General features: G+C 43.1%; 3 protein-coding genes across 6 annotated transcripts; all 3 read right to left on the bottom strand.

Annotated features, from left to right (window-relative positions):
* Positions 1 to 5,329: 5,329 nt before the first annotated feature.
* On the bottom strand, positions 5,330 to 8,925 carry LOC110534336 (early growth response protein 4). Its single transcript, XM_021619127.2, has 2 exons — positions 8,533 to 8,925; positions 5,330 to 8,277 (listed from the first exon to the last, which is right to left on the bottom strand). The coding sequence occupies exons 1-2, from the start codon at positions 8,687 to 8,689 to the stop codon at positions 6,965 to 6,967; spliced, it is 1,470 nt and encodes a 489-aa protein (XP_021474802.1). The 5' UTR covers positions 8,690 to 8,925; the 3' UTR covers positions 5,330 to 6,964.
* Positions 8,926 to 19,517: 10,592 nt separating this feature from the next.
* Positions 19,518 to 27,591, bottom strand: LOC110534337 (mannosyl-oligosaccharide glucosidase). Of its 4 annotated transcripts, XM_021619129.2 has the most exons (5): positions 27,216 to 27,591; positions 25,364 to 25,723; positions 23,418 to 23,641; positions 22,998 to 23,191; positions 19,518 to 22,092 (listed from the first exon to the last, which is right to left on the bottom strand). In XM_021619129.2, exons 2-5 carry the CDS (start codon positions 25,713 to 25,715, stop codon positions 20,331 to 20,333), a joined length of 2,532 nt encoding a protein of 843 aa, XP_021474804.1. In that variant the 5' UTR covers positions 25,716 to 25,723; positions 27,216 to 27,591; the 3' UTR covers positions 19,518 to 20,330. The 4 variants fall into 4 exon arrangements, with proteins under 4 accessions (XP_021474804.1, XP_021474805.1, XP_036789314.1 ...); XM_021619130.2 differs by lacking the exons at positions 25,364 to 25,723; positions 27,216 to 27,591 and adding an exon at positions 24,770 to 25,332; XM_036933419.1 differs by lacking the exons at positions 25,364 to 25,723; positions 27,216 to 27,591 and adding an exon at positions 24,744 to 25,332.
* Positions 27,592 to 27,772: 181 nt separating this feature from the next.
* On the bottom strand, positions 27,773 to 60,455 carry LOC110534338 (programmed cell death protein 4). Its single transcript, XM_036933420.1, has 12 exons — positions 60,213 to 60,455; positions 59,992 to 60,091; positions 42,465 to 42,755; positions 42,082 to 42,179; positions 40,282 to 40,395; positions 39,862 to 40,083; positions 39,486 to 39,583; positions 37,858 to 37,972; positions 31,793 to 31,900; positions 30,419 to 30,526; positions 29,988 to 30,127; positions 27,773 to 29,660 (listed from the first exon to the last, which is right to left on the bottom strand). Exons 2-12 carry the CDS (start codon positions 60,035 to 60,037, stop codon positions 29,609 to 29,611), a joined length of 1,392 nt encoding a protein of 463 aa, XP_036789315.1. The 5' UTR covers positions 60,038 to 60,091; positions 60,213 to 60,455; the 3' UTR covers positions 27,773 to 29,608.
* Between the last annotated feature and the right edge of the window lie 493 nt (positions 60,456 to 60,948).

Raw genomic sequence — 60,948 nt, forward strand, 5'->3', positions numbered from 1 at the left:
GACAACAATCAGTCGTATATTGCACAAATCTGGCCTTTATGGAAGAGTGGCAAGAAGAAAGCTATTTCTTAAAGATATCCATAAAAAGTGTTGTTTAAAGTTTGCCACAAGTCACCTGGGAGACACACCAAACATGTGGAAGAAGGTGCTCTGGTCAGATGAAACCAAAATTGAACTTTTTGGCAACAATGCAAAATGTTATGTTTGGCGTAAAAGCAACACAGCTCATCACCCTGAACACACCATGCCCACTGTCAAACATGGTGGTGGCAGCATCATGGTTTGGGCCTGCTTTTCTTCAGCAGGGACAGGGAAGATGGTTAAAATTGATGGGAAGATGGATGGAGCCAAATACAGGACCATTCTGGAAGAAAACCTGATGGAGTCTGCAAAAGACCTGAGACTGGGACGGAGATTTGTCTTCCAACAAGACAATGATCCAAAACATAAAGCAAAATCTACAATGGAATGGTTCAAAAATAAACATATCCAGGTGTTAGAATGGCCAAGTCAAAGTCCAGACCTGAATCCAATCGAGAATCTGTGGAAAGAACTGAAAACTGCTGTTCACAAATGCTCTCCATCCAACCTCACTGAGCTCGAGCTGTTTTGCAAGGAGGAATGGGAAAAAATGTCAGTCTCTCGATGTGCAAAACTGATAGAGACATACCCCAAGCGACTTACAGCTGTAATCGCAGCAAAAGGTGGCGCTACAAAGTATTAACTTAAGGGGGCTGAATAATTTTGCACGCCCAATTTTTCAGTTTTTGATTTGTTAAAAAAGTTTGAAATATCCAATAAATGTCGTTCCACTTCATGATTGTGTCCCACTTGTTGTTGATTCTTCACAAAAAAATACAGTTTTATATCTTTGAAGCCTGAAATGTGGCAAAAGGTCACAAAGTTCAAGGGGGCCGAATACTTTCACAAGGCACTGTATTTGTGACTCATCAATGGTAAAATTAGAGCAGACACTGCCTGCAAGGATCTTCAATAAATATTTTTCTCCAAGAATTCCTGCCATGGCAGATGCCCAGTACTCTAACAATCCAGGGTTATTATGAGGGCCTTTGCTTTTAACGGCTGCATCAAGGACGGTGGTGAATTGTCCAGCGGTGATTGCATTGCATTGAAGTAATTTACCTCGCGCCAAGAAATGTTCACCTTTCTGTGCTGTGCACCGGTGCAACACCTTTGACTGGAGCTGTTACCAAGGAGATGTTGCGCGCGGGAATAGAACAGCAAACGAAGACTCATTGACCCTTTGGTTTGATACGCAATTTGTCAGGGAAGAAATAAGATAAATTAGTACAGTGCGTTTTCCCTCCCATCCATCCGCTATAGTGCCTCGCCTGATCTGTCATATTAATGAAGAAATTTGGCGCCTCCGGAACAATGGGAAAGAATTAGACACTTGGAGAACATGTTTGCATAACGAGCTCCTTTGCCGTTTTCAACAGTTTCTAGTCTTAATCACCTGGCGCTCTCCAGAACACCTACACCCTTCTTCAGGATCAGATATGGGGACCACCGGACCGGGAAATGATCTGAGCCGCGACATTAATCCTCTAAGCCTGATTGCTATTACCGCGGTGTGATTATGCAGCTTGATTACCGAGCCCACCCCAAGGACCATGGCGCGCCTGCTTCTACGCGTTCTCTAGGTGCGAATCAAATTACGCAGTGATTACTTTGTAACAGATCAATCGAGACGTGGCGGCCGGTGTGGTCATACACGATATAGACGTGCGTCTGAAGAAGGATGACTGTGATTATTAATGGGTACTTGAGGTGGCCTGAACGCTGTAGACTTGAACTGTTAAATCGGACCCTGATGCGTAATATAACCAAATGCATTCATAATACGTTTCAGAAGAGTGATTATTGGATTATTGCTGTAGACACAGAAATGTTTGGAGTTCAAGCATAGACAAGGGGGTTGTTTTGTGCTCTTGAGAGGCCTAGGGCAATAGCTACTTAAATAGGCGTTCCTTACCTCATTTCGGCCCGAATGTAGTGGACAGCATGCGCAGTGGATGGAGTACAACTTTTTTTTATTTTTATCGATTATAGGCATTTTAGTAGTGATTTTTTTTATGTTATTATGGAGCTGTCTGTACCTAAACCATACACTGACCTTAACAACACAGGGGTTATTATCTAACCGTAACCCTTCTAGGTTATTGCATCCTAAGTCATAATGTTTGCAGATGTTGGATAAATGCCAAGAACAGAAGTGTGCTTGTGAGATCAAGATGGTATGCAACAAACCAAATGTACATGGAATTGTTTGAGATTCCAATAGACCTAGTACACAAGGCCACAAATAGGGTTGATAACCCTAACCCTAATTCGCTACATTGGTGTCAGAAGTGGGATGGCAGCCATGGGAGAGGTGTGTACACGAGAGTGACCTGGCATAGAGAAGCATGAGGACACGCTCTCCCAAAGGAAGGGGTAATGTAGCGAACTTAACCCAACACCTAGCATCCTCAACAACAAGGCATAACTGGCATAACGGATAAGGTGTTGGCTTGAGAGTCGCTGGACACGGGTTCGAGTCCCGGTCGAGGCTACCCCTGAATTCAGTACAATATCTAATCCTTTACTAGGTTTCATTCCCCGCGTCAGGGTTTTTCATCTAATCCTCAGCCAAAACACGAATATCGTTCAGGTTGACTTCATATCCTGTTGAAATGCGATTAAATGGAAAAGACAATAGACAACTGGGCTACGTGTTTTGTCTCACTTGCCCCTTGGAAAGCATCAATCACACAGAAATTATAGGGGATAGTCTCGACATATGAATTGAATTACTAAAACTCAATACCCAACACAGAACATTGACTTGAATGGGGATTTCCGTTCTAGTAATTCTACTTTTATGACTCTCCCTTTCTCCTGTAGTTGTCTTTTGCTCTTCATGTCAACCCTATGCATTACGGAGCTGACGGCTGGGGTCTGATTGACACAATGAGTTGTCATCGCCGTCGTGCAGGGCCTACCCCTGTGAAAACACAGGTCTCCGCGGGGGGTTCGCCAGCTTTCCCGACTGGACTACTTAATGGCCTTCATATAATTATTAACAACCACCGTGCGGCTCCAGCTCCATAAATGTCAAACTCCGAAAGTGGAGTTGATGCATTGCGGACTGGACTCTCATCTCCGTGAAATACATGGTTTGAAACAACATTACCATGTGTCTGAGAGCAACTCGTGTTCAGGCTGTTTAGGGGGGTTTTGGTAATTACAGCTGAGATGGTTGAGGCTGCAGTCACGGGGTTCACCGGAGTCATGTTCTAGATCTGAATGCGGAAAAATAATACCAGTTTAAGCTGCTCTGTGCGGAATTCCATCAGTGGCACAGTTCAACAGCTCTTCAGACTTCAAGTGTCTGGATAATGAATCACTGTAACTGCACAGCTATGCAATTCAGATTTCAACCACCCTCCACTGGACATGTTGGCTACTTAAACAATGTGCTATACCACTGAATATCCCCCCCCCCCCCCCCCTCCCCCGTCCACTGTGCTTTTGGAAGTGGTGAGGATGGATTGAAGAGAACTGTTGCCATCCATAAGGGATGATGGACAGGAGTTGGTGATATACATTGAGCTTCATGTGGTAAGGGTCACATGTTTCACGCTGCCTGGTATGGTGCGTTGTGTTGTCAGAGAGACCGGGAGAGAACGCAGGCTCTTACGCACTGGTGTGGGCAAGGGGCAATGTTCTGCCAGGCAGCCACGTCACAGGCACACAGGGTGTTCTAAATTGCCTGCCTGTTTGCATGCCGATACACTACCAACGACAGATTGCCCGGAGAGAGTCCAAGCGAGTTGCCTGCAGAAGGAAGTGTGCTGAAGATCTCGACGGTCTCTCCTGTGTTATCCCGATATAACTCTCTCTGTCTCCTCTCTTGGTAATCACTACTCCCCTTCCGTGGAGGACACAACGGGCTGAGTTGCCTTGACCACAGTCAGGGAAGATCCTGCTCTACTCTGCTCTAATGTTGACAAACAGCCAGAAAGACCATGCATAGAATAGAATAGAATAAAATAACTTCATTTTTTGGAGATGTTACTGTAGGCCTTTTTGCATGCAAGTGTTGGGAATTGAACTTTCAGGACACAACGGCTTAACACTATATGATGTGACTGTGACACAGTATAAGTATTGTATTCAAAGATATTGGTTATTAAACGCTCAAGTGTAGCACAATAATGGGCAATAATAATACATGAAGAATGCTTGTTTCTGTTCAGGCAACCTTATCAAGTCTAATCTAACTCATAAGTGACCAATGAGATCCCCGATCGCAAGCTCAAGAGCACAATAGCCAGATAAGAGTGCAATCTGTCATTTGCATAGAAATAATATTAGAAATTGAAATATTTCTTTCCTTTTTTAAAAATGTTTTAACCTCTGACACATTGATTCAAATGGGCTCATTTGCATTTAGTAGACATACTGTATACTGGTAAAGACCAGCACCACACAAAAAGTCACAGTACCATTGAATTAGCAGGGCGTGTTATTGGAAATGTTATTTCCTTTGTGCATATTCCTTTTGATAAGTGACATGAAGGATAGGAATGATGAGCGAGTCAGAGCAACAACTGTCAGTGGGTAACATTCTCTCCGACACAGCCAGCATGAAAAGGAGGAGGTCAAAAGGGAAGATTGCAATGCTACTGGGTCACAAGGAGACAAATCGAGAGAAAGAGAGAGAAACAAACAATCATTGATCTCTTATCTATCAGCATTGTGGGAATGAATGACAGGTTAGACAGAGGAGAGGCTAAACATAGAGACATACAGTATCTCTATGGGGCCTTTTGAGATGAACAACATACAGCAGGCCATAGACCTCCATGGAAAGAGGAAGTATGGTTAAGGTGTCTTTCTGATGAAGGTCTGTTTAGACCGAAACATCTGCACCTGAGGTTATACCAAATAAATACCAATTATAATGGTGTCCTCCCTCAGAGTGTCTCATCTCCACATTTGGTAGCTATAAACCCATTACCTTTTTCATGTCAGATGGACCAGATTCACAACACTGAGTAATGGGGTATTCACTTTAATGTGTTGGAGCCCAAAGCCTCGTGAGTCAACATTACATAGAACTGTGATGTCTAATGTTAGGATTCCACTATCTGCTGGTGCTAGGTTGCCCCATTAGAACGTGTATTTTTAGGAACAGCCGCAATAGTCATCCATATGACTGCTTTTGGTGGAAGATACTGTGTTACTTACATAAAGGAAGTTGTCAGCATAGGAGAGGAAGGACTGAGGAATTTCTATGCATGGACAAATGACTCTTGCAATGTTTCCAGAAAACCAAACATTTTATTCATAAACATTTGTCATAAAAATAACAACATCAATATTCAATTTATCGAAAGTATTTTCGTATAAACTGTGTATATATACAAAATTCATGATATACCCAAGCAGTTAATATAACTTAATGCGAGTTAAAACACTTTTTTTTTTACAGTACCCTGACTGATTGGTGACATTCTCGCCAAGCCATAACCATTGTTTTGTTTTGCTAACGTGAATAGCTTCCTCATCAGCAATGCCTTGTCAAGTCTTAAATCATCTCATCTGAAAAGTACATCAACTCGCAGCAATGTGTGCTACCTGATTACTCAACAGCAATGTTTTTGTGTTGTGCTGCTAGTCACTTCTGGCTTGACAGTAAAATACAGTACATCGTACTGTACCAGAGCCATGTATAATGACTTACTAGTTTAACACTATAGTCCTCATCACGAACTGATTAGCAGTGTAATCAAATGAGATTTCGAGTCACTATTATACGAACAGTTAGGTCATATTTTACTTGTCTTAGAAATATATTTATATCAAATGACAATCTCTCTAAAACACTATTTTGCTACCAGCCCTCCAAAGGTACACGTAAAACATTGTGAGTATGTTTAAAAAAGAAAGAAAGCCTTTTCCACTTTAACAATTCAAGGTTAAACAGTGGTCTTTTGAAATATGTATATACACAGCTATAAAAATACAAAGTACAGTCATACAAATATATTTATTTTCCATTTATGGTATAACTTTCACGATTTAATAATTCAACCATTTTGTTTAAATACAACACAAAGACCAATCAATAGAATACTGATAGCAAAGCAAAATAAATTCTCAAAACCTTGGCACAAATGGACTGCTTCGTGACTAAAGCCAAGAATAATGTGTTACATTCATGTCATAAAACGAAGTCTCCTGCACTTCCATTCGGCAAGTGGAGGACTAAGTTATTTGTTGGCTATATTCAATAATACCACATGAACATAAGCATGCATTTGAAGAACCACTATCTGGCTGGTTGCAGTGTTAGTGAAATAAAAAAGCCCCGAAAGCATAAAATATAAGACTTTCTAGTAGATAGAGGATATCTCAAATTAGATATAAGTGCAATACAGCCCAGCACTTTCGATGCAGTTCGTTTTCTTATTGGTATATTTCTTCGTCGAGGTTTGAAGTTGGCGCTGTCCAGACGAAAGGGTGCTGAACTGCTGCAGGCATTTGTTATGATGCCTTGGTGTTCGGTTTGGCATGACCAAATTGGTTGATTGTAACAGAGAAATACAACACGTGTCTGTTGAGCTGTCAACTCGGGAAGGTTTTACAATCAAGTTATGCATGTGTTGCATAGAGTCAGCAGCAGCAAGTAAACGAGGGTCGAAAGAGCAGACCCTTTTCACAATTCACTTTCCGATATAGCATTATGCAAATCAAACTCGCAAAACATCCTTATTCTAAGACTCCCTACAGAGACTTTCACAGAGTCAAACCAATTTCACTCGACCTATATGTCACACCGCAAACGTTGATACGTCGACCTGTAATCAGCAATGAACTGTCAAGCTTTTTATCTTCGACGGAAAGATTGTAATGTTGTGTGGACAGAGCTACTCGTGTGCGTAGTGGTGTCTCTTCAAATTCCATCGGGAAGAGTAAATGGCCACGCGCTGATCACTTGTGGCTTCAGCTCCATCTTCTCTTTCTGTTTCAGGTGCACGCGACCGTGCCTTTTCCTCTCGTCGCTCCGGGCGAACCTTTTGCCGCATACGTCGCAGGAGAACGGCTTCTCTCCCGTGTGAGTCCGGGTGTGGGTGGTGAGGTGATCGCTACGGCTGAAACTGCGCAGACAGATGCGGCACTGAAAGGGTTTGTGTCCGGTGTGGATGCGGATGTGCCTGTTGAGTTCATCCGAGCGGGAGAAGCGCCGGTCGCAGTTCTCCATGGGGCAGGTGAAGGGTTTCTCTTTGGCAGGCCCGGTGGAGGCCGCGGGGCTTTTTCTGACACGCGGTGCCTTTTGCGCGCGCGGCGTGTAACTTTGGGCAAAGGAGTCTGGCAATAAGGAGGAGTAAAGAATTGAGTCTATAGTACTGGGTAAAGCTGGTGAGGTAAGCTGGCAAGACGAATCGCACTGATTAGATAATGGCGGAAGTTCAATGTTGGGAAACATAGCTGGCTTGAGGAGGTTGTTGGTTGAGAGGTCCATGACTGGCACTGGGTAGTTGGAGTATAGAGAACTGCAGAAACTCTGAGAGCAGGTGTCAGAATAGCACTGCTCCTGCTTGATTCCGCCTTCAACTTTGAACTCCATCGCTGAGTTAGGACACATTGGGGAAAATGAGTCCAAAAGGTCCTTTACATCCACTTGTTGGTCAGACGGGAAGTCAGTGGACATCGGGAACGTTTCTGATGATTGGAAGCCCGTTTCCAAATAGGAGTCCGATTTATTGAACGTGCCCCATTCGTAACAGCTGCTCTCGAACTCATTCTTGACCACTACTGGAAAAGACGCAGCTTCTGGCTGTGGCTCGGTGGTGCTGTTCTGGTTTCGGACTTGAGCTGGGGAGCCGAAGCTCACCTGGGGAGAGGCTGAATCTTGAGCTTGGCCGCCGGATTGACCGTCGGGGTAGCTGGGACATGTCTGCCCCGGTGAGTACAGGGGCGGGGTGGCGCTGCAAGTGGATTGCCTCTGGACGCCGGCGTCGTCGAAGCTGCTGCTGTCCATGGTGCTCAGTTGAACTTCGGAGATTGGTAACGTAGAAATACCGACAATTTCTGTGATCATGTTGAGCAATGTCTCTGTGCTGCACGGCCCCCCCTGGGTCGCCTCGACATAGAAGCTGCCTGAGTAGGCGAGGGAGGAGGAGTAGCTGCCTTTGGGCCCCTCGCAGGGATTAAAGGCGAAATCTGAGTTGGAGGCCTCGGTTTTCAGGGTTACAGGTGCTCCCTCTGAAAAAGAAAGAGGGAAAGTTTGTCATTACAAATGTTGATTTTAGACTGAAAAATGCACATAAATGAAAGTCGTTATGTAATCAATAAGCATACATGCGTAACATGCACCGCTGCAAATGGGACAAATTAAATCCATGCGATGTTTTTAATAAAACACAATGTGCAACCACAAACTATGTTATTCAAACTATCAATGCATGCATATTGATTTATCACATTATGCAATGCAGCAAGAGGCTACTGCGAATTTACCATGGGTAAACTGGGTAGGTGTTCCTCTCTCTGCGTCCGAAAACATCTCCTGGGTATCTTTCCGAGCGCTATTTTCCATCCCCAGGGAAGAACCGTTACAATTCTCAAACTGAGGGTAGAAGGAATCTTTAGAGTTCAAATCCATGTTATTCAGCATGATTGCGAGATTGATTTAAATTCTGTCAATCCAGGTAAGTGTAGGTAGATTTTTTTTTTAACTAAACGAAACAAATACAATTATGTGTCCTTTCCCCTCTGATGCACGGGGTCGTCAATTATCCCCGAAATGTGCTGGTGGTCGTTTGAGGAAAAAGGTGTCAATAAATATTTCGAAATTTCCTTTTTGTCCAGATGACTGCGTGTTGTATCGCTTTGTAGCTTTTCGGCTATCTGTTGCTGTGGGTAGGTTTCACACCAGTGGCTTCCCTCTCCTTATATACACTCCGGCGGATCGATAGACCCCTCCCCCCATTCATCGGCTCCAGTGAGAGGATTCCCCGCTGCGTGTAAACTTCATGCCCATACATGGACAGAGGATGTGACGGGCTTCCCCAAAAAAAGGAGAGTTACGATTCTGACGTTGCAACAAGTCTCTTGGATCTGCGAGAGAGACTGCCATTGATTTACCATCGGGTATGTTAATGTTATGTATGAGAATAAACGCTTGATTTATCAAATCATGATAACAATATATCATGGCAGTGGCATGGCAAGTGTTCTTGCATTTAACTCGGTCGACTAGAAAACATGGTAGCTTTTAGACAGTCATTCGATGCCGTGTGGAGATGTACAATGTCTTCTGCCACCAATCAACACACCAACACACTTAATAACTTAATTTCTCATAAAGTAAACAAATTCAGATTGGGAAGGCTTTAGGCCATATGACGTTACGGTTAGGCTACTAAGCATCAATTTCACTTCACTGTAGGATTAATAGAAGAGATGCTATACAAATCAAGTTAACTGTGATGTAGCCAAGGAAGAAGAGATACACCCCCCCCCCCCTTCTATTGTGGCAGCTGAAGTTACTGCACCCATCAATATTTAACTGGTTCTGAAAGTTTGACCATGGGCTTGTATAACATAAAAAGGTAACAGTTGTAGGCACCCTGTTTCCTTTGTAGTGCACTGCTTTTGACCCAGGACCCATGGGGAATAGGGTGCCCTTTGGGATGCAACCTGTAGGTTATCTAGGCAATGCACTTGCTCACATCAAAAGATGACACACCTTAAACTCAAAATAGAGGCACTGGGTCACCTTATAACAGAGGTTATAGACCTAATCCTTGAAACATTTGAGATTTTTGTTGTACACTACATGACCAAAGGTATCTGGACACCTGCTCGTCAGACATCTCATTCCAAAATCATGGGCATTAATATGGAGTTGGTCCCCCCCCCCCCCCCCCCCCCCCCTTTGCTGCTATAACAACCTCCACTCTTCTGGGAAGGCTATCCACTAGATGTTGGAACATTGCTGCAAGAGCATTAGTGAGGTTGGCACTGATGTTGGGCAATTAGGCCTAGCTCGCAATCAGCGTTCCAATTCATCTCAAAGGTACTTGATAGGGTTGAGGTCAGGGCTCTGTGTGGGGTTGAGGTCAGGGCTATGTGCAGGCCAGTCAAGTTCTTTCACACCGATCTTGACAAACAATTTCTTTATAGACCTCACTTTGTGCCCGGGGGCATTGTCATGCTGAAACAGGAAAGGGCCTTCACCAAACTGTTGCCACAAAATTGGAAGCACAGAATAATCTAGAGTGTCATTGTATGCTGTAGCGTTAGGAATTCCCTTCACTCGATCTAAGGGGCCTAGCCCGAACCATGAAAAACAGCCCCAAGGCCATTACAGTGCCTTGCGAAAGTATTCGGCCCCCTTGAACTTTGCGACCTTTTGCCACATTTCAGGCTTCAAACATAAAGATATAAAACTGTATTTTTTTGTGAAGAATCAACAACAAGTGGGACACAATCATGAAGTGGAACAACATTTATTGGATATTTCAAACTTTTTTAACAAATCAAAAACTGAAAAATTGGGCGTGCAAAATTATTCAGCCCCTTTACTTTCAGTGCAGCAAACTCTCTCCAGAAGTTCAGTGAGGATCTCTGAATGATCCAATGTTGACCTAAATGACTAATGATGATAAATACAATCCACCTGTGTGTAATCAAGTCTCCATATAAATGCACCTGCACTGTGATAGTCTCAGAGGTCCGTTAAAAGCGCAGAGAGCATCATGAAGAACAAGGAACACACCAGGCACACCAGCCGACGCTTGTCAATGAGCATGGTGATCTTAGGCTTGTGTACAGCTGCTCAGCCAAGGAAACCCATTTCATGAAGCTGCCGGCTAACAGTTCTTGGACTGACGTTGCTTCAGAGGCAGTTTGGAACTTGGTAGTGAGTGGTGCAACAGACGATTTTTACGAGCTATGCACTTCAGCACTCGGTGGTCCCATTCTGTGAGCTTGTGTGGTTTACCACTTGACGGGCGAGCCATTGTTGGTCCTACATGTTTCCACTTCACAATAACAGCAATGACAGTTGATCTGGGCAGCTCTAGCAGGGCAGAAATTTGATGAACTAACTTGTTGGAATGATGGAATCCTATGATGGTGCCACGTTGAAAGTCACTGAACTCTTCAGTAAGGCCATTCTACTGCCAATGTTTGTCTATGGCGTTTGCATGGCTGTGTGCTCAATTTTGTCATCAACGGGTGTGGCTGAAATAGCCGAATCCACTAATTTGAAGGGGTGTCCACATACTTTTGTATCACATACTTTGTATATATAGTGTAGCTGCTGCTACTTCAAACTCGATCAGTTCTAATGTCGTGGCCCCACTGAGCACATGTGGGCGACAGAAAGGTAGGCCTGGATGCTGTTTTCTTTTATAAATGCAACTCAGGAAAAGTCCTTGCTGGTAATTGCTTCCTACACGCTGCTGCTCAGCACTGAACTGTTTTCACTCATTCACTTCCATCGTTGTCTAATAGCAAACGTGACCGCTGTGGTGGTGTTGTCACCGTGCTGAGAGCCTGAACTACAAAACACTAGGCTATCTAAAGGGTTGGCCTTTCAGGTATGCGGGGGAAATCGATAATACCCCGAAGTGTTCAGTGGTTGAACCAACCTGTCCTCACAGACGTTGACATTTCAAACAATAAAAAAGGCGTTTTATTTTCACTATCTGATGCTGGGTCCATAGAGGCGATGTAGCACATGTCCCTATGGGGAAAGTTGTTTAAATCGAGGGGACAAACTGTTATGTGCATGAGTTTTCTTTCTATGATATCAAAAAGTCGATAAACACTGAGTGTACAAAACATTAAGAACACCTTCCTAATATTGAGTTTCACCTGGTCAGTCACTACACTCAGTGTACACTTTCATACCGGCAGCGCAAATCAGCCGTTGCGCTGTCCACGGTCCTGAAAGCACCCTTGTATAGCCAGCCACATTCCATCGCCCTTCCATGGGTGATTTCAGGAACACGCCAGTGCAGATTTGAGCACTGTCACCATATAAACGCTATGGAAGCTCATTGGATCATATTTCCTGCTTAATTCATTTCACATGTAATCTATATTATTGCACAAGTGTATTGAAACGATAGTCTAGGCTACATATTGCAATATGATGACAAGTGGTAATGGTATTGCCTACCTAAACTCGCTAAATCCAAATGCATGGGGGGGGGGGGATCTCTTTGTAAAACTTATAGGTAGGCAATTTCAAATAAAACACACATGGTTTGCCATCTCAGTTGTGTTCTCTCCTAGCTCGCAAATGACACCGATTTGAAGAGTAAGAATGGATCTTCAAAATCGTTGCCGTAACTGCATATGGAGAGAGGAGCACTCCCCGTCCACTTTCTAAGTTATGATAATAGCCTAATGCGCTACTGCTCGCGCCAGCCAGAGAGGCTTTGACATTCTCTGGAACAAATCGTTTTCACCTCAGTGACGTGCCTCTAGCTGCTCTAATTCTAGGGCCTCGAAATGTTACGTCTCTCGGAGATGTCTTCAAGTAAACCCATTGAAGTCTATTAAAACAGATCTGATCACACAGAGGTATCCGTCCCGAATAGCACCATATAGTGCACTACTTTTGACCAGGTCCTGGGTCGAAGCTAGTGCACTATATAGGGAATAGTGTGCCATTTAGAGCAAAAGGTTTTAGAACGCTGTTAAGATAACTGCAGAGTGCACGCTAACCTCTCTGCTCCCTGGCGAAATACCACAGGGCCAAGAAGCCTAATGGATTTGCGTAATGTCAGCACTTACCGAGATTATTGCACAGAGCCCAATTTAGTGCATGTAAAAGTTTAATCAGACACAGGTGTTATTGTATTCTGTGTAAAAGAAGTCGGATTTCTATTATGGAATTTGGTAGGCTAGTTTTAGGATTGGATGCTCGTTCTAGATGGCATGGCGTTGACATCAAAGAATAATGTTCAATGAGTTGGCTAGTGCTAAAACACAAAACATGACTGGAATGAAAGGATATCTTCCCAGGTTCAGGAGGCACACTTTGAATAATGTCCGTCCCAAATGGCACCATATTTCCCCTATAGTGCACTAGGCTATCTTTTTATTGAACTGGGTGTGATTTTTAATTTTTTTTAAACTGGACTATTAACCAAATGGCACCTATTTCCTTTACAGTAAAACGTTTTTAACCAGAAGCCCTATGTAGGGAATAGGATGCCAGTTGAGACATATCATGGATGACCTACAGTAAACATGGTGCCTATCCCATTGCTGAAAGAGCACACAAAGCAGGATGCTTGAGGGAAACTGCAGAGCATGCTGAAAGGCCTAGAAGATATAAGGATATAGGGATAAGGGTTAAGCATGCGCTCTCTCTTTAGCCAATTGAAGGTGCCAATTAACCCTCATCAAAGCATAACATCTGTGGTCATTAGAAGCTCCCCATTGGACATATACAGTTCCTGGTAGAGAATAGAGAGAATACTTGATATACAATTCCTTATAGAGGGAAGACTGTATACAGAGCATAGAGAATCCTCCCCTGAAACCATCCATTTGGTAATGAAATGCATACACTATCATACTCTATAATGCAGGACTGTGTCCTAAAATGGCACCCTATTCCGTATTTAGTCCCCATAGGGCTTTGGTCAAAAGTAGCACACTATGGGGAACACAACAATAATAATTTATATCCAGTATCTAGGCTTGAGCTCAAGAGCTGTTTATTCACCGATACATTTGAATTTAATTACCTAGATACAACAGGTTTTTGGAGGCAATACCACAAAAAGAGAAGGAGAAATCCTATAACCCCCCCACCCAGTCCATTTCTGACAAGAAAGTCCCCCACATTAAAATATGAAATACCCCCTTAGGCAACACATGAGAGAACATCTCCGTCTAAACCTGGATGGATGTAGAATAGGGCTTCTGAAGAGAAGCGAATAAAATGGATTGGGAGTGCTAACACCAAGAAACCTCTGCCGGAAACACGACTCGCTATAAATACAAGATGCTCGCCTCGGCTGCCAAGTTTTTTTTATCCCTTCCTTCTCTCTATCTCTCTCTCGTTGGGCCACGCATAGTTACATATACCATCATTCAAACACCGGGTGATGGAGAGAGCAGAGAGAAAGAGGGAGAGAGAGAGAGAGAGAGAGGAGCGGAAGCGTGGTTTTTCTTTTGAAGGAGCAGCTCTTTCTCTCTGTCTCTGTGGGAGTGATGGGTTGGGGAAGCCCGGGTAACTAGGCCCCTGTCTGTTGGTCGGTGTGGCAGGTTTCCCTTGTGTTCTTAAAATACACCCGTCCGCTCGCCCACCTCTGTCCCCGGCCGCCCCTTCCCTCTCTTCTCTCCTCTCTTTTCCTCTCCTCTCCAGCAGCGATGGGATTAGTGCCTGCACTTCTTTCTCCAATCGGGACTGCAGATGGTGGCAGTGGGCTCCAGCTCCAGCGGTTCACCCAGCCCTCCCCCTCGCCAAAACACCCCCACACATCTCACACTCATTTGGGCCCCTACCCAACCCTGCCCTCCTCTCACCACAGGATCCCCGCTCGAGTAGCACTCTGACAGGCCAACTTGCTGGTCCCACTGGCCCTGTGCCAGCTACCTGCCGTTACCTAACTACTCAGAGGCTTGGAAGTTAAAGTGGCGTAATGGAACGCAGAGTGAAATTATAACAGTGAAATGATACCCTTTGTGGTTGATGTTGAGGGTAAGGGCAATATTTAGCTTGGTTGGAAGTTACTTAGGGTGAAATAGAACCTGAAGTGCTAGGCTGTCATTGTGTTGTGAGTGACAGATGGCCTTGAACAGTGAAAATCACATGTACAGTAGGGTGATGATTATACAGTTAAAACAAAGCTGAGGAAAACTGTATGATTTTCTCTGCAAGGTGCAACAACTACCTCCAAGGGCACAAAATGCTCTACCCAAATGTCCACGCAAAATCTAGACCCCACTTAAAAACCATCTGTACTATTCAAAATCAATAGGGACCAACATTCTGACTGCCTTCGACTGCCATTTTTGAGATATTCTACAAATATATATTGACTGCTGAGTTTGAAGCAGGCTTGCTTATTTGATACATAGACAATATGCAACAGGGAGAATGGGTTATGATGACAGTCCACGCTCGAAATAAAGGATATCTGATAGGCCAAACAGTGATTCAATCACCTTTTTGATGCACAATCACAAGAGAGAGAGAGATAGATAGAGATAGATAGTGAGAGGGAACAGTGAATACAAACAAATAACTTGCAGCTGTTCTGAGGCAACAAGACTGAGAGAATGCAAAGGCTCGGTCGGGCTAACAAAAGTAACTATGGTTACGGCCGCTCGGCATGGCACTAGCTTTCCACAGCTTCACTCCAGATATAAAACTGTTGGGCTAAGAGCGAAGAGCAGGTAAAGACAAAAGATCCTGGGTGAGCACTATTTATAGCGGCCAGGCTTTACATAACCAGCACAGAGGGCAGTGTGGGTACTGTAGAGATACTGGATGGAGCGGCTGCTGCTGGGTGCTTCTGGTTGCTGGAATGCACTGTAGGCTTCTGAAGGGGGCAGAGGGGTAGAGGTGCTGGGCATGAGGGCGGGGAGAGGGTCACGGAGAGATGCGAGAACCAGTCCTGGGGTGAGAGAAGGAAGGGAGGGAGGAAGGGGAGTGAGTGTGGTGGCATATCAGGGGAGCTCTATTATGAAAGATAAGAAAGTGTGGAGGGCATTTGTTGTCGGTGGTGGTGAGGACAATAGGCCTAACTAGTGAGGGGAGGGAAGACAGGGAACTGCGCAGGAAGAGGATGTTGTTTTGTTTTGCTAACGGACGGACGGACACACACACACTCGACGCTCCGCTCTTGCGTCTATCGACATCCCATGCTCCCCTGGGAGAGGCAGTGATGTCAGAGGCGAGGCGCCACCAGAGTGTACGCCCGCCGCTTGGCGTCAACATCAGCATTTTAATCATTGTGAGACGCGCTAATGAGTGTTTGGGAGCTGGGAGTGAGGGAAAAACATTAGCCGAGCTCAGAGGGGCCAGTTTAGCCACGGGGTGTGTTGTGGAATCCACACACAGTCACACGCACAAACAAACCTAAACGTCATAGCGTGAGCTCATAGACAGAGCCAGAGGCTGCCAGCATTCTCACCTAATTTGAAAACCTGTGTCATCGGAGAGTCAGGTGATTTCCCCCCCCCCCCCCCCCCACATTATCATATCACCCCAGGACAAAGCCGCTGACAAGTCTCCCCTGTATCTATGAGAACACGCTCCATTGACTCTAATGTACGTGCCAGCATGAAACAATGATCTAGGATCTACGCACAGCCAGTGAATTGCCTAGAGATACTCTTCATTACCACCATCACATGTTACACAAATTGATCCATTAGCATAATTACCCATTTATAGGGCTAATGTACTGCACTTCTCAATTGTAAGTGTAAAGCGATAGTCGAACTGTATTCAAAAAGAGCTTTTCTCCAACTCCAGAAAAGCTTGATTCGTTGGAAGTGTTGCTATATGCGGCCGGCAGATTTTGTATGGTGCCTGACGCCGGTCAAACTCACCATATGCCTAACCAAATCAAATCAACATTTATTTACAGTGTATTTTACAAACAAATGTGTCAAAAATACTCCTTACACACAAAACAAAGAAAGAGGGAGAAAAAAATGACAAAGGGCAAAAGGTGAGGGAAAACAGTCAAATCTGACCCTAACTTTCACCCTAACCTCAGCCCCATTAACCTAACTCTAACCCCAAACATTTCCTTAACATCCCGACGTACAAATCTGCCAGCTGTACAATGTTCAATTCCGAATGGACCCCTTGTCCTGGACACTCCTGTAGATCTGAAAGGATTGGATAAGCAAAACTCCACCCAACCTATCAGAGGGTAAGGTAAAGTTATTTACCATACTGCTTACATTCATCCAAGCCTTCCATGTCTACAGGAAGTCCTAAGGGGTAGGAGGCAGGGGATTAAGGGTCCATTTGGAATAAAGAAACACACTTGGTTATTAATCAGCTCCCTCTAGCATAACTTTCTAGTCATTGCATTCTAGATAGCTGTGCTGAAAGAGGGGTTCTTCATTTCGATCTCCAACCAGCATTACCTGAATGATGCTCTCCATATGTCATTTGCTTTTTTAAAGGCAAACAATGCAATAATTGAAATGTGAGACTTTGCCCAACACATTGCTTCCTTCTAACAGGGTATTGGGCAGTCACAAATTCTCCAGAGGAAGCTCACATATTGTTGGCTGTAAATCCATACAGAGAAAATGCACCAATGAATAGACCGACACCATGGGCCTGACTCATCTGTTTATTATGCAGCCGCATTAGTGAGCTCCGATGCCATTTGGCTATTATCCCATTTCACTGTGAAAAAAGGGGTCTTCGGAACAGGGGAAATGCTCGGTGAATGCTTTAGTCACACTGATGGGCCGCTCTCTTCAAAGGAATTAACACATTTTTTTCTGACTGACTGCCATTGCTTGGAGGGGATGTGGAAATGTGGAATACATTTCCTCAGTGTGAGAGTGAGAGAGAGGTGTGTGCTTGTGGTTCTACCGTATTACTCAGGCCCAAGGCCCATGATGACCAGCATTGCATTATCAGGTCAAGGGGTCAAATTCTAAAGCAACAATATATTACCCATGCACATTAGACCCAGCAGCACTGTGCTAAACCGGTCGCGTGGAAACTGCAATGTTTTCCCCAAAATGTGATAAAAAAAATATATATAATATTTAAGAGTACAGATTATTGTATGGAACAATATACATATGTTCTTTAGAAATAAAATTTAAAAGATACAATGTTATTGAGTAAATGTACTTATTATGTACTTATTTGATAAGAGATAAATGCAATGAATTTAAGGTTATTTGTTGATGTAAAAATCTAAATTGACCGATTTTAAGGTTGTGTCACTTGGGGTGGGGTTGCAACAAATTCTTGTGGAAAAAAATGGGGTCCACTGAAATTCTGGCGGAAAAATTAGGGTCTCTACTGAAAAAGTCTGAATACCACTGTGCTAAACCCTCTGCACTGTCGGCCTCTGATGTGGAACCTCTGACACATCTCCTCCCTACTGAACAACAGAGTGAACTATCACTTCCACACTCCACTCAATTGTTGGTTGCTAACATTCCCAAAATTCCCCGTTTTTTTACATTAGAAATTTTGTTTGGGATGTTCCCGGAATCAGTAGGCTGGAAAACCTGGGAATTTGGGGAAAGTTACAGGACTTTTGAAACCCTATTCTACATTGGGGCTAACGACGATGAACAATAAATGTCTCTATGTTTATCAATAAAAAGGATAAATCACCATTAGCAGTTGCGCTTCTGTTTTTTAATGAAACATTTCCAGTAGCCTACTTCCAAAAAGGGAGGGAAATTACAAGAACACAGAAAATATGTCTGCTTTATGTTGGTGATGACAGTTTTAAGATAAATACTGAATGTTGCGTTGCTCTCTTTTTCAACTTTTGCAATCATTCTCTAACTGCACTTTGGAGCCAGACTAGCTACAGCCAGTGCCTCTTCCTCCTGAGCATAGGCCTATTTATAGAACTGCAAACCTGACAGCGCCGAGACCAACCTTGAACTACACATCTAATCAAAGGCTGTGATAACATGAAAGCCAGAAAGGATTCTGTCCCAGGGTCACGTGGAAGCTGGAAACCAACATCAGTGCAATCAGGAGCCAGGCCCTCTGTAATGGTGTTCATACACACACTGCTGTGTTAACAAAGATCTAGCCACTGTACACTATGCTCCTGTCGTGTTTGTATGTGTCTCGACTCTCTGCATGTCAACACTTGAAAAGAAGTTGACACCGGCGATGCACTCCGAGCCTGTCCATTTTATCCAATTTGCCCATGGGCCCCTTCACAACGACGCCTCGCCATGGTAACGGGCACCGCAGAAACAATGACTCTCTGCGGATTGACGTCAGCGGCTGTCCTTCGTGTGTCGCAGTCTGACAAAGGACCAGGATCAGGCTCCCATAGTGGCACTTTCTCAATTCATCTTTCCTCGCCTCTCCTGTTTCTTAAAACCCATCGGAGAAAGAGCTCCCAGGGAAGGATCCATGGACCATCTCGTCCAATATGGTTGAGAAGGAGGTTAGGAGAGAGGATGCAAGGAAACAAAGCGAGACAAATCGACCCAGTCACCGGTTACCGATCCGGAGGGTCACTCCTATTAGAAGTGTACATTATCAGCTGTAGTTTAATACACCTTAATAAGCACTGCTATAAACTATTTAAAAAAAATATCTACTTTCATTGAATTGCTAATATGTAATGATTGGTTACCAAAACCAGAAGCTAGAGTAACACCACACAAATGGTAGATATTGAGCAAATATATGTGTCTTTCCTAAAAGGCGATAATGACTTGAATGTAAATCATCCTTTCCACAGACACTGAAAAAAAAAAGGAAATCAGCAGTCAGACACAATACATAAGGGTTTGACATATTTATTGTTCTTTCCACTGAAGATGTAACAAACCAACGCAATGAAGATAGTCATGTTATTCCGTGCCACTCAGGGTATCTGCTACCAGTGGAGATACGATACATCTTCGTCTTGTTTTGCATTGATAAAATTAACAGGAAACCGTTTGTGTTCGCAGCAAAACATTTGACGACATCAAAACTTATTTCTCAATTTTATACGGGCTTAAATGAGATTGTATGACGACGGGACAAAGCAACCCGAAACAAAATTAACCTAGGGATCAAATATTTTAAGACTGAATACACTATTTCTCAATACAAGTATTATTTTGTTCAACAGAAAACATCTGCGGAGACAAAAAAAAAGAAAAACGCTTGAATGATTGACTTTGAAAAGTGCATTAGTTCCTACGGTAGTCTTGATATGATACCATTTGAATGATTTATGTCAAGACTATTCTTTCGCTACTACTATTGTTACTATAGTTCTTAAAAGGTTTCTGCCATCAGACAGACTTCTCTCAGTCAGGCGGCACTTGGGGAGTTCATTGAGAAGTATTTGGGGTAGTCAAAAATAACCTTTCATGCATTCTTTGGGGTATGGGCTTTGTACAAACACTCAATGAGACAGCCAAAGGTGAAGAATTGGAACATTGGAGTTCTAGTTATCATTTGAGAAAATCATATTATTTAAGAAAATCTTAAAATCATAGACCTAACATCTGTTGGCATTAAGGAGACAGATGGAGGGAGTAAAAATGGCACATTTTAAGAGAACATCTTACAAAAAGCAAGATATATTTTTTTTGCATCAGTGTCAATACTGCTCAGCCATTATCAAAACAGTTAGTGCCGACCAGCCGGTGAAGGGGTGGCTCCCTTGCCCACTGCCCGTGCTGTCATTGTACTGTTCCCATATATACCCAGTCTCTGCATACTGTCTGTAAACATTGTTCATGATATTAGTTCTGAGTTCCTGGTAGAGGGTGGCCGCCTTCTCCTGATATGGCCCCTCAGTGTTGCCATAGTGGTGCAGGGCCCTGACAGCCAGGTAGTTAATGTTGATCCATATGGGGCCCCGCCAGTAGGGGGCATCGTGCTCCGTGTTGCGTTTCATGTAGAGTGGGTCGGCCCTGGACAGAGAGCGCAGGCCGTAGGGCGTCCACAGCTTGTCCGCGTCCCTCATGTCTCTGAAGATGTGTTCTAGCTTGGGCGAGTCGGGCGTTAGGACGTGCAGCAGGAAGGGGAATAGGCTGATGTAGCCCAAAGCATTGACGAACTGCGGCTTGGGGGCCCGGCGGACCGAGCGCACCAGGCGCGCCACGGGAAACTGGTGCCTCGGCTGCCCTGGGGGCACGTACACCTTCTCCTGCTGCAGCGACACCGCCTGCGTGTGGTTTCCATAGTCGCTGAAGGAGCGAAGCTGGTTTGACCAGTGCAGCTCGTCCAGCAGTGCGTTGTCGCTGAGCGTCTGGTGGGTGCGCTCGTACTCCTGGTGTGGCTCTCCCAGCAGCCGGGCTACGCTGGCCATGGTGCCTGACGCCAGGGCCATCCAGCAGTGCAGGTCCACGTGGCGCTCCTCAGCTGATGGATGCGAGGCCCGCGGATAGTCATCCAGGCCGGATGTCAGCGTCTTGGGATTGAGGAAGAGGTTGGTGTCCTTGTCACGGCCCCGCCAGCGGTAGGAGTTGGGCAGCGGGCCTGTCTGGGTGGTGTTGTACCACTCAAACCACGTCTGGAGCCGGGGGTAGAGCCTGCGGAGGAAGGGCAGGGTGGGCCGTGAGGACTCTGCGTCCGGGTTGGCTTGGAGCTGCTCCACTAGCTTCTGCAGGGCCAAGAAGAGGGTGGGAGGGTTGGCGTTCTCATTGCGCTGCACCACAAACTCGGCAGGAACCTTGCTGCGCGCCTCGTCACCAAGGATCTGCTCCCGGGGAATCCATCCCTCCATATTGACCAGGTCCAACCAGTGAGCCGTGGCCTCCCGCGTCACCTGGGGGTCCCACTTGCTGAGCAGCAGCTGGTGGAAGCCTTCGTCCCACAGGAACCCCCGGGGGAAGAAGGAACGCGAGGGCACGGCGGTGAACAGGGCACCCTCAGGGTAGAGCAGCGGGTACTCATTGTACACCGACTGGACCACCGACTGGCCGTAGAAGTAACCCATCCCGCCCAGCATGTTGCTCAGCGCCGCCTTGCTGAACTTCACCTGGGCCTGGCCCAAGCCTTTGGCCTGGAGGCCGAACGTCTTCTCGAACTTGGCGTCGAACGCCGCCTTCCTCTTCTCCAGCTCCTCTGTCATGGCCGCCGCTGACAGCTGGTTGGGACGATCGCGGAAGCTACCAGACTCGAACAGGACCTCAATCTGGAAGGGCGTCTGGACGGTGACCTGGTGCAGGACAAAGTCACTCTCCTTTCTGGGGTCGGCTGATTTCGGCTGGTGCTGGGGCTTGTAGGTGTCCACCGCAATGTACTGCCTCTTCTCGCCAGAGGGGTGGCTGTAGACGAATCTGCGGTTCAAGCTGTTCCTCACAATGTCCGTCAGCCTCTCCAAGCCTGGCGACATGGTCTGGAGGTAGTTGTAGCTGAGGAAAGGAGAGAAGACAAAGGTGAACCACCCTGAAGGTAGCAGGAATCTCTCATGTTCTCATTTTTCCAAAGCTTCCACTCAGAATTGGAGCAAGGCACCAATATCTTTGACCTGCAGTCACCGAAGGGTTTTATACCCTTCAGAGTGCATTGGCCTCCTGGAAAGTGGCAAGACCTGTGATTTCATACTACTTCAGCCAAGGGTCAGGGACTGCATACTGACCGATGTGTTATGTTGAATGAAAACTGAAAAGGAGCCTTGTCCTTTCCTGTCTAAATGGCAGACACACTTGTGATCGGCTTGTTTTGGTTGCTGTGTTCCTGCTCTTCCGACCTTCTATTCAACACTCTTTTCTGGCCTGCATTGTGGCTTGATTATGCAACCTCCTCATGAAATCTTGCTGTTCCTTCAATTCCTATGCATCGGAGTCTCTATTGACTTTGTCCTCACCACTGGAACAGATCAATGTCTCTCTGTTCTGTCCCTCAAAAGGTTGAACAAAACCTTTATATCAGAGCCAGAACAGCAGTTTGGTTGGCCATCTTCATCGCAGACACTGAGGACATGTCCTAGCTCTGCTTTGTGTCTCAATGCATTGCGGTAGCAGCTGTGCCTTTATTATTTGCAATGCTTTGTTTCATACTACATTATTTATTTTACATATCATGTTTCCCTCTTGACAGGCTCACTGACTTTATTGATAAAGATTGATTATGTGCTATTTCTATTTTTCACTTCTTCTTCTGATTTTCTTCATGTATTTAATATTGCTTGGTATTATTTACATTATATTAATAAGGTCTATTGTGGCATATTTGTCCACTGTTTTCAAAAGTCTTTCTCTCTGATGGTTTTTGGGTCAGAAAATGCTAACGTTAGCAGTTTGGGAGGAGTACCTACCTGGCATATTTGGCACTGGAGGACTCCCCAGCGACAGGCTTGCGGAAGGTGATCTTGAAATTCCCCAGCTCCTCTGAGAACCCAGTGATGGAACCTAGACGGTTCCTCTCTTCCACGTGGGCCTCCAGGTAACCCTGGGTGTCGGCAGCAGCGTAGAACATCAGGGAGATGACTGGCGCGTGGGGAGCCGAACTCTGGAGGAAGGAAGAACTGGGTCATGTTCAGTAAGATGGAGAAAATGTTTTGAAACTTAGTGAAATGGGAGAGAAAATCTCTGTGTTCAGTAGCATTCTAATTCTTTTTTTTCATACCATTAGACAATATGAATAGTTTCAAAACTCAAATGTCTTTCAATGTAAGACAAATAATCAGAATAAAATATGGGTTTAAAGGTGTGTGAATGTATCCTGCCACACTCACATGCTGCTTGGCTGTGATCCTCCAGGTCCAGTCCCCTCCGTGCTCACCGCCCATCCGCTTGACAAACTCTGTGGTGAGCGTAAAGTCGCTGTCGTGGATCTCCTGCACACCAAAGCTAAGGCCATCATGCATCAGCCAGCCATAGCCCTGCAGCCTGTCGCCCTGCTCACATGTGTGCCTGAGGTTCACGTCCACCTCAGAGAACTGACGCATCCACATCATCCCTGTAGAAAAATGGAAATACATAATTTATTTCATTTATTTATTTCATCATTCCCCAAAAGATGAAATGTTAAACATGTTCATGGATTATGTATACATTAAAATGGCTGATGGTCAAATGTCCAGCGCCACATTTTTCGAACGGAAACCCCAAAATCCAGGGTTTCCGTTTGAGAAATGTGGCGCTAGACATTTCACCAGCAGCATTTTAATTTACCGGACATTTAATAAAGGTAACGGATCCATACGCAGTTAGGTGCGTAACCTGGTTAGAGCGTCCACCCATGGTGCTCAGAATGAAATAAATCACATTACGGTTATTCATATTAACAAAACGGGCAATTTGAGGATGCAATGGCGTGTGTCCTTCCTACCGAATTCTGATTAACAATTTGACGAATAGCTGTCCACATGTACTTTTCCGCAGCCAACGAGACGAGTTACGAAAATAAAAATAACTCGCCTATGTCAATCTACTATCCCCCATAGCAGAAAAGTTGACCTATTATTTTGGTCAGCTTGTTCTGTGCGAGAAAGAAATAGAACAGACAAGGACAGTTGAGACGATAGATCCCAAAACCATACAACCAGTAGGCCTAGGCTACATATGATTATTTTTTAAACAACGAGGCTCATAACAGATCCGAACGTTTAGCTTAAAATGTTGATCAAATATTATTTATTCACATTATAAACGCAGCAATGCGCAAAAGGCAGTAAGGCTATGCGCGAATGTTCGTTCCCTAATACAATTAGCAGTTTCACGAGACAGATGAAAATATCCATTAGAAATTATGAAAGAGTGGAGATCTAAAGACAACTAGCCTGGGTTGTTAATACGACTAGGATTGTGCCTTTGGCTACGGGACAATAAAATACAGTTGGTTTCAATGGCGTATGGAAGTCTTTATAAAAAATAATTACCTGCACGTTTGTTTGAATTTTGGCTAGGCTACTTTGAAGCAAGGAAAGACATGCCTCATAATATGTAGTAAGACGTTAAGGTTTCAAACAATTAAGTATATGTTTTCAAAATCCATACTGCCTCCAGTTCATTGCAAAGTGGTGTGTGACGCGCTGAAGCCTGCCTAGTTGTCTATGCACCTGAATGGCAAGCTCGCTTCAATTACCAGTTGAGAAATAAAAAGATAGGGTTAGTCTTCCCACACGGTCTTATCTCCATGTTACAGCGAGTGTTTACGGTAGACAAACGGTCACCCTGTGCTTACTAGCATGCTCCGAACACCTGTGTGTAACGGAAGAAGGCCGCAAGAAACGTGTCGTCACTGAAAAATACTGTTGGCTGCAACTGTGATAAAGCCGGATAAAACAGTATAATTAGCATTTTAAAATGATTTTTGATGTGACATGAAAGTAAAGGGCTTTATATTTCTAGAACCAAATCTCAATTAATAATCGATCACGTTTAGATAAGGGTATTTGGCTGTTTTAGCTGCCAGAGCCAGTCTACCTCTGAAAATAAGATTAAATCCTTCGACCTTAAGAGGTAATGATAGGCTCCTTAAGAGGTAGGCTCCTAACATAAACCCTGATATAATATGAGGTTAACACTTATACAACTTATTTCCATTGTGTTCCTCTGGCAAGTAACTAACAGGTTAGTACTGCTTGCCACATAGCACACAGTTATTGCCAACTGCCACTTTAGTCAATAGTATTAGCAAATATTTAAGGATGAATGTAGAGAAACGACAGTCTTGTACCTGTGACAACAGATCTTGGGCTCCTGGTTTTCATCCCAAAGTAGACCTGGGGTCGGTAGGAGCCCCAAAACCTCTCAGGGGAGACCTCAGCGCTGGTGCTGTTGACATCGAGGACAGGCGGCGAGTGGTGCAAAGTTACCACCCGTTTGGCCAGCGAGGAACGCATGTAAAGGGCATAGAAGAACCAGATAAGGCTGAAGATGCAGAGGCCGATGGAGATGTTGATGAAGATTTTGCCAATGTCGAGCTTCTTTTTTTTCTCCTTGCGTTGTAGGGTGGCAGGCTTCTCGTCTTTCCTTGTGGGAGGGGGGTCAGCCTCGCCGGTCACCACTCTCTTCCTCTGCCTGCCCATCCTTCCAGCTGAGGAGGAAGAAAAGATACAGGTGTCCTTCCTAACTTAGTTGCATGAGAGGAACGTAACCGCTTAGGGATTTCGCCATGAGGTCAATGGTGACTTTAAAACAGTTATAGGTGATAGGAGCAAACTGGGGATGGATCAACAACATTGTAGTTACTCTACAATACTTACCTAATTGACAGTGAAAAGAAGGAAGCCTGTACAGAATAAAAACTATTCACAAACCTGCATCCTGTTTGCAACGAGGCACTGAAGTAACACTGCAAAGAAAATGTGGCTGTTCGTGCACATTACATTTTTCCCTTCGTCGCTCATTGGTCAACAGTAGGGATTCTTCAATGAAGTGTTCACTGTCATTCAACAATAGACGACTCGTTTTCATGCACATTTTTTATTTGAGAAATACTGCAGCAAACATCCTAGTTAACTTATGAACGTAAATGTTATATCTATCTTTGATTAATTCTGGCTATTTTGTATACTGGCTATGGCATCTCACAGTACTATTGCCACTTGTTTTTCCAAGTGAAGGTCTTCAAAGGGAGTACGAGAGCACACTTGTTCACTCCTCTAGGTGCCAGCCGAACCAAAGCATGCAGAAGCCTTTAGTTTCTTCCCAGCAATGAGTCTGGATCTTAGTACCCCCCCCAACGATTTCTAGAATGCAAACACATTCTAACCATTCTAATTGGTCACTGAAACCGATGGGTTGGGTCAGAGCCACACGTGGTTAAAGCAGCGTTTTGAAATCATTCATTGGCTTTGATACTTCAATTGCTGGCGACTTGCTCTGTACAACCCCCAAAACGACTGAAGTATGTAGCAAACATAGAGCAGCAGAATAACTCAGTTTAAATTGTCCGGCAAATCTTGCGGAGGAACTACATGGGTCTACAACAGACCTACGTTTGGGTATTGTTTATTTCTACATTCATATTTTTTCCCCCTCTTGTGGCATTCCGCCTACAGTCTATAATAGAGTAAATTGAAATGTTATTTAACTTCTGGCTTCCGGGGGAATATTAAGTTGTTTTGTAAGCTAATGTGTAAATACTAGTGTGTAAATACTAGAGTTGCTAAAAGCAGCTAGCTACCTAGACCTCATCTTCAGTAGTAGGCAACAACATTGCTTGTAACTACTGTACAGTACTAACTAGTAGTTTTATAGCCAATGTAATGTTGCCTCGTCGACTATGAAAATAACTACATACCGTTACCTGCGACGTTGTATAAAGAAATACCTTTAACTATTACAACGTATGACATTTTCTTTTAGGAACTGCGCTAGGCAAAGCATACATTCAAGCTTTTCGGCTAAAGCTAACTGGCTAATGAATGGTTAGCAAACCGGTGGCTGTCACTAAGGTATCGGGCAGACCTGTTTTAAAACGAGTTTGCAGATTTTTGAAAGAAGCTTTCATGCCAATAATGCAGCACACTGAAAAAAAAAAGCACCGAGAAAATGTAATAGATAGTAAATGGAGAAAAACTCACCTTTCAAATGGACAAAATATCAGCTGCACATAATTCGCGCTACTTCCTGGTCCCCCAGCTCTCGTGAAACACTGACGTGTACATAAGTGTTGACAACCCACGCCAGGGGCATATTCATTACGCCTATTGTTGCAAAACGTTTCTTAAAAGGAAGAAAACGAAACGGGGAAATACCTACCCGAATTAGTCCAAATTAAACTCCTTTGTTGCAAAACGGAACGTTGCAACTGACTGATACACCCCAGCTCGAGTTGTCTGGCCAGAGGTCACACCATTGAATCCATGCAAACCATTCTGTACAATATATACTTTGGACATATTGTACAGTCAACTATTGATGCAATGACATTTGGGACTATGCGATCCTAAATGTTCACTAAACCAGAATATGCAGCTATTCTTAAATCCAAATTCATGTAGTTGAATTGGGCCAGGTTGTACAATCCTATCAATTTTCTATCCAGTATGGATTGAGCATTTATTTGCCATATGACTACCACTATCATGTAGCGTGTGATAGGAACTGGTTATACAAAAATGTCCAAAGAATATTACACTGAAGAGAAATATGGAATTTTATTGAAATTGTAAAATTAACTGCATGAGGAAGGGCATTGGAAACAGTTCCAACCTTTAAGTGGTTCATTAGCTTATACAAAGATGTCTCTGTGGGGCTTATGTATAAAAACCCTCAGTATTCTTTTTGGACATATTCACATAAGCTGGACACAATGCATTGAACTGTGAATATGATTGAGATCCTTATCAAACTGCAGTTGTGTGATTTGTATATGTAACAAGACTAAAGATTTTCTTTTATGCATCAGTTATGAACTGCTCAATTTCAACGCTGTAAAATAAGTGATTGTATGGAGAATGGCAATCAGGAACATGTGATTCAGAGCTGATGACTCGGGAGTAAACGCTGACGTCAGGCACATCCTCTGAGCCCTAGGTAGCGATGACCACTCACTTCTAGCTCATTCTTAAAGCCATTCCCAAACCAGTATATGTAAACAAACGGGGGTGATGACACTCAACCCCAGTTTTGTTACGATTTTTTTAAAATCAATGACAAGCTGTATGTTTTCCCCATCCAGAACCCTCACATTACGAATCGGAGCTTATTACTTTACATTAGTCAAAGACAGGAAAAATCCATTTCATTCTCATACGAGACCCTTGATCAGCGATAAGACTTGTTTTCTTCGCACTCTCCTAGGGCCAGACCTGGGTTCAAATGTATTTTCTTTCACATACTTGAGCTTTTGATGTAGCCTGCCTGGAGTGCCAAAGGTAGGGAGACTAATTAGTTTCCATTGGACCAGACAAGTCTAATCAAGAGCAATAATGTACTTGATGATAACCCTACTTTTTAAACCCAGGTCTGCCTAAAAGAGATTTCACTGGTTGACATCTAACAGTTGGAGTTCGTGAATGAAACATCACACTACAAAAGCCTGCAGGGTGTTCCAGTTTGTCTATCAACAGCTCAGTGAAAGGAAGAGGGGTTCTAGAGAGCCTGAGTATTTGTACTGTATATTTCGAGATGCCGATTCCCGACTCCCATTCTGACACTCAATTACAGTGTACTAGTCAGGAGAGTCCTCCACTAAGGGGAAGGAGGAAGGCCCTGATCTGGGCTCTGTTTATAAACCAGACAGGCTTTTGTAACTGCTGCTGTGCTTAAAACAGTTTAGCAACCCTGCCTAGGAACGAGATACACAAACGTGGAGTGGACAGATAAATAATCCAACTGACACAGAGCAAAACCACCAACAGGAAGAAAAATATAACTGTCTTTATGTAATTACAGAACGCTTTGGCCAAAAATAAATGCAGAGGTCCAGGTCATTCCAAAGAGCGATTCAGTTCATAAGAGCTTGCAATGCAGTATGCTGACAAGTTGTCTTTTTTGACAAGTGCTTTGTATTTTTTTTATGAGCGTTATACATGCTAAGCAAAAATAAAATTTGAAAGACAGTCAAAAAAATGTTAAGCCAAAATAACCCGTGGCCAGCACAAGACAATACATAATCCACTTCCCACTTCCCCGTTGACCCTTAACCCCATGATGCCATCTTAAGTGACTCCATTGACCCCCCTTTCTCCATGGTCTCAACTCAAGACTCAAAGAACAGACTGAAAAGAATAATCACCAACCCCATGTTTTTTTTGTTGCTTTCTTACAAAAATGACCAGAGAGAGAGAGAAAAAAAAAAAAGATTGCCCGGGCCTTTCTCCTCGGTCCTCCTTCACCTGATGTCGGTGTGTGGTGGTGATGAGTGGGTCGGAGATAAAGCAGAGGAGTCTGACCGCGAGCCTGCCCAGCCTCAGGCCTGCGGATCTAGGGGGTGGGGGCGTCGAGCAACCCCCCACCCCCCTCCTACACACTAGTTCTTGATCAGGCCCCCGTCTCCCTCACTCACAAACCGCTTCCGCCCCCTGGTGGACAGAACAGGTGATTCAGTACTTCATAGGCTACCAATGAGCTTAGAGACGAGTCCTCAGCCTTACAATATAAAACACTTGGGGCCTAGTGAAAAGCCTTTTCTAAAGTAATTAATATACTCATTGAGTGGGTTTACATGTACGCTAATAACTTGATTGAAGTGATGGGTCAATGTTTTTAGTCTTATGCAGAAATAGTGCAGTGATTCACCCTCATAATATGCAGGGAATTGTTGATTTTTCTCAAATGCAATCGCAGAATCCTGGAGGGACTGACTATACCCAAGTGACTAAATGAAAGGGAGTTTACAACACACTGACCTGGAGGGACAGGAGTCCCTCAACTGTTTGGTGATAACAGACTCCTGGTAGCAGAGGTCCGTAAAGGACTCCATGATGGAGTGGGCATGAGGCACATCCAGGTTAATCTCTGGCAGCTCGTCATACACACGCTGGAAGCCCTGGATGTTACAACACAATACTTGATGAGTAAGCCAATCATAGGGCAATATAAGAGAAGATTAATCAATTCAGTCACTTCAGAGCTTGTCAGGTAACAAACAAATGCCTTGACAGTGACTACAGAGAATAACTATATATACTGTAGTTATAATTCATGCTATGTTAATTGTAGTGCTGGAAAAGGAAAACCTGCAGTCATTTCACTGGAAATAGTTTAGAAGTTAGTTATTTTTGTGTGCTAGTGCTACCAGTGAATTTGGTGGTACTTTCTGGCGCGTAAGGGGACGTACCCGGTTCATCTGGTCCACTGTGATGAGGCCAATTTTCCAGAAGGCCTGGAGGAGCTTACACATCTTGACGGCCGTGTCCCCCTTGGACTCTAGCACCATGACAACAGCCTGGCGACCAGCCAGGAGAAGAGAGGAGAAGAAGATGCATTAGACTTCATGCTGACGTCTGAACAGGATGTTTCATGTACAAAGTTGTGTAAAATAAAATAAAAAGTGCCCTAAATGGCACCCTATTCCCTATGTAGTGCATTACCATTGCCCAGCGCACTATAAAGGGAACAGTGTGCCATTTGGAACACCGGTTATGTCATGGACAGTGTCTTAAATTCTCTGTTATGTGGATTGTCAGCTTGACCAAGATGAGACTGAAGAGTGGAGGAATAATGACAAAAGGCGCTGGTCATCTTGCTATTTTCAGTGAGGTTTCAATCCCTTATTTAACCACATTGGGGCATCATTGCTTTAATTCTCACCATACTGCATGGATTTGGCAATCTTGAGTAACCGATTACATTTAATTAGTATCTAGGATACTGCTGCTGGTGGAATAATGTTAAGTAATAGTTTGCAAGATAACAGACAAACAAATCAAACTTTATTTGCAGCAGAATGGACCATAGATGCATTTAAGATTTTATGACTTAGTTTTACCATTATTAAAAAGATTACGCCACACATATTCAACATTGCACACATAGCCAACTAGCTACAACAAAAAAAAGATACTCTGTGTGGTCAAAGATAGATGACAGATATTTCACCGGATGTATAAATGAGACATCTGGTTGGCTTTTCCTCTCACTACCAAATATGGTAGGAAGCCCAGTGGCCAGCAGTGGGAGAAGATTGAGCTAGATGGATTTAGCTAATTTAATGAAACATTTGATCTATGCAGTAAAAAAAACAAAACAAATTAAACAATACAGAATACAGTTCTCTTGCATTTTACAATAGCTAACTTTTAGCTACCTACAAACAGTAACATTACTTTAGCTCATGCCCTCTATAAAACATTTGATCTAATTTAGATAATGTATAAAATGTAACTATTTATCTTGGTGGCGTTAAGTCTCAACAACGACTAGTTACTCCCTCTTCAAATTTCATCTCATTTTTAACTTAATTTGAATATGACAATTATTGACGGCACTAAGCCATCTGATAGACCAATAAACGAGACTTTGAAAAACCCATCGACACTTGATCCCGCCTACTCGGCTCGCTTGCCTCCCATTGGAAACGACAGGATGTGGCCTCTCTTATTAGAACATCTTTGGTATATGGTTGCCAAATAACATTTTCCCCTTCTGTTGCAAGACATTTTTTGATAGTGTGCCCTTCTAAACTGGACCCAAAGCGCTTTGTAGTGTTTACCTCGTAGACAAGCTCGTGGTGGAAGTGAGGTACTTCTAGGTCCCGCAGGCAGCGTTCCGCCTCCTTCACCTCTCCCGATACCAAGTACTCCTTCAGCAGAAAGTTCATCTGAAACATATCGAAAGTATGAATCAAATCACTCCATCATTCACCACCCATGGTGAAAATACTGCCCAATGTGGATTTGACCGACCAAAGGATCAAAGACTTATCCCACCGAACTAAAGCCTAAATCCAATAGATAAAATATGCATCTTATCTATAGTTTGACATTTCTCAGCAGTGACTACCGGGCCTGGTTTATTTGGTAGTGCAAGGTTTTTCCTGTCAAACGGTAATCATGAATCGGGGAGAGGACTCCCAAGCGACTACTGGCTGGACAAATGGAGCAAATAGTCAATCACGATGCTCAATAACAAACAATGTCTGGTTTTGTGTGTAGTACTCAACCCTCGTTTCTGTTCAGTTATGAACCGTGAGTACAACTGCAATTCCGCAAACACTTGGTGCTTCGCTGGCTGTTGGTCGACAAGTCTTTAGTTGAACATATGATGTTTTTTAAATGGCATGGTGTACAAGACACCTGTCTGAGTAGACTAATCTATTGTGAAGGCAGTGGGGATGGCACAGTCCATCAGACTAAGACATGCTACTGAAATTGTATAGGGTTATATTATGTAAGGACAATGATGCAGCACTAATATTTTCTCCTGCTTTGGATAGAGGTCGCTGCTGCACATACCAACACGTAGACGAGTCACAAGACACAGGCCTCCTTATTGTCCTTAGAATTTCTAAGCAAACAGCTGGAGGCAGGGCTTTCTCCTATAGAGCTCCATTTTTATGTAATGGTCTGCCTATTCATGTGAGAGACGCAAACTTGATCTTGACCTTTAAGTCTTTATTGAAGACTCATCTCTTCAGTAGGTCCTATGATTGAGTGTAGTCTGACCCAGGGGTGCAAAGGTGAACAGCAAGGCACTGGAGCGACGAACCATCTTTGCTGTCTTTGCCTGGCCGGCTCCCCTCTTCACTGAGATTCTCTGCTTCTGACCCTATTACGGGGGCTGGGTCACTGGCTTACTAGTGCCCTTTCATGCCTCCCCTTGGAGGAGTGTGTCACTTGGGTGGGTTGAGTCACTGACATGATCATGTCCGGTTTTGCACCCCCTCGGGGTCGTGCCGGTGTAGGAGCTCTTCGTAGGCTATAATTAGCCCCTTCTCAGGGTAGTACGTTGGCCTGTTTATCCCTCTAGTGGTGTGGAGGCTGTGTATAGTGGGTGGGGTGATATCCTGCCGAGTTGGCCCTGTCCGGGGGTATCTATGCTGCAATAGTCTGTGCCGGGGGGCTAGGGTCAGTCTGTTATATCTGGTGTAATTCTCCTGTCTCATCTGGTGTCCTGTGTGAATTTAAGTATGCGCCCTCCAATTCGCGCTCTCCCTCTCCTCCCGGAGGACCTGTGCTCTAGGACCATGCCTCAGGAATGCCTGGCCTGATGACTCCTGGCTGTCCCCAGTCCACCTGGTTGTGCTGCTGCTCCAGTGACAACTGTTCTGCCTGCGGCTATGGAACCCTGACCTGTTCACTGGACGTGCTGCTGTTTTCAACTCTCCCTCTCCTGCTGTTTAGAACTGATTGCTCCGCTATAAAAAGCTAACTGATATTTACTCCTGAGGTAATAACCAGTTACACCCTCTATAACCACTAGTTGACCCTGCTGGTCATCTATGAACATCTTGAAAAACAATCTGGCCCTTAACCTGTCTGGGAACGGGGTTCCGCTAGCCAACAGCCAATGAAATTGCAGGGCGCCAAATACAAATCAACAGAAATCTCAAATCAAATTTCTCCAACATACAACTATGGCACCCTTTTAAAGATAAAATTCTCGTTAATCCAGCCAGTGTCGAATTTCAAAAATGCTATACAGGGGAAGCTCCACAAACGATTGTTAGGTCCCCACCAAGTCACAGAAAAACATTTGATGATCTTCATCAGATGACACTCATAGGACTTCATGTTACACAATACATGTATGTTTTGTTCGATAAAGTGCATATTTATATCCAAAAATCTAATTTTACATTGGCGTGTTATGTTCAGTAGTTCCAAAACATGCAGTGAGTTTGCAGAGAGCCACATCAATTTACAGAAATACTCATCATAAATGTTGATGAAAATACAAGTTATGCATAGAACTTTAGATAAACGTCGCTAATGCAACCGCTGTGTTAGATTTCAAAAAAAACTTTACGGAAAAAGCATACCATGCAATAATCTGAGTACGGAGCTCAGAGCCCAAACCAGCCAAAATAAATATCTGCCATGTTGCGCAGTCAACATTAGTCAGAAATAGCATTATAAATATTCACTTTCCTTTGATGATCTTCATCAGAATGCACTCCCAGGAATCCCAGTTCCACAATAAATGTTTGATTTGTTCGATAAAGTTCATAATTTATGTCCATATACCTCCTTTTGTTAGGGAGTTTGGTAAACAAATCTTAACGTACGTGCAACTTCCAGCGGAAAGGTCGGACAGAAATTCCAAAAAGTTATATTACTGGTCGTAGAAACATATCAAACGATGTATTGAAATCAATCTTCAGGATGTTTATATCATAAAAGTTCAATTGTGTTCCAACCGGAGAATTCCATTGTCTGTAGAAAAGCAATGGAACGGGAGCTACCTCATGTGAATGCACGTGACTGAGCTCGTAGTTGCTGGCAGACCTCTGACTCATTCCCCTCTCATTCAGCCCCCCTTCATAGTAGAAGCACCAAACAACATTCTAAAGACGGTTGACATCTAGTGGAGGCCTTAGGAAGTGCAACATAACCAATATCCCACTATCTTCAATAGGGGCTGAGTTGAAAAACTACAAACCTCAGATTTTCCACTTCCTGTTTGGATTTTTTCTCAGGTTTTTGCCTGGCATATGAGTTCTGTTATACTCACAGACGTCGTCATTCAAACAGTTTTAGAAACTGCAGAGTTTTCTATCCAATACTACTAATAATATGCATATATTAGCATCTGGGACTGAGGAGGCAGTTTACTCTGGGCATGTTTTTCATCCAAAAGTAAAAATGCTGCCCCCTATCCCAATGAAGTTAATGGCAGTGTCCCACCCGGGTACCTCAGAGCCAGGTACCTCTAGGGTGTTTTTCATAGCCCCCATGCCTATACATCTGCATTGCTTGCCATTTGGGGTTTTAGGCTGGGTTTCTGTATTTGCACTTTGATAAATCTATTTATAAACCAATTTTTACATCAGATGTGAGTCATGATTTGAAATGCAATCAAGCATTTTAGTTTTAAAATAAGTGACTAATTTAGCGTAAACAATAAATAAACCGCTCCATGTCGGCAATTGCATTCACAAATGCATGAGACTTTAGTCTTTGCTGTAATTAGGAGCCATACCAAGATTTCCCCCATTTCAACTTTCACGTCATCTGCATCCATTTTGCTCTCACATATGTATTCCGGTGTTCAGAGTTTATAACAAATGTATTAATGTAATATGCTATAGGTCAGGCCCGATGCAATTTATACACCTGTCATGTAAAGAGAGCAAGGGTTGAGGGAATAAGGAATGTTTTTCCTGAACAAATCATTTTGGTAACAGAACCGTTCAGTCAAATGGCTATAATTATTTTGCCGGTTCAGCACCACCGAAAGTGTGGTCGCTGCAGCAGGGAAAGAGAGACACAGTGGGTCAGTCAGTCTTTTGTTTTTTATTGCACAGCAAGTCTGAGCCCGGCCAGGCACAATCAAATCAATTGCGGTCGGACTCCCTCTAGTCATGTGTGTCATTTCATCAAACGGTGCACTTAAAGCATCAGACAAGCTCAGTGCATATAGTTGATTTGATTAAAACACAGGATGTGTCTATATGAATTTTTTTTTGTAACCAATCGATTGGTCGAAAGAACAGACGAGACTCAGTCGACCAAGTACATTTTTTGTCTTTGTTGTCTGGGATAGCCTTATTGGTTCTGTTGGTACGGCCCCAGCTGTAAACAATCTCTTATGGAATGCACTTGCAGGAGAGAACACCTAGCCCCCCAAACACACACCCTCTCCAAACATCCCTCAGCTGGAGCAGGCACACTGCCGACTACCCCCCTCCATAGTGAAGCAGTGAAATGGGGTTCCAGCGGTTGCTGCCGCTGGGGGTTTACTAGTGTTCAATCTTCAATCGCGTGACCAAGGCTTCACCCCTGAGCAGTAAGCATGGTACTGCCATACAATACCAATCCGGTCCTCTGGCAGACAGTGTTTAAGTGGTGAGAATAAGGGCATAAAGGCACGGCCAAGGGGGATAAAAGCCCAGATTAAGAGAAGCCAGACAGACAGACTTGTGTCCCAAATGGCACCCTGACCCAATTCCCTTTAAAGTGCACTACTTATGGGCTCTGGTTAAAAGCAGTACACTAAAGGATATAGGGTGCCATTTGGGACACAAAGGGTGCTCACGAAGACTCCTAGTCACTCACAGCACTGACTTATCAGTCCTATTCGGTTTGTGTATTCAATGGTACGGTATTCAATAAACCCTGGCTTAAATGTCTGTGCAGTAGTCACAGGCAGCTTTGTTTACAAATTTACTCTACACACACCCAGGGGAATAAGGGCACTTGTCTGACTCTACACACACATCCCTGTATCATCCGGTTCTTGGAGCGTGTTGTCAAATCACACCCTGAAATGGTTATTTCCAGGTCATGAAAGAAAGCTCCAGGGAGCCTCACCACAGTACCAAATCCGTGTGAAAACGCAACAGGGGGATACTGCTATTCAAATCTCTTAATATCCATACTCTTGACTTCAATGTAGTCTGTGGCAGAGCGATTTGATCAAACCCAGACGAAAGAGGCAAAATCTGTTTCCCTAATAACCCTATCCCCCATGTTGTGCACTACTTTTGGCCAGGACCCGTAGGGCTCTGGTCAGTAATGCAGTATACAGGCGATAAGGTGCCATTTGGCACGCACGCTAGTAGCTCCTGTTCTGGCAGGCTGTGTGCCCTCTGTAGCCCAGTGAAGACCCACTCGATCAGGGCCTGAGGCCCAACAAGGACAGGCAGGAAATTTAAACCTGGTCTGGAGTCTGCAGCCTACAGAGACTAACGTACAGAGACTAACGTATAATGAGTTACACAATTCTCTTGCTCTGCATACTCATTGATGACATGCGTGTGTGCAGCCGTGCACATTCACACACACGGGTGCCAAATTATCCATTTAGTTCAGGGAGCAAAGGCCCCTTTGACCCCTCTAGACTATACAAATGCATGCACACACCCCTCATGACTTGAAAACCTGCACTCAGGTGTGTGTGTCCCTGTGCATCGGTTTACCCTGTGAGTGAGTATTGGCCTCTTTGTTCCAGGCTTTGCAGTCAGATCCAAGCTCTGAGGGACAGCATTGTGCTGACATCAGCCTAGCAGGGCTTCCCGTGGCTCTTTTCCCAGCATGCAGTTCTCTCTCCGCCTTGTTGTGTTTATGTTACATAACAGACGAGTGCAGATCCAGAACACCAGACAGGCAGTATGTGTCCAAATGGCACCCTATTCCATGTTTAGTGCACTACATTTGGGGACTATATAGTAAATAGGGTGCCATTTGGGACACAACCTGACAGAGCCCGTCTCTCTGCACCGAGAGTATCAGTTCAGGTGGAGAGAACAAAAAGGTAATCTCGACTGTGTGTAAATACAGTTGACCCGCAATGAAAGGCTGCAGAGAAATATAACAAAGCTCTCCATTGATTGGTTTTGCATGTTTCTAGCTCTGATAAATGGGTGTTAGCTGAATATATTGCACTTCAAATAATAAACAGAACCCAGGTGTTGCCATTTACCCATATTTGATTCTCATTAGGTTTCTCCTATCACTTCCAACAAGGCATCACATTTCATGCATGCAGAGACAACATCCGGAATGGGAGGTTGCTTGTCTAACTGGAATGTTTTGTTATGAGTCACAAGACACAACACTGGCATGTGATGATTGGCAGGCAGGGAGCCAGGTCTACTTGGCAGCGAGGGCCTCTTACCTCTTTGACGAGGTGTTTGACAGGTCTGAGGCCACCACCCACGCCCCACACGTTGTCTAGCCGCACCATCTCCCTCTTCATGGAGAGGAGCACCGCCGCGCGGTCCAACGCAGCTCTGTGGGGAGGGGAATAACCACAGCAGTCATCCTCGTGACCATAACCACGGAGACGCAATGAGAAAAAGGGGAACGTGTCAAGTCACGGCTAGATATTGAACATGGTCACATGAATTCAGAACAAAATGATTTTCTGAATAAAATTGGCCAGGGAATGTGTATTACAAAACAGTGTCAGGTAACAGCAGGTTAACTACAACATGGACATTCCCAACTCATCAGAATAAATAACAGTATCATTTGCATTGGAATTTGCATTCTCAGGTTGGAGTAGTGCAGCTAACAGAAAATGGGAGATTAAACATTAGGTAAAACCAAAAATGGTAATCCTAGGCATGACATGTGGCTACAATCAGTTCTGGAGAGGGATCATTCAGTTGCTTGGAGAATGACTACGCTTTCATGGTGAGAAGACGGAAACATTTACCCTGGCCCCTTATCAGGCAGTTCTTAAGCGATTATCTGACGACATCAGCGACAGAGGTAGGTAACCACCGCTTTGATGTGGAGTGGGCTATTCCCCCATGTTCCTTGTTGGCCACATATCTAAGGTCAATTTCTTTGGGATAGGGGGCAGCATTTTCACTTTTGGATGAATAGCGTGCCCAGAGTGAACTGCCTCCTACTCAGTCCCAGATGCTAATATATGCATATTATTATTAGTATTGGATAGAAAACACTGAAGTTTCTAAAACTGTTTGAATGATGTCTGAGTATAACAGAACTCATATGGCAGGCAAAAACCTGAGAAAAAATCCAAATAGGAATTGGGAAATCTGAGATTTGTAGTTTTTGAACTCACCCCTATCGAATACAGTGGGATATGGGTTATTTTGCACTTCCTAAAGCTTCCACTAGATGTCAACCATCTTTAGAACTTTGTTTCAGTCTTCCCATGTGAAGGGGGGCCAGATGGGAGCGGTTTGACTAAGGGGTCTGCCTGCAGCCTCGTTCTCAGTCACGCGCTTTCACATGAGGTAGCTCTCGTTCCATTGCTTTTCTACAGACAATGGAATTCTCCGGTTGGAACATGATTTAACTTTTATGATAAAAACATCCTAAAGATTGATTCTATACTTAGTTTGACAAGTTTCTTCGCCCTGTAATATAACTTTTTTAACTTTTCGTCCAACTGGACCAGATCTCACTTTTGGATTTGTTTACCAAGCGCCCTAACAAAAGAAGCTATTGGACATAAATTATGGACATTATCGAACAAAACAAGCATTTATTGTGGAACTGAGATTCCTGCGAGTGCATTCTGATGAAGATCAAAAGGTAAGTGAATATTTATAATGCTATTTATGAATAATGCTGAATATCCAACATGGTGGATATTTCTCTGGCTGGTTTGGGCTCTGAGTGCTGTTCTCAGATTATGATTTTTCCGAAGTTAAAAAAAAATCTGACACAGCAGTTGCATTAAGGTAAACGTTTATCTAAAGTTTCATGATTAACACTTGAATTTTCATCAACATTTATAATGAGAATTGACCTCTAACCCCTGCTCACCTAGCGTGGTCGCAGTCCACCTTGCCTTTGTAGCGGTCCAGGAATGCCATAGGTAGAGCGTGGTCTGCGATGGCTCGGGCAATAAACTGTCCCAGCATCTGTAGAGTTGGAGAGAGTTAAAGGTTAAACCTACGGTATATGATCGGTTATTCTAAGTAAATAAAAAATGGGGTTGGGTTTAAGGCAGCATGACAAATTATAATTTGTCTTAAAGAAAATGTACAAAGACTGCATAACAAATGGCACCCTATTTATTCCTTATGTAGTGCACTACTTCAGACCAGAGACCCTTGGTCCCTGGTCAAAAGTAGTGTACTAAATAGGGAATAAAGTGCCATTTGTGACAAAGACAATGTATTTTCCCCCTATCCAGTACCTGTGGAGCCTCTGGCGTGTCCAGCATAAGATCGGGCAGCTCTTTGAGGATTTTGTCGAAGGCGCGGGCCATGTCGGAGTCCGAGAGCACCTTGCCGACCAGGTCACGGAGCAGCCTGGAGGTGAGCTCCCGGTGGCTGGCCTTCCCCTCTAGAGACAGGGACACTGCCAGGCTGGAGAACTCGTACTTGTGGTGGCCCAGGTTCAGCTCCTTCAGCAGCATCTGGGAGTGGAAGAGGGGGTAGGGTACACACAGAAAGAGAAACACGCACATAAAGACAGTTAACGTGAAGTAAAATGATATGTCGGAACTCTGCGTGGTAGAGACAAAACAGTAAACAAAAAATGGATGCACCATCACCTAAAGGCCTCCTCAAATAACCAACCTCTTCCTCGCTTTAGTACAACATCAAACACTTACTTGGACCTCTTTTGTGTCCCCATGCTCAAAGTACTCCCGTACGATGGGGTTGACTGTCTTCTCCAGTTCCCTCTCGTCCACCTCTGGAACAACTGTTGCGTACACAGTGTCTCCCTTCAAAATGAAACAGACATTATAGGTCAGGAATAGCCATCTAATAACATGGCCGGCCCGCTCATTAGGCAGGATTAGCCTGTAATTCTGAAATGCTACTGATGCATTTGTTAAGTCCAATGCAGCTGTTGTTATTTCAATATCAAACCATTTCTGGGTAACAATGAAGTACCTTACTGTGATTGTTTTCAATTAATGGTCAAAAATAAATAAAATGGCTTCTTAGCAAAGAGCAATTTTTCAAGCAAGAATTCTGCTAGCTCTGTCCAAGTGGTGAGGCGAAAACTAATTTACTACATAGTGACATCACCATGGAAGGCCAAAACTCCCTCCCACCAAAACAGGCAGAAATGTCAGGTGGTCTTTTCAAACAGTTTTTAAACTAAAAAAGGGCAAATTCATAATTTGTACAATTTCACAGTACTATTCCAACCTTGGGTCAAAATCTATGTAAAACACAGGAAGAAAAATCACTGACTGCACTGGGCCTTTAAGGTATATTGTAGGGGTCAATTACTGCCTTCATATTTCAGCTGAATGGTTGGGATATGGCAAACGTAACAGCAGACAGCAGTTCTGTGCCAAGTGCTGCCAACGTACTTCTAAAACTTCTAATATTAACACCCCAGTCGCTCTGGTGAAAGGTTTTTCTAAACACAAGCAGATGAGTGCCTTTGGCTGATACAAGAGAAAGCAAACTTCCTCAGTGAGCAGGGCTTCAGGAAACTAGAGCGGAGTGTGAGACCTCTATTGTTTTGACCTGCGTTGAAAAGAGGGGAAAATATCAGAGGGAGGGAGGGTTTCAGCCATTACCCAATACACTGACTCACTTTCCTGTTTTCCCCTCCCGGTTTCAGAAGTATACTTGACCTTTAAGAATAACCGCAAATGTTCAGACTGGACCAATGACCGGTTGTGGTATTGTTGGAATACTTTAAAATATTCTGCAACTCCCTTAAAGTTACCATTGATCTAACTTGATTGAATTTGATCACACCATTTAACTTCCACAGACCCAGCCGTGATTGATGAGCGATTACTTCCAGGAAGGGAGGAGGACCCATGGGTCAAACAGGATCCATGTGACCCTAACCACTCCCTTACGACACAAACCACCTAGCTAGTGGGGATCCCAGACACACTACTACTGGGATATACTGGAGAGCAGATCTGTGTGTCTCAAGAGAATGTTGCGTCCAAATGGCATCCTATTCCCTATACAGTGCACTACTTTTGACCAGGGGCAGGCCCATAGGGCTATATGCTTTTAGAGGTCAGTAGAGCTGCGCTCCAGTGTCACCAACTCTGTCCTAGTTATCTGCTGCCACAGGACAACTGCTCCAGTACTGTTTCTGAAACAGCGGCACTCAAGGCCAAACTGCAATTTGCACCGTTCTTTTTCTAGGTTCTCTTCAACATTAGCCTTGGAGGCACTTTCCCACTACACAGGATAGCAAACAAAGCCTGTGACATTCACTTTTAACTGATGTTTAAATTAAAAAATAAATTATAAGCAACAACCCTCAGACCGAAAGAACCTGGCCCATAGTAGACCCCTCATCTAAGCAACTGTTGTCGTAACAACGTGGGACAATGGTGTACAGGAGAAGAGGGGTGCGTGCAGAGGCTCTATTGTATAGGTTGGGGTTGGAGAGCGCTCATGTTGTTCACACACGTACACCTCACCTGTGCAACCTCGTCGTAGTTGGGGTCCTTGGCATCTGGTTCCTCTACCTCGTACACCATCCCGGCTGCTCCCCACACACCTTTACCCCCTGCGCCACCTAAGGACCACATCAACATCAGTGCTTGTCAGTTAGCACTATAGACACGTTTAGAATATGGGTTTTGTGAACCCAGGGAGATTACTGCTCTATGATCAGTTTACCAGACTTTAATCCTAAACAAACTGTTATGGCCCCAGACCAAAACTAGCACAAGACCACCAGGGCTTAGAGTAAATTAACCATTATTAGCATAGTTAGCATTATTAGCCTAGCACAGACCTTTCAAAGGCAGGCCCCATTTAGTCTTCCATCTCAAAGGTTATTAGAATTATTAGCACATACCTTTCTTGGGCAGGCCACGGCCCTTGCCTGTCCTGGACTTGCGGTCGTTGGGGACGGGCACCTTGCCCTTGGAGCTGTAGGAGTCGCCGTCGGCCAGCTCACCCGACAGCGACTCAGAGAGCGACTCGCTGCGGGATGACGATTTGCGCACACGCCGCTTGGCCTTGGCCTTGAGCCGTGCCTCATGGAGCGCCTTCTCCTGTGGCGTCCAGTTGCCGTTCACCTCCGCCTCGAGCGCAGCCTCGTCCTCATCGCCATAGGGATGGTCCACATCGTCGAAGGATAACACCCCTGCAATTGGATACAAGGACAGGCAGTGAGTTTAAAAGGTCCAGTATGGAGTTTAATCAATTACATGTAAATATTAATAACATTGAATCGGCAGGACTGAACCCTGGTTGGCTTAAATACATGTCTGCATTTTATATATATTTTTTATTAAACAATTTTTGTGCAGTTCTTCCAGTGGCCACAGGGGAACAAAGACAAGAATACACCTTTGACAACAGGAGGTATTCATTTGGTTGTGTAGCCTACATTCAGTGTTGCAAATTATGGAGATGGATATTCAGAAGATTTAGAGGTCTGTGGAAACATGACAACTATTTGAATGTCAACTGCCAGCACTTCTACCACAAATTACACAAGCAGAATCCCCAAGTATGAGAAACGTGTCTAGTCAGTCATGAGATAACTAAAGGATTACAGAGAGAGAGCCAGTCAGTCAAGGAAAATATTCACAACTCGATGTTCAAAAGAGACTAATTTCCCTTAGATAACGCATTCTCTCATACCTGCAACGTTATTTTGGCACCGTGGACAATGTCTAGTGTAAATTGAGACTGGTGGCTTTTTAATGGACAGGACACATGTTAACCTTTGAGAATAGCTTAAAGCTGCAGTAACTTTTTGGGCAACCTGACCAAATTCACATAGAAATGTGAGATTTAGTTTCCATGGGGGCTGCTAGCTAAATATGCTAACAAGCGCAAACTAAAATAAACAAACTGCAAAGACGAGCAATCTAACTTATAAAAAGGTATACATATGTAGGTAGGAGGCTGTCATTTTTAGTACGTTTGGAAACTTACAAGCGAATGTGAATGAGAGACATTGAACGAAGTTGACGCATGCTTGTCTGAAGGAAGAACAGTACTGGCTCTGGAGCAGCATGTGTACACACTGTCTGTGTGAACTCTGGAGTCGCTTGGCGGGACGCATAACTCCGCCTCTAGCGAAGAGACAAGATCAACTATCAATTTGGATATCACGAAATTGGGGAGAAGAGGGGGGTAATGTCATTTCTGCTCGGTCTCAAGACTATTTTTGTGCTTCAGTTGCACTTCTCCACTGAGAAAAGAGCTCCGGCTGTGTAGCTGACTTTTCTCAGGTAAAATGCAAGATAAATTTAAGCTAAACATTAGGAAATGTAGCTGGCTACATTCTTTCTAGGATAAACATTAGAAAAGAAGACCTTAAGTATATGAGCTTACTATGAAAAACTGTGGCCACCAGCCAAATAGCATTGCACTTCTGTTATCCGATGAAAATGAAGCCATTTTCTGCCGAATGTGTTGCACCAATGCATTTTTCTGTGAAGGAAAAAAGTTGCACTCCCCAGATCACTGTATTGAAGCAATTTTTTTTAAACTTAATCCACTGAAGCAAAATAAATGCAAATGTAAAGTGTTGGTCCCATGTTTCATGAAATAATAGATCACAGAAATGTTGCATATGCATGAAAATCTACTCATTTTTTGCACACTTATTTGTGTACATCCCTGTAAGTGAGCATTTCTCCTCTGCCAAGATAATCCATCCACCTGATAGGTGTGGCATCAAGAAGCTGCTGAAACTGCATGATCATTACACAGGTGCACCTTGTACTGGGACAAAAGGCCACTAAAATGTGCAGTTATCACAAACACAATGCCACAGATGTTGACTGCAGGAATGTCTACCAGAGCTGTTGCCAGATAATTTAATGTTCATTTCTCTACCATAAGCTGCTTCCAATGGCCATACAACCACAGACCATATGTATGGCTTCGAGTGGGCGAGCAGTTTGCTGATGTCAACATTGTGAACAGAGTGCCCCATGATGGCTGTGAGGTTATGGTATTGGCAGACAAGCTATGGACAACGAACACAATAGCATTTTATCAATTTGAATGCACAAAAATACTGACGAGATCCTGAGGCCAATTTTATTTTTTAAAGGTATCTGTGACCAACAAATGCACATCTATTCCAAGTCATGTGAAATTGATAGATTAGGACCAAATTAATTTATTTCAATTGACTGATTTCTTAATATGAACTAACTCAGAAAATTGACATTTTAGGCATTTAGCAGACACTCTTATCCAGAGTGACTTACACAACCAATTTTGGTAAAGTGGCTTGCTCAAGGGCACAGAGTTTTCACCTAGTCGGCTCTGCGATTTGAAGCAGTGACCTTCCGATTACTGGCCCACCTGTCAATACACAGTTGGACTCACCTACTCCCGCTTCCTCCCATCGTGTTATTGGCAAACAAACACATGACTGGCTCAACAGTAAGCTTCATAATGTAAAATAACGTGACCGGTGAAATGAAGAACGTGATCTTATCTCCTAGTTGACTGCGTGTGTTTAACGTAGCTACAAATATGATAATTTACAGAAACTTTGAACAAATAGTTTAAACTGTATTGAAAAACCATCCCGTGGTTATTTCCAAATACCCCAGTATACCGTGGCGGAGCAATTTCTGCACATTGCACCTTTTAAACCAACAACCACAAAGTGCTTCACATCAGCCATGTCAAAAATGTGCCCGTGTCTATTTGTGTGTGCTGTGGCTTAAAAAATTTTTTTTTTAAAAAGGGGTCCATCTGAAGTCAATCAATTTTGTGACTTTAAATTAATTACAAGTAACCATTGAATCTTGAATATAACCTATAAATGCCTCATGATCTTAGTTGAACTGTCCTTTCCCATCAGAATCCAAAACATGCGCTTGTTTTTCTCCAGTGTTCGTAAACAAACACTGTATAGCCTCAAAACATGATAAAAACTAGTCCTTGCATTGATAGCTCGGTCTATACATTTGAGTGGTTCCATTTCTCCAGCCCATCCCCCAGCTTTAGTCCAACAGTGGCAGGGAGATCTTTGTTGTTTAAACTGCTGATTGCTGCTTTAACAAAATGATGCAATGATATCAACTGCACGATCGAATGGGGCCCTACAGAGTTTAAGAGCTTTACTAACCAAACTGCTTAGACCCATGAAGCCAGAATCATAAAAAGTTGTCTTAATGGTCAACAGTCCAGCTTTAGACTAGGCCGTTACCTTCCTCTGTCCAGTGTCGAGCCTCCTCCCTATTTTACAATAAAGCCTTATTTTATCAGGTCAACTCAAGAATGGGGTGAACGGAGGTCAGTTCTGATCAATATTGGTCTGTTAAGCATAACCCATCAGTCCTATCTGCTTTTAAAGGGTTTGCATTCTAGTGATAAAGGACTAGCCAATGGTTTGGTCAACGATAGCGCTTCAATCTCTCCAGCTCTAACATCAACAACACGTCAGCTCAAACAGCAGAGCATGCTCAGACCCCGTGGGACGTTACCAGCTGGTGGCTGCTCACACTACATAGCTTAATAAGGTGATGTACAGAGGCTAGTCCACACGTACACAACATATGCAAACCAAAACGCACCTAATAGTCTACACCTAAGTCTCGAAACACCTTTGAGCTACAATAACAGACCAGGAGAATGAGAATTACATGCATTATGCCAATCACAGTAAGACACACTGCCTTACTATACCAGGACTACCCCAGCATAGTTGGCCAACTTCCAAATATTAAACAGTTGTGCTGCGACCCTTTTAGCAGGCACATGGTAGCCTGTGCACACAAAAGGCCTCTGCCCTTACAACACCAGGGAAACCCACTAATCCCAGTTTATTATGGACACGGACCACACAACACAAGTCACACTGACACACACACTCTCCTGCACTCACCAGCCATTCAGCCCACAGGTGCAGTAGCTAGTTAAGACTGTTAGAGGATTAATAAAAAATATAATTCCCTCATGTGTATGGAGCCAGGGAAAAGGACAAGTCCCAGTGTACAGTAAGCATCCTGTGGGAACAATAACAAATGAAGTGGAGCCCTAGTAGTGGTGGGGGCAAGCAAAGGGCATATGGGGGGATGCTGACGTGGGGGCTTTTTCTATCCTCCTTGTCGCTAATCCTCTGCATGGGTCTGACTACATATGGCAGTGTTGGGCCCAGCCAGTCAAATGACCCCTCAAGAGGAGCAGGAATTTCTAAGGGTGTAACGAATACCCCAGAGCCCTCCTACAAAGCCCACTGGAGAGCCCTAAGAGGAGGTATGGCCCTATAGATTACAGGGACAAGGAGGGTGGCCCAACCACAGAGCAGATCCAGCACTGTCTGGAGACTGGAGTGGAGCTAGCACCAGCCAAACTACTTTTACTGGCCATGAGTGCTGCGTGTGCCTAAATCCAAATTGGCACCCTGGTCCCTAGATATTGCACTACTTCTGAGCCCAGTGGGCCCGGTTTAAAAGTAGTGCACTTTGGGACAAAGCCTGTGTGCCTGCTCTCCTAGAAGGGATGTATGAGCCAGGACCCCACAGGTACGTCAATCATTCAAATGAGCTAGCAGTCAGTACATGGAACAAGTGAAGAGAATTCCTACAGGGTGTAAAAGCTGTAACAGATTGCTGTACAGTATGCACATACACAGGAAGAGTCCTCGCTCTCTGATTCTAAACACAAGCGTGGGCCAGCCTACCATTGGTCAGAACCACTCCCTGGGCCTGTAAACAACTGACCAAGTCTCTCGTCCTCCTCCAACTCCCTTCAAATAGGCACATGCCAGAGCAGTAAATTAGGGAAAGACCAATGTCAACCAGCCAAAAACAGGCCTGGCCAATTGGAAACAGGAAGAAAAGGAAGAGAGCAGAGAGGAAAATAGGGTTCTGCCAAGTCAAGCATTGCAAACCCGAAAAACAAAATGTGCTACCTAACAAGCAAAGGTAACTTTATACCTCTCTAATTAGCTAGTACTGGCCACATGCCTTTTGACATTTATAATGCAGTGATCTGTGGTCTGAGGCCATGTGGGTTGTCACTGACTGTATAGGCAACTGAACGTGCTAGAAACTAGTTTTTCTACTTCAGTGTGGTTTGTTTTACATTTTTTTTAACAATTGTCTATCATAGGCAGCTTAGCTGTATGTAGAAGTGCTTTCTGTAGCCTTAAGTGTCCAGATATGTCCTTTGAAATAAATGTTTGAATCCGTCGACTGTATTGCAATTTGTGGATTCAAAAACTATTTAAAAAAAATGTGAGTGGCAAGTTTCTGCATGGCGATGACTGATGCAAATCAGACAGGTCCATTCTGCACTCTGTATTTAATGCAGACTTCCCCACCAGCACTCAGACAATATTATTACTAGCTCATAGGCTACCCCCCCCAGTCTGAAACTCATTTTCTCTCAATCACTCCTCATAACAGTATTACAGTAACCTTAGTAAATTAACCAGAATAAAAATAAAACACTAAACAGCAGGGCAGACAGCAGATCTTCCTAAAAGCTTTGGGCTTGATCCAAGTCAGCGGGGAACTTTGCTGTCAAAAACAACCCCTTGCATTCCTGTGTTAGTAGCCAGTAGGCTACATGGGTAATCGTGAGATTAACTCCCACTATAACTGTAAACAGTATTCAGTTGGCCTGTGTGTGTGAACTTTTGAATGAAATTGGGATCTCTAACTGAAATTGTCATCGTCCCCTCCCCACAAAATGTTAAATCACATTGCAGCTGGCTCGCCTGCCCTCTCTCTACACTAATGTTGCGAGCGTGTGTTCAGTCTGTAGCGTATAGAATATCCTAGCCTACTCATTGGTGATAGGCCCTGCTTTACTGACGTTGCAAGACATTGCAAGCCAGGAAATACAGCTTTTTATTGCTGATAGATAGGCCTAGTACACGGTCCTGATTCAGTCTGTCTGGTGGCCGACCTGCCGTAGCCTAGGTGGTTAGAGCGTTGGGCCAGTAACTGAAAGGTTGCTGGATCAAATCCCGAGCTGACATGGTAAAAAAAGTAATTCTGCCCCTTTACAAGGCAGTTAACCCACTGTTCCCCGGTAGGCAGTCATTGTAAATAAGAATGTTCTTAACCGACTTGCCTAGTTAAAGATTAAAATATAAACTTAGCAAAAAAAAGTACTCACTGTCAACTGTGTTTATTTTCAGCAAACATAACATATGTGCATACAAATTTTTACAGGCTTCAACAACTGAGACAAACTGAAAATCTAAAAATCAAATCTAGAGTCGACTTTCTATTCCGCAACAAAGCCTCCTACACTCACGCCGCCAAACTTACCCTAGTAAAACTGACTATCCTACCGATCCTTGACTTCGGCGATGTCATCTACAAAATAGCTTCTCTACTCAGCAAACTGGATGCAGTTTATCACAGTGCCATCCGTTTTGTTACTAAAGCACCTTATACCACCCACCACTGCGACCTGTATGCTCTAGTCGGCTGGCCCTCGCTACATATTCGTCGCCAGACCCACAGGCTCCAGGTCATCTACAAGTCCATGCTAGGTAAAGCTCCGACTTATCTCAGTTCACTGGTCACGATGGCAACACCCACCCGTAGCACACGCTCCAGCAGGTGTATCTCACTGATCATCCCTAAAGCCAACACCTCATTTGGCCGCCTTTTGTTCCAGTTCTCTGCTGCCTGTGACTGGAACGAATTGCAAAAATCGCTGAAGTTGGAGACTTTTATCTCCCTCACCAACTTCAAACATCTGCTATTTGAGCAGCTAACCGATCGCTGCAGCTGTACATAGTCTATTGGTAAATAGCCCACCCATTTTTACCTACCTCATCCCCATACTGTTTATATTTATTTACTTTTCTGCTCTTTTGCACACCAATATCTCTACCTGTACATGACCATCTGATCATTTATCACTCCAGTGTTAATCTGCAAAATTGTAATTATTCGCCTACCTCATGCCTTTTGCACACAATGTATACTTTTTTTTCTTTCTTTTTTTCTAATGTGTTTTTGACTTGTTAATTGTTTACTCCATGTGTAACTCTGTGTTGTCTGTTCACACTGATATGCTTTATCTTGGCCAGGTCGCAGTTGCAAATGAGAACTTGTTCTCAACTAGCCTACCTGGTTAAATAAAGGTGAAATAAAAAATAATAATTTAAAAAAGCCGCTCGAATAGGGCTTCAGAACGCTATGAATCGACTCATCTTTCTACTAAATGTCTTGGTAAGTCACAGTATTTAACTAACTTTAAAGTAGTTTTTTTTAGGAAAGAGTGGTCTGCGAGCAAGCAGCTCAAGATTATTTGATTGACAGTTCTGGTCGCCTAGTGGACGGCATTCCTTTCAGAAGCAGCATTCCTTTACAGACAAGTAAAATACCCGTTCAGTGGCGCTTCGAAACTATCTCCAGAGAAGGTTTCGTGTCGTCGTTAAAAATCCAGTGTACACTTGTAGTAGCCGAGTTGCATTCAAGGGTATATGACTGCGGTAGATATAACTTCATTACCCGGCCTTAGCGGTCCTGCATGCGTAACAGGACCATTATTCTGCATTGTGAATTTACATTGGATTTTAAGATTTTTTTTCTTCAAATTTTAACAGAAAACATGTAAAAAATGTGCAGTTTAAAGGTTGAGCAAAATTTTTTATTTGTCACATCCCTAGTGTGTGTACACTGTTTACACTTAGCACTGGCTTGGATGTGGTGAGAGGCTGGGGCCTTGGGGGTCAGTGGAGCTGGGAGAATTGACCCAGATCCACAGTTGTAATAGCTGCTGTGTGTGAGGTGATAGTGGCAGTTCGGTAAGGTCACTTACAGCCAAAAAGATTGGAGTCAGCGTGGTAATGGGCTTAAAGTAGGTTTGAAAAATTCCATAAGCTTTTTCAAGATTCCGTAAACTGGTTGGAAGATTAACAGAATCAGGAAGGAATAGGCAAGAAATCCAGGAATCCTCCAACCAGGATTTCTAGAAAACCTGGGGATTTTGGTTAAGTTACCAAAGTCTTGCAACCCTAAAGACAAGGCAAGGGAGGGGGCCTTCACATGATGAAATGCAGTCCAAAACTGCCGTCCGACATGGCCGTGTTCAGTGTGGAGAATTTGCTTTCAAACCGGGTGAAAGGGGGAGATGCTACTACCTGGACCCACAGCACAAATTAATTTCTGTTGCTAAATGTATTTATTCGATGTGCCCTGTTGAACACGAACAAGCACTCTGGGGCCTGATCCGAGACAGACTTATCTGTTGCGTTTTTACAAATTGGGTTAAGGAGGGAGAGGGAGGGGTGTGGTTGGTTGATGGTTCTGTCCTGAGGGGGGGGGGGGGTCCAACTGTCAGTAAGGGGTGGACAAACAGAGGATTGTCCAGACAGACGAGTTGACTGGGCTTAAATAGGAAGATATTGGACAATTTCCAATTAGATCTATTATTGAATTAGGCTTTTTTTAAAGTTTTGTTTTGGCCTCCTTTAATTGACACATTGAGAGTAGATAATCATTGGCACTAAAAAGAGCCAATGAGGCTCAGTGTCTTTTGCTTAGACTTAAGCTGCATACCAAATAGCATAGAGTGATAGGGAATATGGTGCCATTTCGGACAGGCTATCTTTTCCCAGCTGGGTTTGTCTTCGGTCCTCATTTGATATGAAGCGGCAGTTTCAGTGTAGTGCACGCTCCAGTATGCTTTACTTTTAAGCCTGTCTATATACATGTTCTGCTGACAGGTAGTAAGTACCCTACAATGCTGCTAAAATAACACTATTTCAGCAGCCTATCACATTAATACTCGATAGGCAGGTTGCTGCTCCATTCAAAAGCTGGGTTACGTTCCACACCTGCGTCAGATAATCATAAAATAAAGACATGACAAAGCAAGTATATTATCAGAATGTCAACACAAACAAGTATACTACTAATCATTCAAATGCAATTTGTTCCAGTTGCTCCTAAGCTATATGTAAGCGGTGGTGTGGACGTTGCAGCATTTCAAGGGTGAAATAATTTCACTGACAGTTGTGTTGAACTCAATAGACCCACATAGGCTTGTTTGCGGAAGGGTTTTTACTCCAACCCACACAAAGGCGTCTTTGACAGGGAGTGTTACCGCCACAGCAGCTGAGCTGTTTAACCAAGCGCGACAGGCCTTCCTCGAGTAGACTTGGGCCAACAGAGCTCATATGGAAGAGCAACACTATAGAGGATACCATCAAAGTGCACTTTCTTGTCTTGTCTTACATATGTGGGAGGGGGGGGGTGTATTATGTACAGGTGTGTTTTCTTAAAATATTTTCAGTAGATCTGAGTGATTAACCCCAATAACAAAAAAATCAGTTAAACAACTAATTGGACAAATTCGGTTCAATTACTTGAATTCCAGCTAGCCGATTCCTGCAGGAGAGAAATCATGCCAAGGCCTATGTGGGACGCTGGGCTGAAGGGAGTTGTAGTTTTTCATTAAAAAAAAAAAATAATCAGCCGAGTTCAGTACAACAATGTGGTAATTAACTGCAATGACCATAATCCATTGAGCCCATTTTTCCAGGCTCGGACCGAGATGAATACACGTTTATGCCTGCTATGTTAGACACACACAGACCGCATGAGAGAAGAACACAACCAAGAGAGGGATAAAGACAGTTCATAAAAGTATGCCCGATCTAATTTGAAGAACTAGTAAAATGATTGTCAGACAGCTCTGCAGCATGCCTAGCTATATAGGAGGACTAAAGACAGTACAGTATGGGGTGCACAGAGAATGTTGTCTGGCTGTTTGATTGCTACTGCTTGCACAGAGATGAGATGACTGAGGAATTAAAAATAACACTAGTTAAATAAAAAGCAAGTAATATACAAAATTGTATTATTTCATAGTCATTTCCATTTTTTAAATGTCATTATGAATGTAAAAAAAGAAAAGAAAAAAAGAAACAAATTACTTTCAGCACTAATTGCTAAGCAACACTTTTTTGTTGTAGGAGAAATTCCAATGCATGTACTTTACAAGTGGCAATAACTTGAGTATTTTCACACGTGACACTAGAATGAAACCCTGGCTTTAATTATGCTTAACACTTGTTGGATTTAATGTTCATGAATAAAATATTTTCACTGTGAATTATAATCATTATTTGAATCCTTATCAGATATTCCAAGTTGGAACTGTAGGTTGGTTTTAGTAATACTGAACAAATGACACAATTGCAACCCGATCTCCAAACCATAATCTATATACTATAAATAAAAAAAGGGCACCATTTCTCTTTAGTACATTAAAACCTGTTGTGACTAGGGGGCAGTATTTTCATTTTTGGAAAAATAACGTACCCAAAGTAAACGGGATATTTTGTCAGGACAAGATGCTAGAATATGCATGTAATTGACAGCTTAGGATAGAAAACACTAAAGTTTCCAAAACTGTAAAAATATTGTCTGTGAGTATAACAGAACTGATATTGCAGGCGAAAGCCTGAGAAAAATCCAATCCGGAAGTGACTCATGTTTTGAAAGCTCTGCGTTCCAATGTGTCCCTATTGAGCAGTGAATGGGCTATCAACCAGATTACGTTTTCTACGTATTCCCCAAGGTGTCTACAGCATTGTGACGTAGTTTTACGCGTTTATGTTGAAGAACACCCGTAAGCGGCTACATTGTGTAAGTGGTCACCTGATGCTCCCAGAGTGATTCTCGCGTAAAATACAGAGGTAGCCATTTTTCCAAATTGGTCCTACTGAAAAACCAATTGTCCCGGTGGATATATTATCGAATAGATATTTGAAAAACACCTTGAGGATTGATTATAAACAACGTTTGCCATGTTTCTGTCTATTATGGAGCTAATTTGGAATATTTTTCAGCGTTTTCGTGACCGCAATTTCCGGTCGATTTCTCAGCCAAATGTGAAGAACAAACTGAGGTATTTCACCTACAAAAATAATATTTTTGGAAAAAAGGAACATTTGCGATCTAACTGGGAGTCTCGTGAGTGAAAACACCTGAGGCTCAAAAGTAAACGATTTAATTTGATTGCTTTTCTGATTTCCGTGACCAAGTTAAATGCTGCTAGCTGGACATAATGCTATGCTAGGCTATCGATAATCTTACACAAATGCTTGTCTTGCTTTGGCTGTAAAGCATATTTTGAAAATCTGAGATGACAGGGTGATTAACAAAAGGCTAAGCTGTGTCTCAATATATTTCACTTGTGATTTTCATGAATAGGAATATTTTCGAGTAATATTTATGTCCGTTGCGTTATTCTAATTAGTGTCAGTCGATGATTACGCTCCCGGATCCAGGATGGGGAGTAGAGGTTTTTAAGCACCTGCCTTACATCAAGTATTTCTATTGGTCCATATAGCGAGCTATACATGCCCACGTCACTAATCTTGTAAGGCTTGATTGCTGCATTAGTAACCAAGTGGGAAGTGAGAATTTCCCACCAGAGTTAGATAGGACTCTAGATAGATAAAACCCAATTTGGAATGTACATTGCCCTTGAGGGCTTCCACCATTTTAAATGGTGAACTGGGTGGGCCAATTGGGTGGGCCTTCCCATCGGTGAAGGAAGGATCACACGATTCCATCCAGGTCATCAGCCAATGAATTACACACGTGAGCAAACGTTCCATAAATATAGGTGGCATTAAATCACTAACCTTGTTTGAAGAGGTATAAAGGCAACATACTGACAGTACACACCCTTGCAGTTTTTTTTGCCAACTCAGAAGTAGTAGAGAAGGAAAGGTACTACTTCAAAATGGAGATTGCCTCACTGGCGCTGCCCGTGCGCTCAGACGCCATAATGGGACATGTAAAGATCATATTCATCATTCTTTACCACATAAGACTGGGGGGAAAAAACATTTGAACGGCCCTCCAACTGGTAATTCCTTGTGGGAAGCTTATTTATCGTCGCTGAAGTCAGACTTCTCCCGCATGGCGACCTCTGACGTCACCTACTAAGGAAATTGCCTTGATAAATGCAACTACAAAATATTTTTAATGCAATCTATTCATACGGTTTTTGAACACTATAATTTGTTTGTAAGCCTGATAGCTGTACTTTTAGTTTATGGTTGACACAGCTTGTTGGCCATTAGCCAAATTGGGTGTTTCTCAATGAGTTCAAAGCGTGCAAATGCATCCAACTGGTATTTACGACTTGAAATGGTAAATTAACCCTCCCATTTGGAGCTGAAGGATGATCGACTAGTTTCCCCACTTGTATCTACCAGTTGGAGGGCCGTTCAAATAGATTTTTTCCCAGTTGTATGTGGCAAACAGAGATATAGTCTTTGTATATGTCCCATTATGGTGTCTGTGAGCACACAGACGTCGCGATTGAGGCTATTTTCTTCTACTATTACGAGTTGGCAAACTAACTGAAAGGGTACATACTGCCATCCAGAGTTGTTTGACCAGGTATAAAGTAGAGATCCACCGATTAGGATTTTGCAACACCGATACCGATCATTCGGACAATTTTTATTTATTTATTTGTAATAATGACAATTACAACAATACTGAATGAACACTTATTTTACCTTAAAATAATACATTAAAAATCTATTTAGCCTCAAATAAATAATGAAATATGTTCAATTTGGTTTAAATAATGCAAAAACAAAGTATTGGAGAAGTAAAAGTGCAATATGTGCCATGTAAAAAAGCTAACATTTGAGTTCCTTGCTCAGAACATGAGAACATATGAAAGTTGGTGGTTCCTTTTAACATGAGACTTCAATATTCCAAAGTAAGAAGTTTTAGGTTGTAGTTAATATAGTATTTATCGGACTGTTCCTCTCTATACTATGTGTATTTCATTAACCTATAACTATTGGATATTCTTATAGGCACTTTAGTATTGCCAGTGTAACAGTATAGCTTCTGTCCCTCTCCTCGCCCCTACCTGGGCTCGAACCAGGAACACGTCGACCACAGCTACACTCGAAGCAGCGTTACCCATCGCTACACAAAAGCCGTGGCCCTTGCAGAGCAAGGGGAATAACTACTCCAAGTCTCAGAGCGAGTGACGTTTGAAATGCTATTAGCGCATACCCCGCTAACTAGCTAGCCATTTCACGTCGGTTACACCAGCCATTAGGCTGATAGGCTTGAAGTCAAACAGTGCTGGGCTTGCGAATATCTGCTGGCAAAATGCACAAAGGTGCTGTTTGAATGAATGCTTACGAGCCTGCTGCTGCCTACCATCGCTCAGTCAGACTGCTCTGTCAAATCATAGACTTAATTATAACATTAACACACAGAAATACGAGCCTTTGGTCATTAATATGGTCGAATCCGGAAACTATCATTTCGAAAACAAAACGTTTATTATTTCAGTGAAATACGGAACCGTTCGGTATTTTATCTAACGGGTGGCATCCCTAAGTCTAAATATTCTTGTTACATTGTACAACCTTCAATGTTATGTCATAATTACGTAAAATTCTGGCAAATTATTTCAAAATTAGTCAGGTGGCCCAAACTGTTGCATTTACCCTGACTCTGCGTGTAATGAACGCAAGAGAAATTACACAATTTCACCTGGTTAATATTGCCTGCTAACCTTGATTTATTTTAGCTAAATATGCAGGTTTAAAAATATATACTTCTGTGTATTGATTTTAAGAAAGGTGTTGGTGTTTATGGTTAGGTACAGTCGTGCAACGATTGTGCTTTTTTCGCAAATGCGCTTTTGTTAAATCATCCCCCAGCGTTGCATCGATTATATGCAACGCAGGTCACGGTAGATAAACTAGTAATATCATCAACCATGATTATGATTGATTGATTGATTGTTTTTTTGATAAGATAAGTTTAATGCTAGCTAGCAACTTACCTTGGATTACTGCATTCGGGTAACAGGCAGGCTCCTCGTGGAGTGCAATGAGAGGCAGGTGGTTAGAGCGTTGGACTAGTTAACCGTAAGGTTGCAAGATTGAATCCCAGAGCTGACAAGCTGTAAATCTGTCGTTCTGCCCCTGAACAAGGCAGTTAACTCACCGTTCCTAGGCCGTTATTGAAAATAAGAATGTGTTCTTAACTGACTTGCCTAGTTAAATAAAGGTGTAAAAAAATTAAATAAATAAAAATCGGCGTCCAAAAATACCGGTTTCTGATTGTTATGAAAACTTGAAATCGGCCCTAATTAATTCGGCCATTCCGATTAAATCGGTCGACCTCTAGTATAAAGCCAAGGATGCCGATTTACTGACACCTACAGTTATGGAATATTTGCCTCAAGTATAATCTATTGGCGGATTCCTCCTGATGACCCAGACTGATGACCCAGATGGAATCATGTGATCCTTCCTTCACCCATATGAAGTCCCACCCAGTTGACTACTTTAAAAGGGTAATGCCCTCAATGTCCATGCCAAAACTTGTTTTATTAATCTAGAGTATTTTACTCTATGGTGTTAAATTCCCACAGTTAATCAACTCAGCATGAGTAGTCAGTCAAAGGTTACACAGGGTTGTTTGTGTCTACTAATCTCAATTTTTTTTCTGGAGAAAGACAACATTTATTATGTAGAAGTCCATAGCCACATGAAACAGTATGTCTTCGGCCAATGCAAGACGTCATGCGACCATTTTGCTATGTGGTCCAGCAAAAATAAGGTAGTCTATACAATTTTTAAAACATTACAATACATTCAGAATGTGTGCCCTCAGGCCCCTACTCCACCATTACCACATATTCAGTACAAAACCAATGTGTACGTGTGTGTATATGCACCTATGTTTGCGTTGAGTCACAGTCCCCGATGTCCCATAAGATGTTTTTTTTTTTTTTTTATCAAATTTAACTGCTTGCATGAGTTACTTGATGTGGAATAGAGTTCATGTAGCCATGGCTCTATTTAGTACTGTGCGCCTTCCATAGTCTGTTCTGGAATTGGGGACTGTGAAGAGACCTCTTGTGGCATGTCTTGTGGGGTATGCATGGGTGTCCGAGCTGTGCGCCAGTAGTTCAGACAGCTCGGTGCATTCAACATGTCAATACCTCTCATAAATACAAAAACGTATGAAGTCAATCTCTCCTCCACTTTGGGCCAGGAGAGATTGACATACATATTATTAATATTAGCTCTCTAAATAGATCCAAAGGCTGTCCGTGCTGCCCTGTTCTGAACCAATTGCAATTTTCCTAAGTCGTTTTGTGGCACCTGACCACACGACTTAACAGTCCAGGTGCGACAAAACTAGGACCTGCCTTGTTGATAGTGTTAAGGCAGAGCAGCGCTTTATTATGGACAGACTTCTCCCCATCTTAGCTACTGTTGTATCAATTATGTTTTGATCATGAGATTACAATCCAGGGTAACTCCAAGCAGTTTAGTCACCCCAACTTGCTCAATTTCCACATAATTTATTACAAGATTTTGTTGAGGTTTAGTGAATGCTTTTAGTTTTAGAAATATCTAGGACTAACTTATTCCTTGCCACCCACTCAAACTAACTGCAACTCTTTTTGTTAAGTGTTGCAGTCATTTCAGTCTCTGTAGTAGCTGACATGTAGTGTTGAGTCATCCGCATACATAGACACTCTGGCTTTCCTCAAAGCCAGTGGAAATTCATTAGTAAAGATTGAAAAAAGTAAGTGGGCCTAGACAGCTGCCTTGGGGAATTCCTGATTCTACCTGGACTATGTTGGAGAGGCTTCCATTAAAGAACATCCTCTGTGTTCTGTTAGACAGGTAACTATTTATCCACAACATAGCATAACAAGCCATAACACAAGTGTCAGCAGCAGACTATGATCGATAACGTCAAAGGCCGCACTGAAGTCTAACAAAACAGCCCCCACAATCTATTTATCATCAATTTCTCTCAGCCAATGTCATTTGTGTAAGTGCTGTGCTTGTTGAATGTGGTGCCATCCTTCTCTATAAGGCTGTTGAAAGTTTGTCAATTTGTTTACTGTGAAAATATAGCATTGAAACTGGTCAAACAATTTTTTATAAAAGTTAAGGAGTGATAACAGGCGGATTGGTCCGCTATTTGAGCTAGTATATGGGGCTTTACTATTCTTAGGTAGCGGAATGACTTTTGCTTCCCTCCAAGCTTGAGGGCACACACTTTCTAGTAGGCTTTAATTGAAGTTGTGGCAAATAGGAGTGGCAATATCGTCCGCTATTAACCTCTAATTTTCCATCCAAGTTGTCAGACCCCGGTGGCTTGTCATTGTTGATGGAAATCGTGATTGTTGTCTACCTCTTCCACACTAACTTAACAGAATTTAAAATTACAATGTTTGTCTTTCATAATTTGGTCAGATATACTTGGATGTGTAGTGTCAGCATTTGTTGCTGGCATGTTATGACTAAATTTGCTAATCTTGCCAATGAAAAACAATCATTAAAGTAGGTGGCAATATCAGTTGGTTTTGTGATGAATGAGCCATCTGTTTCAATGAATGATGGAGCAGAGTTTGGCTTTTTTCCCAGAATTTCATTTAAGGTGCTCCAAAGCCTTTTAACCATCATACTTTTTTAAATATTATATTGGTTTCATTGTGTAGTTCTGATAGAAAGGATGAGTCGAGCTCATTTACAAATCCGTCCCATTCAACATAATGAATGATGTTCAATGTCATACGCGTTGTATTTAACTAATATGCATAAAAGTTATTCGGATGTTTGTTGAAGTATTTTTCAAGTAGCCCAATAAAAATTATATTGCACGCAACGGATTGCGCTTCTAGTAAGGGGGCGTGGTGTTGTTTGACAACATGAACATGGAGTTCGTCGTTTGACCGCATGCTTATGCAAACAAAGGGGTTTGTCAGGGTATTTAGCATTTAATCAAATTACCGAGATAGCTATATGGTTTTTATTCATTGGCCAAAAATGAAAGCACTGTTGCATCAATTTTTATGGACATTCCAGACAAGCGGTACAGGAAATGTGTTTTTCAAAGCAGTAACGTTAATCACAAAACAACCCTTAATACAAATAAATGTGTCGGCAAATGTACGTAATTTAAACATTTGACAGGACAGTATATAACTGCGCAACAACGGTGTACTACAGCATGTTGATTGGCGAAAGGCTAACGTATCTGGCTAGCCAGTTAGGACACTGCAAAAACACAAGTTTCGAATGGGTTAAATATTAGAGTGTGTGTTCACATATGCCCAGCAAGACAATGGGTCCATAAAAAAAAACTATACACTCAAATTTGTCGTTCAGCAATTTGTGAGTTGGCCGTCGAACTAACTTGCTATCTAGCTTCATTGCTAACTGTCTCGCGCTAGTACAAGTGCTCGAGCACGGAGAGCACATGGTGGAGTGTGGCTGGAACTGCAACCCAACCCTTTGAGACAATAGCGAAGTGGGCAAACATGTTTTCCTCGTTCAAGCCAAACGACTTACTGCCTTGAAATAAGCATGCACTCGTGCATATGCTATTCAACTAACTCACCATCATGCTTTTGAACGGTGGTCCATGTCTCCCCTTCAGTCGCCATGGCGCTGTCTTGAAATGGTTGTTTACCGTTTAATAGCAATCCCCACCGTTTGATCTGTCACGAAAACAAATAGCAGAAACGTGCAAAACAGCGTGAACAAACAAAATGTGCATCTAAAGTATACATTGATGTTATGCACATGCATGACGAAAATTGTGAGAACGTTCATCCTCACCCTCAGACAGTTTGCTTGCTCACGCTATATAACGTCAGCTATAATACCCCCAAAATATGAAATGCAGTAGCAAAATTAATATCAAATAAATTCGACACTTTCTTTTTATGAAAGTAGTATATAACTCATACTCCTTTCACAATAAATCTGACAAGAGCATGAGAAAACTGATGAGCAAAGAGAACTAGTCCGTGCACCTTTCAGCAGCGACCTGAAAAATAAACAAAGTCTGTTTTTAACTTTGGAACGTCTGTCTTAATATCACGTGAAGAAAGCGCGAGCAGGGAGTGGTTAATACATGGGCAAGTCCTTATCTGTTCTGGCCAATCATTTGGGGTTTGTGTTATCCGAGATCCTTGGGACGTCCCTACCCTAAACCCTATACTTAACCCCTACCGTTACCCTAAGCATAACGGTACCTAACCGTAACCATTTTTTATTTCAACGGGGGGGTAGGGTCGTCCCAATGGGGTAGGGTCGTCCCATGGAACCGAGATTGCAAAGACCAATCATACAATATAGACAGGACAATGGAGGTCATAGATTTACAATCACAAGCAACAATCGATACATTTCATGAAGCTTGACCATGCTCCTCATAGCATGTTTCAATGCTGTTGAAACATGCTATGAGTAGTATGTTTTTTACCTTATGGTGTTCTAGCAACATTACACCACAAAATAATTATCTGCTTGCATTTGTTAAAAAGGAATGAATCCTATGTATGAATGAACA

This window comes from Oncorhynchus mykiss, chromosome 10 (genome assembly GCF_013265735.2).
Source record: "Oncorhynchus mykiss isolate Arlee chromosome 10, USDA_OmykA_1.1, whole genome shotgun sequence".
Classification (NCBI taxonomy): Eukaryota; Metazoa; Chordata; class Actinopteri; order Salmoniformes; family Salmonidae; genus Oncorhynchus; species Oncorhynchus mykiss.

Coding starts and splice junctions, on each gene's coding strand:
- LOC110534338 (XM_036933420.1), bottom strand. CDS start 60,037: ATGGCGACTGAAGGGGAGACATGGACCACCGTTCAAAAGCATGATG. Junction 42,756..59,991: donor CACCGTTCAAAAGCATGATG/GTGAGTTAGTTG, acceptor ATCCAATTGCAG/GGGTGTTATCCTTCGACGAT. Junction 39,584..39,861: donor ACACGCCAGAGGCTCCACAG/GTACTGGATAGG, acceptor CCAACTCTACAG/ATGCTGGGACAGTTTATTGC.
- LOC110534337 (XM_021619129.2), bottom strand. CDS start 25,715: ATGGGCAGGCAGAGGAAGAGAGTGGTGACCGGCGAGGCTGACCCCCCT. Junction 23,642..25,363: donor CCCAAGATCTGTTGTCACAG/GTACAAGACTGT, acceptor ATTTTTCTACAG/GGATGATGTGGATGCGTCAG. Junction 23,192..23,417: donor GGATCACAGCCAAGCAGCAT/GTGAGTGTGGCA, acceptor TCCTTCCTCCAG/AGTTCGGCTCCCCACGCGCC.
- LOC110534336 (XM_021619127.2), bottom strand. CDS start 8,689: ATGCTGAATAACATGGATTTGAACTCTAAAGATTCCTTCTACCCTCAG. Junction 8,278..8,532: donor ACCTACCCAGTTTACCCATG/GTAAATTCGCAG, acceptor TTTCTTTTTCAG/AGGGAGCACCTGTAACCCTG.